We start from the raw sequence: 72,089 nt of genomic DNA, 5'->3' as shown, positions 1-72,089 counted from the left end.
GTCTTGTGTTAGAGAGTCTGTTGCAATTGCACATATTTATAAATGCTTTGCCAGATATACTTCATGTGTAGTTCTTAAGAATAAATGTGGCTATCTTCTAAATTAGTTTCTAGTCTTTTTTTGGCATAATTCGGAGTGAACTGGGATAGTTTGAGGATTCTTTTAATGAAATAACGTTGAAGTTTATATACTATTTTAAAAAGAAATTTTAATGAAATCAATGGTTTCGCTAAAACATCGTTCCATGTGCAATTAATACTAGCTTTTGCTGAAGTATTTCTGACTTCTAAGTGCTTGCCGAGTGCCATTTTGGGTGCGAGAATGATACCAAGGTATTTATATTCGGCCACCAATTTAATTTCTTCACCTTGGTGCCACCATTTTTCTGCCTGGGAAAGTCGTCCACCTCTTCTAACGACGGGGACACCGAAAAAATTCGAAGATACTCAACTACAACAATTATTGGATGAAGCCGCATGTGGAACCCTTGATGATATGCCTAAAGAGTTGGATGTTGACAGACCAACCGACGGTAAACGTTTGCTCCCGATGGGAATGCTCCAGAAAGCAGGTAACTGGGTGCCACATGAATTGAAGGTGAGAGACATCGAGAGACGTTTAGTGACGCGTGAGATGCTTCTTGAAGGGTAGAAAAGAAAAGGTTTTCTGCATCTCATCGTCACTGGCGATGAAAAATAGATCTATTATGATAACCCTAAGCGTCAAAAATGTTGGAGTGGCAGACTCCAGGTGGCAGTGAACCAGGTCCACCGACAGCGAAAATAATATATTCGTGCTTATGTTGTGCATTTGGTGGGATCAGAAGGGTGTCATCAATTATGAACTCCTTAAGCCATTTGAAACCATCACTGGCGATCGTTACCGACTGCAGCTAATGCGTTTGAATCGAGCTCTCAAAGGAAAGCGGCCAGATTGGGATGGTAGACACGACAAACTCATTTTGCTGCATGACAAAGCCAGGCTACACGTTGCTTAATCGGTCCAGACATATTTAGGGGAACTGAATTAAGAAATCTTGCCCCACACGCCTTATTGGAGAACGGTTCCCTTCTAACGAGAGCATCACAAACTGGCTCAATGAATGGATCAAGTCAAAAGAACTCGAATTTTTTCGCCAAAGGAATCCGAATGCTGCCTGAAAGATGGAGTAAAGTTGTAGCTTCCAATGGCAAATACTTCCCATAAAATCTTTTTTCGTAAATAATTCGTAACTTTGGCTAAAAAAGTACGGAAACTTATTCCTATACCCAATACATACACACAAAGCGTCCCTTCGTACATTAGTATGGTCTAAGAAAGACAAAACTTGTACTTTGTTGGATTTAAAATTTAAAAAGTAATTTCGAGAAAAACGAATTTAAGAAAATTTCTAGTTTAAACATATCTATGTGGTTCATTTTCGCAATAGTCAAGTACCTAATAACCAAAAAGAACAAAAAATCCCCAACACGCATTGCATTTGAACCAGCTCCTTTGGCCACTTGCATCTCTATTTCAGTGCCCTTCAGCTTTCGAACAGGAGTCCAAGCGATAACCCTCATCGCTCTCTTGTACAGTTTTGTTTATTGTTGTTGTAACTACTATGCACATATGCTGTTGCTGTAGCAGTTATTATCGAGCACAAATTGCAGTCGTAGCTACAATGGCCGCAAGCGCTTGCAGCATCCGTGACGCTAATGGTCGGTCAAGCAAAAGTTAGCCGGATTACTGGGGAAAAGCGCCATTCCGGTGATCCGTGCAAGCGGCTGGTGTTGTCCCGATTTAGAATAGTTTGTGTGACACCTAAATTTATTTTTATTTGCTTCTACTTTACTCGTTTTTTTGTTCGGTTTTTTGTTTTTGCTCAACAAAAAAATATTGCACCAATTGTTGCTGCCACCAATGCACATTTGCGCAATCTTGTGCAACTGCTGCCGAATATACTAACACTTGAACCGTGTTTTTGTTGTTTCGCCTATTAAAATTGTTGCAACTAGCAAAAGCTTCACTTGCCACAGTTGCAAATTTTATTATTTTTTTGATTGCATCCACTTTGTGGAAATATTTTACTCGCTCTTCCCAGCTCCTCTACAGCTATGTAGTGCTGTGCTCTTGTTGTTGTTGTTGCATTTGTTGTTGCTGGTGCTACTTTTGTAGCTTGTGAAGCATTTTTTGCGGGTATCCGATATAGTTGGGTCAGCGCTTGTGGCCAGAATGGTTCTGCTAGTGCGATTGCCAGTGCCGCGCACTTCGTCTGCTCCCAAACGATTGCTGCCCCCAATGCCGCAGGCTCGGTTATTGAGTGCAAATAGCAATTTCGCATTTTTTACTGCTGCTGCTGCCGCTACTGCTGCTATCAATGGCTGCCATGGTAATGGCCGTAGTGTTCGTTTTGTTGTTGCATTTGTTGGCACTTGCTTGCATGTCCTGTACATGACGCTCTTGCAACACTCGCAACCACTTTGTTGCATGCCATTGCAGAGTAGTTTCTTTTTATCACATTTTTTGCTTGTTTCTGCTTATTTTTAGTTGATTTTGCTTATTGGTTTTTCCTTTCTTTTCCGTATTTTTTTGTCTTTTGGTCCATTTTGGTCGTGTTTGCCATTTTTATTGGTTGAAATTTTGGAATCGTGTTTCATAAAAGCGTTTCATGATGTTCCTCACCCTCGCGCACCTCCACCCATGTTCAATGCGATTGCCAGCCGTGTATTTATTGATAGATGCTTTGCTTTTTGCTAAAGGAATTTCACAGTTGCACGAATTGGTTATTGGAGCGTAGGCGTCTAAAGGAGGCGGTTATTAATTCGATTTGAATGAGTATAATGTACAACAAAAAAAGTTGCAAATTTCGTTGGAGATTTTATAAAGATATGGAGGCGATCAAGATAAGTCTTTCTTCTTGGACTCCAACTAAGGACCCTCGTCTAAGCAGGAAACCATTTAATTTAGACGATGATGAGCGATGCTACGGGTTGAAAAACAAAACCGTTTGTAGTCCTATATGAGAGAATATATGATTGGGTTAGGTTGAAAAGTTTGCCCAGGGAGAGAGGGCACACTTGCGCGAAAATAAATTCGTCGTTTGTGATACCATTGCAAAAGAATTAAGGAAGAAAAGGAAACTAAGAGGAAGGAAGGAAGAGAGGAACCTGTGTATTTGTTGATGACTACCAAACGATGACTGAGTTACGGTGTTGTTCGACGCTTCATGCTACTGATGAAGTTCATCAGGTTTTTAATATCAAGGCCAACAAGACGGAAGTCATCCTGAAGATATGAGGTCACATGCCACTCGAGGTCAGCATGCAAATAGGCGACACGTCCGTAGTGAGCCAAAAAGTAGTGAAATACCTAAATATTCAACTAGACTGCAGGCTTACTTTCTGGGCTCAGATACGGCATGCGGCTACCAAAGTAGGAAAGATCACGGGAGTGCTGAGCAGATTACTGGCAAAATCGGTGAGCCAACACAGAGCAAAAAATACAAAATCCAAAAATCGTGTTAGCCACAAACTCAATTCTCCTTTATGGCAGCGAAGTATAGGGGTTGCGCTAAACGCCAAAGCCAAGCGCAAAACACTGGAGGCTGTGCAATGAATAACGGCACTTAGAGTTGCTTCAGCCTACTGCACTGCCTCTGGCGCCGCAGTTTTTGTAATCAGCGGGGAGATACCTATCGATCTAATGGCCCGGAAATGAATGGATGCGTGGGACTCCAGAAGAAAAACGTCATCACTAGCGTCGCGGAACGGAGATGCTATACTGATCGGATACTGAACCAAGTGGCTGATGACTAATTCCATCAATAGGCAAATGGGTCCAAAGGAACTTCGGGGAAGTGAATTACTTCTTAAGTCAGTTCCTCTTGGGCCACGGATACTTCCGGTGATATCTATACTGCATAGATTAGACAAGCGATCAGAAATGCGTATAATGCACAGCGCCGAGCGATGACGCTGAACACACGTGTTTTAGTTGTGACAGATGACTCGCTAGAAGAGATGCTCTGAGGAAGTAGATTGGTGGCATCGCGAAATGCTCGAACGTAAGAAGAATTGGAATGCGGTCAAGAGGTATATCAAGGATGTACTACGGAAAAAAAGTGGACCTCTACACAGTGCAACAAAGCTAAGCCTCGTAGACAGAGACATAAGAAGGCGAGCCTATAGCACGAAATCTGTCTACGGATACGGTGCTCCCAGGCGTGGGTGAATAGAATTGGGAAGGTGTCTACCCAGAAGAAGAATAGATATTGTTTTAGTCGCCACACCACTGAACGCAAGAAGTCTCCTTCGCCATCCAACCGTTCCATCTCACTTCGGGCCATAGGTGAATAGGTTAACGAGGCCCTGTTTCCAAATTCTGCTTTCCGCCTACTCTATCTTTGGAAATATAAAAAAAAACAGACACGAAATATACAATACAAAAGTAAAAAAATATTAATAGTAAAAACTCAACCGATTGATATTGACCGGTGATTGATATTGATTGGTGATGACTGTACCAAGCATCTCCGTGCAAATCACCGTACAATGGCTTTTTTGGCATGTAAAGGCAAGATATTTTGTTAATTTTAAAAACGAATTTCGTTTTCGCTTTTTGAACGTTTTCTCGGAATGAATCTTTAACAAAAAGGTCAGCTTGACAGATCCCGTATCGAAAATTCTATACTCCTGAAAGGAAAGCATCATTTAAAGCTGAATTTAATGAGATGATGAAGCCCTGGAAGCCTTTCAAATCAGTGTTTTTCTTCCAATACATCTATAGTTTTAATCTGGGAATAAGGAAAACGAGTTTGGAATCACTAGCAACATTGGGTATAGAGTTGGTGGACATGACCCGAAATATTTTGGATGGGACAAGTGGATCTCTTTTAAAGCGAATTCCTGTAAAGAAAGACATCTGGAACTAGTGTACAGAAAACTTATCCCCTGTTCAGATCAAGCCATTCTCAGTGAATTCAGACTCCATACGTAAAGTGAGCACTCATAAGCGCTTCAGGATACCAACAAATAACTGTTCAGTTTTTGTCTGCCCGGCAGAAAAATATTCCCGATGAATGATGGCCTGGGTGTAGAAAGAAAAATGATCGAAATTACCAGCAGCTGCTACTTGGGCACTCACGCTTTCATTGGCCGCCTCCCACCAACTCTTTACCCACACTGCTAACTTTGTTTACTAATGTAGGCGTCAACTCTAGTGACTCGAAAAATTTAAATTCTGTCGTCCCGATGTGTGCGAAAAAATACGTTTCGTTTAATGTGCGTCTTGAGTCACGCCTTAAAGGCGGAAGTGAAGCAAATTTGGCAAATTCATTTGAGGGTAAAACAAGGTTCATCCAACCATCTGTTGGCATCAGAAAGTTAATATTTCATTTCGTATACCAATTTAAAGTAAGTCCCGTTTTTTCTCCCAGCGAGGGTTTTATTAGTTTTTGCTTCTCCCTTTTTTTCTGGTTCTTATTGCATTGAATTTAGTTTGTTTTGATGTCACTGCATTTTTTCATTTTCATATTCGTTGCTGCCGTGCTTGCTGCTTGTCATTGTCACTATTGTTGTTGTCGGTGTCGTTGTTGTTGCAAACAAAGTGCAATATGTAGTGCTGGAGAATTTTTAGAGATTTGCTTCGAATGCCGCATCGATGGTAGAATTGAATTTGCGTTGTTTATTGTTTATGGGGGAGTAAGAGCACTGCGTTGGCGGTGCTGGCAGTGAGCACCCATTGCCGGTGTTGAGCATCCCTTCGCATACCCACTTTGGTTGCTTACTTACATATCCCTGTAGTATATTGTTGGCCGCATTCATGATCTGCTTGCAACCGCCACGTTCGGTTTCGTTGTTAATTTTGAGTGGTGGCTGCGACACCAAATACCAAATGCCACAAAGTTGGTGGAAGCGCCGCTGCAAAGGGTGACGCCAGCCATGCGGGCCAGTACAACGTGAATGGTTGGCGCACATGGCGGAGAGGCGTTTGTTGCCCCGCATGTTTGGTATTTTGTCGTGTTCGCATTGTTGCTGTGGTTCTCGTTGTTATTGCTACTGGAGCAGTTGTTTTTCTAATGCACTTTCGCCACTTGCCACATCATGTCGCAGCAGCACCAGCAGCAGCTCCTCTCACTCACAACTCCGCCGCTTCTTTCGTTCAAATCCGATTTTCAATTATTGGATTTTGTTTTTTAGTCTCTCACTTCAATTTGATTGTGCCAATGCATTGTTCGCCTGTGTGTGTGTGCACTTTTTTTCTCTGGCAGATTTTTTGCATTGCTGCACTGCCAACAGCAGTAATAATAATGAAGGACATGCAATGTGCATGTCCTTGCATGTCCTCGATGCCAAAAGCTACAATTTCTACATTGCCATTCTTCTAGTTTCTTCAGCTTTGTTTTGCCCCGGCTACTTGTAAGCGCACACACACTCGCCGACATGCATGCGCGTATGTGTGTGTGTTTGTTGGCACATTTCCATTTTTTGGCGGCTTTTGTCCGTTTGCATGCAACGGTGTTGGATTGCCCAAAGTGGCAATAAAAGTGGCCCAATCAAATTGTTTATTGCGCTTTTCACCTCCTTGTTTTTTATTTATTTTTTTCCTCTTTGTCTCAGCTATTGGTGCCCTGCAGTTTTTGCGCTTTTGCCAAGGATTCACTTCATATCCTTCCGTTACAAATACCGAAATGCCAACGGCTAGCAATCTCATTTTCGTTTTCGACTTTGTTTTTGCCTTCCAATCACTTAAAGAGTGAAGGCATTTCAATATCTATCGCTTTTCCGTTGCATATCTTCGGGCGCTGACTGACAGTCTTTGGCTTTGATTTTGTGGCGAAAGTTGAAACGGCCATTGTTATGAAAAGCTTTGAAGTTAAACAATTGATTGCATTTGGTTCGTTTTCCTTATTCAGTGCCTGTGACTTACGACAGCTAACCAGACAGACGAACAATTTTAAGCAGAGAATGGATAGTGTACAGTGAGGCTAGGCCTACTCAATTCAAGTCCAAATGCAAAATGTAGAAAGTTCCCAAATTTTAACAAGGTAGATTTTTCTCTCTCAATAACTCTAATTGATTTAACAATTAACCTGGAGCACCTAATGAAGATATCACAGTCTAATGGAGACATCACAATTGCAGTTAAGCATTTCAATATTTGGAACTCAGCACTCTCCACAACCGAGCACCAACGACCCCACATATCTCTTGTAGTTGAAGAAGAGCTAAAATAAAAGTGCCAGGCGATAAAAAGATGCCAACAAAGTAGATACCCCGAGGAATGACATCGATGGCCGGTGCTCCAAAGTGAACAACTACCTAACCGATCTTTCTCGCTTTTTGACAGCGAAGAATCTACAACTTCACCCACTAAGTCCACGGCGACCCTCTTTATTACCAAGACAAAGGGGGTCAAACTGCCTGTCAAGGTAAAAGTCGATGACACACCAATTCCGATAGTAAACACCACTTTGCTCTCCTTCTCTGCGCACACTACCGCTATTCCCATTAAAGTCCAAAATCACAACAAGGTCCTCAAATCGCTTACCGGCAGCAGTTGAGGCAAAGACAAAGAAATGTTGCTATCGACATTTAAGGCAATAGAACGGCCGGTTCTAAGCTATGCTGCGCCTGTCTGATGGCCCGGAATCAGTGACACGCACTGGATAAAGCTACAGACATGCCAAAATACAGCGGCCGGTTGCCTCCAGATGCCCCCCCCATCAACACTTTCACAATGAGGCACAGATGCTCCCTGCAACGGAGCACAACAAAATGCTCAGAGAGCAATTCATGTTTGGGTACTACCACAGGTTTCACCCTCGTAGACACCAGCTTGAGCCAGAGCCGGCTCCTGGGCACGTTAGGAGACACCTACTAAACTACGCCGACGGGATCCAGGACAAAACTAACAGATATGTACTGGACGAGACCGTGTTTAGACAGACATTAATCGACACCGGGAGACCGTCACGACCTTCTTAAGTTCCCGTCCACTGACTGCTGTAATCGGAGCCGAACCACCACCTATAGCAGATGAAGAGCTCCAGCTTCCCCGTGAGACACGCGTAACACTGGCACAATTATGTTCTGGACAGTGTAGCAGGTTATACTCCTACTTATCCAGAATTGACCCCGACATACCAAACATATGTCCGGCACGTGAAAGCACCTCGCACGACCCTAACCACCTTTTCTCAGGCCCTTTAAAACCTTACGTTCCAAAACTTTTTTGACATATTCTTAAAGGATTATGTTAACATTTTATGAAAAAAAAAAAATTGTTCCAAATTTTACAGGTATCTGTCCTCTTAAGCAAAAACAAGCAATCAAGTTACGAAAATTGGAATCTGGCCTCCCTGAAAACTAATTGCACTAAAGTGATGTTATAAAAATCAGCTGTTAATGCCAAATTTGCTGAGAGAAAAGTAACGGTACCACGATAGACGCCACCTCATTATTCTCTTCATTGAGGCTTTAACATACTCGAACTTATACTTGAAGTAGGCAAAAAGAAATTGTGTTGAGTTAAAATATCTTCTAACATTTGGATGGCATGGAAATTCGGAGAACGGCGCTTCGCTGGATACAACTACAAATATTTGGTCTGGACAAAAAAAAAGGTAATATAGTTTTAGTTTTTGAGGCCTTTCCTTCTGATAAATGAAATCTTGCTCCTCTACGTCATGCTTTCTCTAAAAAATTATATTGGGCCTTACCAAGACTGTTGGACCTATTGGCGGCCAAAGAAGAATACCAATATTTTTTTTTTTAATTATCAGATTTTTTTTTTAACTTAATAATTGGTGATTGCCCTCAACGTTACAGGCATCTGTCAATTTGCGGCTGCACATACCCATTAAAATCTGAAGTGCACTAAATTCTGAAATGCACTAATTTTAGATAACTTCCCCCACACACAAAGATGCATGATAAACGAAACTGTTCGAAAATTCCTACCCTCAGATGGAGTTGAACAAATTTGTGGCACTAAACTAGTAAGTTGTAGAAAAACAATGCAACAAACTGATCAGAGGTTGCAAATTGCCTGCTCGTAGCCACTAATATTGCGATATATGAATGTGTGTGTGCCCATGCACACATACAGATGCATGCTTTGAAGTCCGCAATGTGAAGTGACATTTGATTTTGGCTTCTATTAAATTGTTATTGCAATAATGCATTTGTTGGCTGCAGAAAGAAATGGCCGAGTTGCAAGTTTCTCTCAAATTGGACCACGAAATATTGCGGCCGAATCATTAAAGCCGCCACACAAATAACAGATACCAAAGCAATAAACTTGCCAGCAAAGTACGAAAAAAGAAAAAAATAATAATTTGGAAGCCATGGAAATAGTGGAACAAATATACACATCCATGTATGGTTGTGTGTGTGCATCAGTGAGCGCATGGCTGATGCAACGTCTGGCGGAAAAAATTTAAAATTCCAGACATTTTGCAAATTTTCGGACAAAAATCACTTGGCTGCCTAAAAGCAACGCAAACAAACACAAAACAGCAACAAAAATCGTGAACAAGAATGCAACATTGCCGCCAGCTGCCATTCAAATGTTCAACTGACATTTAACAACATCGCGTGGCGTGCACTTGTGTAGTTATTGTCGTTGTTGTTGTTGCTACTGGACGGCATTCGAACTTGCAATTTTCGCACATAAAGTGTCTGTGGCGCGCAATCACGCGCACGCATACAAAGACAGACTCGCACACACACACACATGCGGCGTTGCAAATGTGTGCTGCAATGTCTGACGACTATCCGCCGCAGTTGCCTGCCCACTCGCACGCCATGAACGCCGGAACCACCACCCTCGACGCCAGCCGCATGGCCGCAACTTAAGTTGTGTGTGACACCACCAACACCGCCATAAAGTGCCACATGTCGCTTCGTGTTCGTTGCGACATTTATACTTTGACTGTTGGTTGGTTGTTGTTAATTGTTGTTGATTGTTGTTGGCTGTCTGTTGTGCTCCATGCCGTTGCAGCGGAAAGTTCTGTCTTTCTTTTCGGTCGCCATCAATTTGTTGCATTTTTTCGGTTTGATTTTTACGGTCCGTTAGTTTTTGTTGTGGTAGTTGTAGTTGATATGCACGTGTTGTTGTTGTGCCCACTATTGTTGGCCACTGCATTGATTGACAGTGAAGTTGGCCGCAGAAGTGCATTAGCTTTTTATGCAAACTTGCAACACAAGTGGCAGCAACAGCATTTCGAGGCATGCAACTAGCTTTGCGACATGTCCACTTGCCGTCATTTGTTCCCGCTGTCACTTAACAATGTTGCATGGTCGCCGCCAACTATTTAGTTGCACTTGATTTCTTCAACTCACTCCGCTGCAAAATTCGCTACCCCCTTGCCCCGCCGGGGCATGGTCACACATGTCATTCTAAATTTTGTAAACTTTTGTGTGTGTATGTTTTTTTTAGGTCTTTTGGAGCAATTTCGGACACATACAATGGCCATGTGTCATGCCATCAGCATTTTAAGCACACACACACACACACACACCGACATACGCGTATACAGTTTTACTGGAACCGCCATTTAGTTGTCGGTTGTTAGTGGTTGCCTTTCAGATGTTGTTATCAAAACTTTTATAGTTTCCGTTACTTCGTGGTTGCCATTGTTTTTTTGTTTTTGTTTTTTGTTTTTGGCGTTCATTCGATATTTTTCCGCTCATCAAAATACATGCAGCCTGCCACTAACGCCTCACCTTCATGTGAAACATCAGTTGCTCACCATTCGAAATGCGGCAGTCACAAAAGAGGCAATACAAGCCAAACGTGCAACATTTGGTGGCAAACATTTTGAGCTATCAACCATTTTAATAGCGTGTTTGTATAGATTTTATCCACCGATGCGCTGACGAAGTGGCCTCTTCTTTGTTTAAGGCGAGTATCACTAAAAAATAGAAGCATACTTTTGAGGGTGACAAACAATTTTTTATGGAATAGGTTGAAGGTGTTTACATGATTTTGTAATTGGCTATAAGTTATTGAAATTATGGCAAAATCAGTATTTTCAGTTGATGGATAGACAGGAAGTTGATTCTGCGACAAAAAAGGCACATAACAGGGTTAAGGGGTACTCTAGTGTAAGACATGAATTTCGCCCAGTTTTTGAAGCGCTGTACTTAGGAAAAAAATTGCCACTAATTTTTTTTATTTAGTTTATTGATTACCGTTTATTGACTATTAATTATTACATTAAAAACTAATCTTACTCACTTAAGAAAAAAATTATAAAGGTTCAGGTCAAGATTTTCATCACTCAAAATCATTTATTTTTATTTAGTAAAAAAGTTATTCAACAACCAAATTGGGTGATTAACTTTGCATTGCTGGCTGATGGTATTTATTTACCTCTCTTAAAATAAATTTTATTATATTTTGATATGGATGCTCAACTCTCGTAACCTCAAAATAATGGTCTGAAGATAAAAGTTTTAAGATAAAAAAATTAGTGAGGTTTTCCTAAATAAATTTTTCTTAAAAATTATATTATTTTAATAAATTAAAAATGTTAAAAAGAACGGAAGCTTCAAATTTCACTTTTAACAAAGGAAAAAAAAATTTTACCAAAAACTCGTAAAAAAAAAATTTTTTTTTCCAAATGTTTTAAGAAAAAAAAATAATTCTAATTTCTAAAAATTTTAACGAATTTTTTTTTACTTAAAAATTTTAACAAAAAAAAATTTTTTTCCAAAAGCTTTTAGATAATAAAATTAATGCGGTTTTCCTAAATAAATTTTTCTAAAAAATTATATTATTTTATTAAATTAAAAATGTTAAAAAGAACGGAAGCTACAAATTTCATTTTCAAGATTTTTAACAAAGAAAAAAAATTTTTTTACTAAATTTAAAAAAAAAAAAATGATTTTTTCTAAACAAATTTTCCTAAAAAATTCTAATTTCTAACAATTTTAATGAAGTTTTTTTACATAAAAGTTTTAACGAATATTTTTACCTCAAAATTTTAACGAAAAAAAAAATTTTTTTCCAAAAGTTTTAAGATAAAAAATTTAATGAGGTTTTCCTAAATAAATTTTTCTTAAAGATTATATAATATTATTAATATCATTAATTTCAGATTTCACTTTCAAGATTTTTAACAAAGAAAAAAGTTTTTTTTACCAAAATATTTTAATGGAAAAAAAAATTTTAACAAAAAAAAAATAAGTTTTTTTCTAAACAAATTTTTCTAAAAAAATTTTCACTCTAAAGATTTTTAACAAAATAAAATTTTTTTTGAAAAAATTTCAAGTTTATATACTTGATTTCAAAAGTTTTTTCGGTTTACTTCATATGTAAAGGGTGTTTTTTTAGAGGTTAGGTTTTCAACTTTTTTCGTAGATGGTGTTTTTGACAGCTGTCACTTGATTTATGCTCAGTTTGGTTTGCCATTTCATAATGAATAGACTTACACCTGAACAACGTTTGCAAATCGTGCAAATTTATTACGAAAATAATGGTTCGGTTCGCGCGACGCATCGAAGAAAATTTTGTTCAGCGATGAAGCTCACTTTTGGTTGAATGGGTATGTCAATAAGCAAAATTGTCGCATTTGGAGTGAACATAATCCACAAGCCATTGCTGAGACGCCGTAACATCCTCAAAAAGTCACTGTTTGGTGTGCTCTATGGGCAGAGGGAATCATTGGTCCATATTTCTTTAAAAATGAAGCCGGCCATAATGTTACAGTCAATGGAGAGCGCTGTAGAGCCATGATTAATGACTTTTTCGTGCCCGAATTGGACGATGTTGATGTGGACGACCTTTGGTTCCAACAAGACGGCGCTACATGCCATACAGCCAACGTAACAATCGATTTATTGAAGGAAACTTTTGGTGAGCGCATTATCTCGCGCCGTGGACCTGTGGCGTGGCCTTCAAGATCGTGCGATATAACACCGCTGGACTATTTCTTGTGGGGCTATGTGAAGTCGCTTGTCTACGCAGATAAGCCCGAGACGATTGACGTCATGGAAGAGAATATTCGGCGCGTTATTGCCGACATACGGCCCCAATTGCTGCAAAAAGTGGTCGAAAATTGGGCCTCTCGGCTGGAATTTATTCGAGCCAGCCGCGGCGGCCACTTGCCCGAAATCATTTTTAAAACATAATGGCAAACCCTTATCTTTATAATAAAGCTAAATTCTTGGCCATAACATTAAATTATATACGTTTTATTTCATCTTGAAAACCTAACCTCTAAAAAAAACACCCCTTATTAAGTAAACTTAATTGATTTTCAGAGAAACTTATAAAAAGTCCAAAATTCTTTGATCGTTCGATAAGGAAGCGCTCAGCTGAAAATTCCTAAAATTTTTAAGGGCCATAAATATTATCGGCGTGAAATAGGGGGAATGCCGCGTATCTGACACTCCAGTGCTCGAAATAGTAAACAAAAAAGTTGAGTCTCCAGTCTCGTAGCTGACTCGAACGGAGAGTGAAGGCGAAAACTCAAAGCAACAACTTGAACTGATAGGAAAGCTTGCCACGTAACATGCGAAAAATGGTCGCAAACTTCGGAAAACTTTTACAAAAATTAGAAAAGGTGATAGGATGAACCTATAAACCTACTTAAACTTACTGTTGTTATGCAGATTAAGTAAAATCGCATAAGAGTTGGACAGTAGATGGCTGGAGCAAGGCCTGCAATCATGAAAGCTACTCAGTAATTTTTTTTTTACATGGAAATTCTGCTGTAACCAGGTTTGTTACACGAATGAGTTATTCACACAAATTCATACAGCAAGCGATTGAGTTTATGCACTGAGACCGTTTGAAGAATTTAACAATGATTGTGCCATACAACGGGTATCTACTTAATTATGATATGACTGGTAGGCAGCAGTACAGGTGCTGGAGGGACGCATGCCGTTAAAGGTACTATACCTCGGCAGGCAATGGCAAACCTTCGAGTGTATTTCTGCCACGAGAAAGTTCCTCATAAAAACCATTTGCCTCTCTCTCTCTTAGCTTCACAGTCTCTGGTGGGCCATAGCTTCATCAACAATCCTCCTCCAATTCAGTCTCTCTCTTGCCTCACTTCTCCAATTACGAACGTTCATCGCTTTTAAGTCTGCTTCTACGTCATCAAACCATCTCTGCCTTGGTCGGCCTCTCTTTCTTGCTCCAATTGGATGCAAAGTAAACATCCGGTTTTGGATTCTTTCGTTGGGCATTCTTATGATGTGGCCAAACCATTTGCCATTCGGCTTAAAATTGTAGGCCCCTCTATTGGCAGAACAACATTAAGAACACCAAAAATAGGAGGAGGAGCTCGGCCAAACATCTAACTGAAACGTACGCACCAAATATTTATTTATAAATACCCTTCGAAAATACTAATCCTAGCATTTCAGCTTGAGTTTACAAATTTTGCTATACATAGCCAATTTACATTTTAATAAAAAAAAAATTGTTTAACTTTCAATGAACCGAAATTGCTGCAAAAAGCCAGATAATTAATATTGAAAAGAAATCGTTTAAATCTGCGACAGATATTTACTTAAAGGTATAAGGGAGCTTCATTAGGCCCTCTTGCAGGCTTAAAGGAAATCCTTTAGCTAAACACAGGCGCGAAAACAAGCCTCCATCTCCTCCGTAAGTGTGTCGTTGACTTCAGTGGCTGCCACGCCAACCTCTGTTTTACTTTTTTGTTTTGTTTTTATTAATGTAATTGTTGTTTTTTCATCATAGCCACATTTGTGCAACATATTTGATGGTTGACATTTGACAGTTAAACTTTTGACATCTCTCAAGTGTCCACTGAACCGGCGCATTGCCGAAACGTTGTCTACGCACACATATACATCCACACACCCACACACCCCCACATTCACACTAAGTAAATAACAGAATAAAATTTTTCTTTTTTAATCATCATTTGTTGCAGCGACGCTCTCGCCTAGCAATTGTTGTCGCATAGCAATTGTGCCATCAACTTCCACCAACCGTCACGTTCTAGTAGCACACCGCTCGGCCCGCTCGCCCATCCAACTGGCTCGTCGCAATCGGCGGTCGTTGTGATGCGCGTAAAGCTCCTCAATTTGGGGTATTAAAAATATTTGCTCACTGAAATATTTCGGTGGTCTGACATGGCTGTCGTCATCGCTTCACTTGTGGTTGTTGCTATATTTATTATTGTGCATATAGTTGTTGTCTGTCCTATTGTTGTTGTTGTTCGTTATTTGCATTGGTGATGCTGAGTTGGTTTTAGCACTCAATTGCAGTGCTTTTTATTGCAACAGCCGCTTTTTCGACCATCCATTGTTGGTCTATGTAAAATTGTCTTCTTGCGCTGGCAGCGGTTGGAGGGGCTGGATGGTAGTCTGTCGCTTCATTACTGCAACCATGCAACCAGTCAACCGCCTGGACATTATTACAGTGCAGCGCCATTGTTTGTGAGCTTAAGCGTGTGCGTGTGTGTGTGTGTGAATGTGATTGTCGGCGCGTCTGGCGGGTATTTGTCGCGCGAACGCATTGCGGTCGCCATATTGCATGGCATTTTGTGTTTGCACAGCGTTTCGCTCTGTTGTCAGATTTCGTGGTGCATTTTGCATTGGTTTTGGATTTTTCTCACTTTTTTCACGTCTGCAGTTTTTTGTGAGTATGCAAAGGTGTGTGCGGTTTTTATTTCTTTTTATATAGAATTGGTTGGTAGGAAAAGGCTGTTAGGACTTGCATGTGACAGAAAGTTCGCATTATTTCTGGTATGGAAATCGCTTGCTTGACTATTATTGTAATACAATTTATAATTAGATTGACTGGATGCGGCTTGGAAGCCACTTAATGTCCTTGAAAACAATTCTATCATGGAAAATAAAAATGATATACATATATATTCACTTTATAGTTAAATAAAGCGAGTAAAAGCGCTGGAATCAAAGACACACTCGTCAAAAACAGTTCTAGAATGTTTTAAACTACTAGATGACGTATCTAAGTGCTACAAGGTGCACCTTATCTGGGTACCAGGCCACAGGGACATTCCAGGAAATTGTAAGGCGGATGAACTTGCAAGAGCCGGTACAACGCTCGATCTCGAACCGGATAAGGCGCTGATACCCATGCCTATAGCCACTTGTAAATTACTTATAGACAGGGAAACCATCAAAAAGGTAAATACAATCTGGCAAAACCTCACAACATGCGAACTAAGCAGACAGACATGGCCGAACTGGAACAGCGGTCGATCGAAGATCTTGCTAAGATTCAACAGGGAATCTATAAGAAAAATGATAGGTGTATTAACTGGTCATTGTTTAATAGGCAGCCACGCTAGAAGGTTAGGACTACCTTACTTCGATTTCTGTAGAAGCTGTCTAAATACAGAAGAAGAGGAAACAGTCAGACACCTTTTATGTGAGTGTGAAAGCCTAGCTAGGAGAAGGCTGCGCACCCTCGATATAGCATTTCTAACCGATGTAGTGGATATAGCCCATCTAAAACTAACGAAGCTCTGCTCGTTTATTAAAGCAACCGGATGGTTTGAAAGGGAACACGTAGAGTAAGGATAAGCTCCAGTGGTATCACAATGGACCTGCCGAAGGTCTAAGTGTGTCTTGCGACAACCACCCTACCTACCTACCTATAGTTAAATGTTTTTTAATATTTTTTTTCTGAGTGAAATCTATTTTAAACTCATTAATGCTAACTGAAAGGTTTAGTTACCTTTCGACGAGAGGAAATGCAAATTAGCAGTTTGTGAGTGACGTGCGAGAGCAAAAGGTGAGCTTTTAAAGTTATTTAGTTCTGCATCCAATTTACCTTTCGTGTGTAGATGAGCCAGTTTCGCTAAAATGAGCTTTATATCTATTGAATCCATTCCGTAATATAGATTAAGCAACAATTTATTTAATACGATTAATTGATCTTTATTTATAATTTCAGTTTCCAGCATTTCAAAGCAAAAACAATTCCACGGAAATTCAAATGAAATATCGCAGATACGCGTGCGCAATGAAATATTGCATATAATTCGTATTGAATCACGCTTTATTCCATCGAAACGGAGATAACACATAATGCACTTGTACAACACAATTAAACAACTTTTTCGAGGAAATTTTTGGTGACGATTTCACTTTTGCCGGTGAGCTCAACTCGAAATATCTATGAATGTAGATGGAGAAATGAGACAAAACGCAAAGTTATACAACCACAAACAAACGTCAACATTGACAAATAAGAAACGAAGGAATGCCGGCAGACTCACCGCGGCACAGAGCGGCCGATTCCCGAAAAGCTGGCCAAAACTCAAAAAATTCAGTAATTGATTCAAAATTTCTTACTCGGGGGTTGTCGGGGTCGCTGATTACGAACTTGATCTTAAAATTTTGAAAATCCACCCCCTTCCACCCCTATTGGCCACCCCCTCACGTGAAATACCGTATATTCTAGAACATAATCAAGATGCATGTTAATTTATATGTTTTCGGGGTCGCTGATTAGCAAGTGGTAGCAGCTGAATCTTGTTTTATTCAGTAACCATTGCCATTTTGAGTAACCTTTAATAGGTTTCAAAGCAGCATATGACGGCGTTGTATTACTATACAGTTTGAAAATTCAAATTTTATAAAAAAAATTGCAAAAAATGTATCTACGTATTGCTGTAGCTAAAAATTTTGTGTCGAGGTATTGATATGTACTAAAGATTTCTCGTATTTTATATTACTAACCTTCCGAAAATGATTCCATTTGGTTTTGTTCAATTTACTCCATTACAAAATCTTTCAATTGTGTACAACTTTCACTATTCATCGACAGAATACGATGCTCAAACGAAGGCCACGTTGCGACTGAAAATACAGAGGATACTTAGGGTACAGGACGTTGCTATGAACGGTTTTCACTACTCAAAGCATTACTGTAGCCAACCCAAAGACAAAAGAACTCTATCTAGAAACTTTTTTTTTCGACTTTTGGCCAGCTTTTTGGGAATCGGCCGCACTGTGCGCAGTGATAACTGACTTCTGCCCATAGATCAGTAAGCAGCCAAAATGAGTTTTAAAAGTCCAGCTTTGTATTTAAGCTATGTTAAGACGATTTCTTTAAAAAAAGCTGAAAAACACTTTTTTGATATATTTAAGGAACTCCTTTTTCAAAAAGCTTGTTTGATTTCTTCAGTATTACAGGTATAATGCTTTCTTTTTTTTTGTTCTACGGATACACCTCCATGATTTTCACTTGTATTCAGTAAATTTAAAGACTTTTAAAAATTTATATTGTAAAAAGTTGTATATATTAAGAAGAGTTGAGAGAAGAATATCCAATATTTTTGCATAACCTCAAAAGGTGCAAAAAATGAGATTTGCACTTTCTAAACATCAAATTTTACAATATAGGTTAGGTTAGGGTAGGTTGATCTGGCTGGCTGAAAGCCATCACATAGACCTATTGGTCCATAGTGGTACCAGATGGAGCTTGACCCTTGCATTTCCTTGTAGTAGGCTTTTTGTAATAATCTTGCGTCTTTTGCGAACCTAATTACAATATAGGAATCAACAAACTTTTGATAGCACTGACATTTTCACAGTGTGGCCTGTTTTTGCCTTGTCTTTTAATTATATAATTTTTTTTTAACTTACAGTTTTGGCAACTTAAAATTAAAAAAGAAACAAATACGAAACTCCAAAATTTTCGCATTTTGGGTAAAAAAGCACTAAATTTATTGCGAAGACATCATTGCGCAATTTCCTACCGAATGACGAAAAATTTAGACTGATACAAATGAAAATAATTATGGATTGTGTTAGTCAAATGTGTTACGCATGTGCCATTGTTTGTACGAAGCGAAGCACTGCACCGAGATTTAAATGTTACGGCAATGTACGATGAAACAGTAGACTCAGTCAGCGATACAGCAATCGGCTTGCAACTCATTCAAATCCTCGAACAGTTGACCTTCTTAATAACAACTTCTCTTCACGAAGATTAAAAAAGTATGAGTCTAATGAATTAAGGCCGGCGGGCCAATTAGATGTCCTAAATTCAGTAGTTTTCGCGAAGCGTTGTAGGATGAGAAAAAAAACAATTAGCCAAATGAAGTTTTGGGGATAGTTTAATATATATTTGAACTAAAAAAAAAAAAATTTCTACAATCTCCAACAATATATTGTAAGCCGAGTTATCAATAGATTCCCAGAGATTTAATATGTAAAAATGTATAAAGCAATATATGCCGCGTATTTCGTTACACTTATATACATATGTAGTATGCAGAATTGTGTAATGAATTCCCGTGGGTGTTCTAACGTAAAGCTAAATTGCATTAAAATGTAAGTTAAAAAAAATTATGGATTGATAGAAAAGTCTAAAAGAGCTCGATTCAAACGCACTAGCTGCAGTCGGTAACGATCGCCAGTGATGGCTTCAGATGGTTTAAGATGTTAATAATAGATGACATCCATCTGATCCCACCAGATGCACAACATAACATTTGAAGCATGAATTTTTTTTTTTCGCGTCGATGGATTTGGTTCACTTGGCAGGCTCCAACATTTTCGACGCTAAGGTTTATCATAATAGATTCATTTTTCATCACCATTGACGATGTGATGCAGAAAACCTCTTCTTTTCTGCCGCTCAAGAAACATCTCACACATCACCAAAGGTCTCTCGATATCCCCTCTCCTACAACGGATGTTGTACCCAGTTAACTGTTTTCTGGACCATTTCCATCGCGTGCAAACGTTTACCGATAGTCGATCTGTCAACATCCAACTCTTTAGACATATTATCTTTGAATTTTTTCCGTCCCCTTAGCGATCTTATCACTCACGTCGAAATTGCCACTTTGGAAGCGTCAAAACCAGAAACCACTCTTTACAAGTTGTATTTTATGGAGCGAGATTACCGTAAATATTGAACAATATACGACACGTTTCAGCTGCACTTTTCTTTAAAAGGTAATAAGGAAGCATGACTTCCCGCAAATTCTGTTTTTTCGGGACGAACGTAGACATTTTTGACGTCAGATAAAAAAGGATCTTTACGTTTAAAACGAATGCCAACTACTGCGATTGAGACCTCAAAAACCCACCTTAAAATCGCTAGTATATTACTAGAGCGAACGCAAAAATAGCATCAGCAGCGACACCTCTTTTACGAGGGCGGAAACTTATTCCCATAGGTAGGTACGTAGATGGGGTGACTGTGCAATGACACACTTGGACCTTTCATAGGTTCATTGTGATACCACTGGAACTTATCCTTACACTATGGGTTCCCTTTCAAACCATCTGGTAGCTTTAATAAACGAGCAAAGCTTCGTTAGTTTTAGATCGGCTATGTTTGCTATATGAGTTAAAAATTCCATGTCAAGAGTGCGGATCCTCCTCATAGCTAAGCTTTCACACTCACATAAAAGATGTCTAACTATTTCCTCTTCTTCTGTATTAAGACAGCTTCTTCAGAAATCGAAGTACGGGAGTTCCAACCTTCTAGCGTGGCTGCCTATTAAACAATGACCAGTTAATACCCCTCTCATTTTTCTTATAGCTTCTCTGTTAAATCTTAACAAGCTTTTTGATCGATCGCTGTTCCATTTCGGCCATGTTTGTCTGCTTAGTTCGCATGTTGAGAGGTTTTGCCAACTTGTGTTTACCTTATTGATGGTTTCCCTAACTATAAATAGCTTACAAGTGGCTATAGGTATGGGTATCAGCGTCTTATCCCCTTGGAGGCCGAGCGTTTTACCGATTCGAGCAAGTTCATCTGCCTTGCAGTTCCCTGCTATATTCCTGAACTTATTCCCTTATCCAATACATGAATTATTTCATTAAAGTTATGGTTTCAAATAAAACTCGTAGTACTTTATTGCTCATTTATAGGACACTCAGCTAATTTTAAAAACAATATTTTCGTATGAAATTCACACAAAATTTCATATTTATAATAAATTTTGGTTAATCAAAAGACTTATTAAATTCTAAATAAAAAGGTCGCATAATGTAAAAGTATTTTTTAATTTATTCAAATGCAGTTCCTGGTCACTGGGTGATCGGTACTCATGCGGAGAAGCTTGAAATTCCGTACAACCCACATTGCAGAAGCTGTGGGGATTCTGCAGAGAAAGAGACGGTTCAACACTTTCTCTGCAAATGCCCGGCTCTGGCGGCTAGGCGCTTGAGATTCCTTAGCGTACGCTTTGGGGGCAGAAATTCTCAGCCTAGATGCCCTTTCTCTCCTCCACTACAATAACATCACTGGATGGCTGTAGACAGTTTTCTCTTCCCTAAATTTTTCTTTTCACAGGTAGTGATCCACATTATGGTATCAAAACGGCGCGTAAGTGCTACTTGGGGTACTCTCGTCATCTAACCTACCTACCTGAATGCAATTCATTAAACATCTCGAAACAAGAAATATACTCGTATGAATTAGACCACTTTCGTAACTATGAGCTCCTATCATATTTTGTCGGTTTTCGTAGCGTAAAGTTGCAAAATTCTCCGCCATTTTTCCGGCATGGCCTTCGAGCCATTTTTTTCCAACTCACCACAGCATTTGAGGTTCATTGCGTCGGCTTTATTTTTTCACTGCATGCAATTTTTTCTTCCTTAATTCGTAACCATGTTTTGCTTCAAGTATTGCTGTTGTTGTAATACATATTTCGCGGTTGTTATTTTTTAATGCCATCGTGTTTTTTTGCTTTTTGTTTGTTTTATTATCATCAACGACAACTCAAACTTTACTCGAAGCGACTGTGAGTTTGAATGCTTTTTTGCGGCACAAACAAGCGCTTCCGACCACTCACAGCCACAAAGAAGCGCTGACAAAAGAAGGCGTGGCGGCCACAGCTTCCCAATTGCCTGACGGCTGTTGCAAAGTAGAAAAAGTATTTATAAAAATAAAGGAGAAAATTAAAATCACGATTTAAGCAAAGTAAAAATCACAATAATATGTCAGCTGGCAATAAAGCGATTAATGGTGGAATTATAAAATGATTAATGCGAGTGGAGCAGCGGTGAAGCGCATACAGGTCAGTTGCTTGTCAATACAACGAGTGACGAACAATAAATGGCGGCGGGCTGTGGGTAGCAAATGGCCGCATTTGATTCTTGTTTTCGCGTCGTTCGCGAACTGAGGGCATGCAGCAGTTCCTTCCGTTGCAGCAGCGGCGGCGGCGGTGGCGGTGGCGACGGCGGCCATATTGATTGTTAAGCCTTTTATTGTTGCTATTGTCGGTTATCAGACGGATTTGTGCAGAATTTTCTGTTAAAAATGCGGTTGCATTGCTGAGGCGTTTACGAGGGCAGCGAGTACAGTTGTCGCGTTGGCAGCCACAGCGGCGAGGAAAGTGCGATGGGGTAGAATTTTGACAAAGGCGCCATTGAAGCGCTTGAGGGTGCGGAAGCTGTGTGCACCTGTTTAAAACTATTTAAATGGGCAGTTCGACTAGGCGTGCCCGTAAGTAGCTGCATTTGCTGTTGCAAGCTATAAATGGCTTTTGTTGGTGTTGTTTTTGTATCTGCTATTGACAACCGAATGAGGTTACCTGCTTTGCTAATGGCAGTTGATTGTCCACGAACGGCGCTGATGTGGCGGCGAACAATAGCTGCGGAGCGTAAAAATGAAGATCAAACCAATTAATGAAAAGAAAAAACAAAAACACCAATAAACACTTTAAAACTATGATAGCGCAAAATATGTAAATAAAAGTGGCAAAAAAAAAAACACGAATACATACCAACAACAATGGCGGTAAACCAGCTATAGATAATAACAACAGTTACAGCAACAACTATAATAGTGTAAAAATAACGCTCGCCAACCAACACCGACAAAATCAACCACAACAATAACAACAAGGTATGACAAAATTTTTTAACCGCACTCAATGCGGTATTTGCGGTTTACAAAAGGATTAAAGTGACAACAATGTGGCTACACGTAAGCCAGCAACAGTAACAACAACACCAACAACAACAGCCACATTGCCAGTGACAAAGTAGACAAACAATGTGCCACACATTTACACGCATCCACACACAAATATAAGCACACAAACATGTAAACACGCATAAGTCAGCGCCAACAATACCTTTACAGCTCGCCAACAATAAAAACTTAGCGCATTGCAACGCTTTGAAAAGTATCGACAGCTTTTTAATCACTTAATAAATACAATTAAATTGAATGCGGTCGAAAGGACTTTGGTCGTAATACTCCGCGTCCTGGTTGCTGCTACTCTGAGTGGACTCATTCACCTGCTGGCTGGTTGGAGCGGAATTGCGACCCGCACTGTGGCAGCTGTGTGCGGAATTTTGCCCAAAATCAAATTAATGGCATTTAATTAACGCTACATAAGTACAGTTAAAATTTAAGAAAGAAGTTTTAATCAGCTCTGTTGCTTCTGTGGCGAATAGAGGCGGCGGCGTGGCTTTGATGTTGTTAATTTAAATGCCATTTCATGCAGCTGTGGAGAGAACTTTTTTGAAGAGCAGATTTTTTACTCCGACAAACGGTAACCTTGGTAGACTGAGGTTCTTTATTAATCCCCATTTAATTAACTCCCAGTTACTTTAGGAATTAGTTTCCGAAATTCTGCATCCAATTTGTGGAGTTATTTTATATTACTGTTACATAACTGTTTGCATAAAATATTTCTGTTTACTGTACGAGTATTCGTGCCTCTGGGTTGGGATACGCCGCGTCTATTAGAGGCCATTCCACAAAGTTTTTATTGACAGGATCGAAAAAATAATGGACAAGAAAAATATTGGTCGGCCTAAAATCATTATTACATCAAATTTGTAAAAGTTTTTTATTTTATTTTCTTCTTTATTAAACGTACAATGTTAAACAAAAAACTCATATCAATTCTGTTTGTTAAAAAGCAAATGACGCCATTTAGATTTGGCTACTCTCATTGGGCGGTGAACATTCGATTTTGTTACGGTATCTGCCGCTCTCTACTCATTAATTTTTAATTTCTTTTTTTTCTGGTTTTTGCAAATTTTCTTTAAAAATTACTCAATAATTTTTAATGCGTCGCAATTATGGACAGTTTGGTGAGTTGTGGTCCATTGGAACAATATATACCCCGGAGTTTTCATACCAGTTCATGACAAGCCCGCCATAATGAAACGATGCTGAATCGAACCAGAATAGAACTGTGTTTTCTTCTTCTTCTTAATTGGGGCGATAACCGCTTACGCGACTTTGGCCGAGTTTAACAGTCGTTTCCTTCTCGTGCTAACCGGCACCAGTTGGACACATCAAGTGAAGCCAAGTTCTTCTCCACCTGATCTTTCCAACGCAAAGGAGGCCTTTCTCTTCCTCTGCTACCACCAGCTGTTACCCGAGCGTTTGTATCCATTCGGACGATATGACCCAGCCAACGTAGCCGCTGGATCTTTTTTCGCTGCTCTTTGTCTATGCCGTCGTAAAGCTCATACAGCTCATCGTTCCATCGCCCGCGATATTCGGAGTTGCCAACGTGGAAAGGTCAAACAATCTTGCGCAGACTCTTCCTCTCAAACACTCCAAGGGTTGCTTCATCGGACGTTAGGACGGGCATGATGAGATCCTTGTCTGTATGAATTGTGTCTGTATGTTGTTTTATGAATGTCAAAAAACGTTTGTGTAGACACTCCTGCATATAAATTTCTTAATTTATATTGCCTGTGGTAATGAACGTTTTGCTTATGGCTTACCAAACCAAACGTTTTTTAGGGCACCTGCCCAATCTTTTTAGCTTAAAGGTACCTGGGACTCCTGCTCTCTTCGTTGCAGTATAAAACTCAGCGCCCTGAATCTACTTAAAGTCTGCTTTAACGAATGATTCATCGTCCATAACCTCCCTGTCATATTTATGGATGTCTGGACTGTATAATTTTCACGCATGTGCTTTAACACTCGTATTTGGTTTATCATTTGGATTGGATGTTTCAATCTTTTGATATGGATCGTAACATTTCGACATATGCACCTGTTTCGTAGCATCTCAAAAGTGAAAGGCAAGGTTTTATTCGAAATAATGATATCGTGAATGATGACACCCCTCTTACGCTTGTGACTGCGACCCAAAGTTATGACTGCGGTGCATCTCTGGAATCATTTTTCACAATTGTTTGTGGTTGTAGATGGGCCATAACGTATGTCGGTTGGTCTTCCATCTACCATCCGCAATTCCGAGGTATTTTGAGGAAATTGCATTCTTGGTTGCACCCAGTGGTGGGACTAGCGATTCTGCAAGAATGTTATTCATGGCAGATCCCCCAGCCAGTGCGTCCGCTTTTTCATTTCCGTCAATGAACCGATGTCCTGGGACCTAGATTTAGTTAACTTTATGGTGGACGCTCAAGTTGGCAAGGCTATTTCTGCTTTATCCCACCAGTTTAGAGGTTGTCGTAACTGAAGTCAGTACCTGGATATCAATTTGGCTATCCGAAAGAACAACGATAATCCCTTTGAAAGAGAAATATGCGATTAGTAGTCTACAGGGTTCCTCTATTGCCAATACTCCCGCCTGGATAGCAGTGCTTGCCAGACGTACTACAAAGACGTGCAGTTTTTTTCAATTCCAACTATATAAAACTATATATATAGCTGCTCCAACATCGCAATCCATTTGAGAGCCATCTGTATAGACTCTTAGACTCGAATTATAGTGTCCTCCTGAGATGAAAAGAGAGTTGCAAAATTCCTATTCAATGTTACCGTCGAGATGATATATTCAGTCCACCCCGACGTGAGCTGAGTTTGCCACAATAATAGACTGGCACGACCATAAGTTTCATTGTTGCCTTCTTCTTGATATGCAGATCTATCGGAATAACGTAAGACAGTGCACTAAGAGCTTCAATAGGACACGATCTAATTACACCGACCGTTATTACACATTCTGATCTTTCTATTCTGTCAAGGAATTTGATTGTGAGAGGTTACACTCTAGAGCTTTCCACCAAACTACCGATCCATACGATACAATTGGTTGTATAACTATCGTATACAGCCTTAAAGTATATTTAAGTTGCAGACCCCATCTTCATCCAAGCATACGTAGTTTCGAAGCTTGTAGTCCAAAATTACGCCTAAGTACTTTACTACTGCTTTTTTTTAATTATAAGGGCAAGCAATTTCTGGGGACGGGGTCTCTTTTCAGCTCAGGCTGTTTTTTTTTTGCTAATAATGAGAAATCATCCCTCATTCCTTCAAAACACGCACATGGTTTCAGCAAGATGGCGCTACTCCGCATACGGCGCGAGAGACCATGGCGATACTGCGTGACTTCTTCCCTATTAAATTTATCAACTGTTTCACTGATATTTCCTAGCCACCCAAGTCGTCCGATTTTACCTAAATGGGCTTGTTTCTATGGGGTTACCTCAAAAGTAAAGTCTGTGAACCAAACTCAATGACTATCTGAACACTAATCTGAATTCGGAAGCCAGATTCCAGGAGTTTATCCAACGTAGCGGTTAAAATTTAGAGAAAATAAGTAAAGAAAATAAAATCTGTACGAATGAGTGAACTACAGCGCCACCGGGCTAGTATATCTCTGCAAGTCGAGAGTTTCTTGATTAGGAAGGCTGAAAATTTCGTTGGGGAAATATTTTCCATCAATGCGCTTATTTTGAGCTTTGCCACGGCAGTTGAGTGATAGCCGCATAGCAGCGGCCGTCTTCATGACTATCAAAAGCAATAGTAAACGATTTTCGTCTCAACCGTCCGTTGGGCACTCGGCTCTGGACAGACTGGCTCTTTTCGACTTTGGACGTGAATTCAAGATATTTCTATTATAGCTAACAACTTGAGCTTCTATGTAATCGTAGTGAAATTTTAATTTGTTATCGATTTATGCATATAACTTCTTAAAAAAGAACCTCGAATAGGGCATAAAAAGGCCAGACCCGGGTGCCCAACGGAAGGTTTTCAAAAAGGTGTCTTAACGTGGACCGCACTAAGCTTGATATATTTCTCAGCGCTGTCCAAGCTGTAGGCGATTAATATGCTCGCGAAAGTGTAACACCGACTGACAGCCAAGATTACGAGTCGTTCCCACGAAAGTCGGTTCTACGTAACCGGAACCGTCACGATCTATATCCGGCCGTGGACTGTTACTTTCGCAGCATTCCCAGTATATGTATGGGGATTAATTATGCTGCTATAACAACAACAACAAGAATACGAGTACGGAAGAGTTATCAGTGTCTTGAATCAATTTCACTACATTTTACACTTGAATTACAATACATTTGAACTTTTTTATTTACTGGCAAAAATAGCCACGTTTGAACAGTTTACCAAAGGCTTTCCCAAAACTGACTAATTAAAAGCATTTTCAATCACAACCAGGGCTTAAAAAACAAAATTTTCACTATTTTCTCATTATCCTTTCTGAAAACTGCAATCTGTAACTGCTTCAAGAAAAGTCTAACGAATTAAACAACAGTGGGACAACAGTTAATAGAAAGGGTTGCATGAGAGCACAAATATGCCAGAACCTATAGTAGGAGTTGTCGCCTCCTCGAGCACAGCGTTGATAAATTTTTGGCCAATTCGTTAAAACATTTTGCCATTGTTTAACAAACCAATTAGCAATCAGAAGTGAACTAACACTGCAAATGAACAAGCGCCAGGCGACAGACAACAGGCAGCAAGCCTGCAAGCACCAGGCCAAAGTCGACAGAAAGGCAGCCAGTCAGACAGGCAGTTAGACAGAAAACTCACTGATACCAGAATGCCAACTAGCAGTGCACACAGAAGTCGGCAGAGCCCAATGTCAGGCGGCAAAGCCAGTCGAGTTTGTAAAGTCAAAATTCACAATTCAAGAGACAACATGTTAACAACCCAAAAAATTACAACAACAATTGCTCCAACTGAACCAGCAGCAGCAACAATAACACCAGTTTGTAAGCAGCAACAGCTATGACACCAACAAAATGCAAAAATCAACTGCTAAGGGAAAAGCTGCACACACCCACACACACACACACATAGCTGAGGCTGTAACTGCAGCGCTGAAGGGTACATATTGGAGAGTTCATTAGGAGCTCCGCAGTGGCAGTCCATTTGGTTGGGTTAAGCTGCTTCAGTTGCCTTAATGTAAGCGTAAATATGCTCGTACACACACACACACACACATAGATGTGTAGGTATGAATGCACGGGAGTGTATGTGCATTGTGGGCGACACTTATTAACTAGTCAGAACGTTGAATACAACAACAGAATTATTCGTTCAATCATCAGCAGTTCTCAGCATTCTTCATCCTTCAACAACGGTTTGAACAGTTCAACAGCAACGATTGGAGCGGAGCAGCACCTTCCTCTATCGTCAATCTGCATTCGTACTTGTTATTGCTGTTGTTGCACTGTTGTTGGTGGTCGTATTTTTGGCACACAAATTTTTAATTTAAAGGATCAACAGAATAAACGAATCGAATGAATCGGCAAACATTTCGCATGGTTGACAAATGAGCAACCCAACCAAAGGGGTAAGAGATTTTTGCGAAGAGGTACTCAATTATGGTAAAGGGAATTGAAAGAAGAGTGGTATGTTCGCGGAGCATGTCGGGAGGAATGCAAATTTAAAATCAAATAATTTAAAAGTGAGGCACTTCATTGTCGTATATGCATGCTCCCATTTCACGAGTAATATTTTGATATTTACTGTCCTTATTCAGCTGGCAAAGTGTGCTCGAAGGTGCTTTAGAGCGTATAGTTGCTACTTTTTTAACAACATAAAACTTTTACTCTAAACTCTTAGCAAATGTTCCTGAAATATTCGTCATAGACTGCTTGTAAATCCGAGTCGAGCGGGTACCGCTGGCTGTGCTTGCAAATACACAGTTGCTGCTGATTGTGATCCACACTGAGGACAACAAAAACATAATAATGAACACAATATTTTCTAATAAGTAGCAGTCACCCGTCAGCAAGTATATTTTTGCCAGCGAAACGTGTCTATTAAAAGATCTCTATGACTCGCCTACTATGACTAGAGCGCTCCATTTGTGAGATAAAGCAGAAGTTCTTGATTATTGGTGGTTGTGGAGGAGATGTTGTCCGAGTGGCATTATTATTATTAGAAGGCCATTACGCACTGCGACCAGAGCTGATCTATTGTGAAAGGCCTATTTTTGTAACCCTAGAGTTTTAGGCTTTTTAAAAATTTTAGCACAATTTTGGGTTTGTTGTTCCAAAGATTGCATGGAGATACTACGATACCACCAAGGTGATGAAGTCTCTGTCTGCCCAACGCAGGACATTCACAAAGCACATGTTCTGAGCTTTCTACGTCCATTTCGTAAAAGCGGCAGACATTGGTCTCAGATAGACCAATATTATTTAGATGATACCTCAGGCTGTAGTGACCTGTAAGATATCCTGTTAAAAGACACAGATCTACTCTGCTTAGTGAGAGAAGTTTGTCAGATATTCCTTTGTTGGGACTTAGGAATAGTTTGGCTTGACGCTGACCGGTACAGTTTAGCCAGTGTGCGCAGAGTTTTCTTTCTTCCCATTTCCTAAGGAATTCATTAATGTGGCCTTTTGTCAGTCCACAGAAAGGCTCAGGACCAGTAAGTTGCATATTTGCTCCTTGTTTTGCAAGGTCATCAGCCATTTCATTTCCCTCATGTCCTTCATGTCCCGGAATCCAGCATAGTGTTACTATGTTGAGGTTTCCTAACGTGTTGAGAAGGTTTAGGCAATCACTTACCAATTTAAAGGTGATAGTTGTTGACAGAAGGGCTTTTAGAGCCGCTTGGCTATCTGAAAGTATGTAGATATGAGTACCTCTCATTTTCCTTCTAAGGCATTCTCTCACACATATTTCAATGGCATGTATTTCTGCCTGGAATATTGTTGGGTAGGATCCCATCGGAATCGATTTTTTGAATTTGGGCCCATTGATTCCTGCCCCTGTTCTACCATTTTCCAATTTGGACACATCAGTAAACCATAGCTGAGAGCTCAAACCTGACTGATAGAATTAGTTATCCAGTCTGTTCGTTCATTAATTATAACTTGAAAGTTCCTGAAGAGTATTGGTTTGGGTGATAGTATATCATCCCTATGAAGAATGGGGCTATGTAGGAAGTCTTCCAAGATCTTTAAATGTCCTTTCATATCCCCACTTTTAAGTTCAGATATACCTTTTAATCTTAAGGCACTCGAGCGAGCTTCCCTTTCAATTAGAATTCGATGCGGTGGTATGTTCAGGAGCACACCCAATGCATCCGTGGGACATGTTTTCATAGCCCCTGTAATACCAACACATATCAGGCGATGCAGTTTGCTTAATTCGTTTGCTGCCTTTCTTTGCTTGACCTTGGGCCACCATGCTAAGGATGCATAAGTGACTATGGGTTTCACAACTGTGGTGAATGTCCAGAAGGTCATTCTAGGGTTTAGTCCCCATGTCTTACCAAAAAGCCTTGTACAGGCAAAGAATGCCCTTGTATCTTTTGAAGTAACTCTCTCAATATGCGAATTCCACGTAAGCGTTTTGTCAAGACTGACTCCAAGATAGTTCGGTCCGAGTGGCATATCCCGTACCCAATTAGCGCAAAAGATGCCATTTGGGTATACCACTTGCAGAACCACTGCTTTTTATCGTAGTCGAACCATCTTGATTTGATGCACAATTCATGAATCTGCATATGGCGTCTATTTTCATTTCGGCAATTTCTTTTAAGGTAACCATCGATAAATACCTCAGCATTCTATGTCGTAAAGCATCCAGACTTGGACGCATCCAGACTGTTTCCTTAGATTCTTCTTGACTGCAGCTTCTACATTTCTAAAGGCTTCTAGATCTCTCATGGTCTCCCAAAGCCCAATGGCCGGTTACTGTCGACGTAATTCTGAATATGTCTGCGCTTGGCTTTCTTAACAACTCGTCAGTTCTGGATTTGTTGAAATTGGGTCACATTCGTTTAGTTATTTTGCAGGTTTCCGTGTTAGTGCATCTGTGAACGGCCTGCTTCCGGAATAGCGATAAGATCTCTCTTTTGCGTCCGCCTTGGGGACAGCTTATTTCCACCTTTTCGGATTTTATCTTCTTCAAAGTAGTCCTCTCAGAGATAATATACTTGTGCCAGCGTTTTTTCCAATTCTCGCAGCAATTGTGATATGCACTTTTTGGTATGCCCTTGAGTTCTCTCAGCAATTCGGTTTTTATCTCCTCAATCATCGCAATACGCCGTCCTTTCATGGGTCTCTCGAATCTTTTGGGAAGAGGAAAAAGTTGAAGGTGGCCAAATCTGGTGAATACGGTGGCTGAGGCATGATAACGGTGTGGCGTGAAGAAAACAGTGAGCAAAACCTTCACATTTGATCGAACTTGGCATGCTTGGTCTTGACTCTCCTGGACTCCTCCATTGGGACGATTGGGCTTTAGTTTGGATGTCATAACCATATACCCATGATTCGTCCCTAGTTATGACTCTTTTAAGCCAATCTGTATCATCGTTGACGTCATTCAACAATTCCTGAGCGAGGCTCATGCGACGTTGTTTTTGGTCAAAATTCAGCAGCTTCGGAACGAACTTCGCTGCCAGACGCTTCTTGGCCAAAATTTCCGAAAAGATTGCATGAGATGAGCCAACCAATATGCCGACATTCTCAGCAACTTCTCTAATTGTGGCTCGACGATTCTTCATAACAATTTTCGTCGATAGCAAAAAATCGCCAAACACGCAAAACACTTGTCTTATTTATGCCTCTCACAAGCAAACTAATCATCCTATATTGTCATGAACCGTGAACATTTTTTCGAGACGTGAACATTTTTTCGATAGCAGAAAATCGCCGACTGCGCAAAACACTTGACTTATTTATGCCTCTCACAAACAAACTAAACTGCTATATTGCTAAAACCGTGAACATATCTTCGAGACGAGTGTACATACCAACAGAAAAAATAATAATAATCGCAAGTCGAATGTGCGGAGCCGCGAAATTTGAAAATTCATCTTATTTTTTGAGCACACCTGGTATGTCATGCGACCTTAAGCATTAAGTTCCTCTTTGCATTGGCTGACAATTAGTACGTTATCTCTGTGAATTCCGAATGGTAGTCACGCACCAACCCATTCGGCTACGGCGGCCACCATATTTTGTTTACCAACCAAAAAATAAAGACATTTTATCGAGTTAATTTTTATGGCATACTGCTAATCTAATGTTATTTTATTAGGATTTGATATGAAATAGCTGATAAACTAGACTTTTAAAATTTTTGACTTACCTATACCACTTTCAAAATCAAGAGCTCATATTGACAATGGAAAACGCACCTTGAATTTTTAATTTTTTATTTTTATTTTTCGGTATAATTAATTGATAACATAAAGCAATCCATTAAAATTGTATCATATAACTGTAGCGCGTTGGCCACTAAGTTTCGAGGCTTGGTTCTTCGTAGTCTGTATGGCTTCTGTAAGTGCTGAAGATCCAGTTGAATTATGTTAGTTTCAAATGGATTCAGATGAAAATCAGAAAACGTAACAAATTAGTAACATTATACTATAAAAGCACAAAAATGAAAAGGGATCTCGGGTACATTTAGTAATAATCCTTTTAGAAGGAGCCGCAAGTGGCTCACGGTATAGTTTTCACTTATAGCAAATAGTTATATCATATAATAAATGGCAAAATATGACCTTCTCACTGCAGGGATATGCTTAAGTACAAGGAGTTTGTGAATTCTAAGAAAGTATATTTATTACCCAAGCAAAGAAAAAAAGACAGTGAGATATTTTTGGGGAAATAACTATTAAAATAAATATGTGGTATGGGCATATGCAAATATATATAAGTACAGTAGCGAGCATAGCAGAGTGCATGCATTTAATTTTTACGATTTTTTTGAGAAAAGTTTTTTTCTAATATTTTTTTTTTAATACGCATGGTCTCTTTATTTCAAATTATTTTCAAAACTTATACAAAAAGCAGAAAAATTTAACAAATTTTTATATAATTTTTTGACTTTTTAATGTGAAATTTTAGATAAATTTGGAAGTTTAAGCAGAAACTCGCGTTGAATAAGAAAAAAAATATTTTGATGACCCTTCCACAAAGCGATTTTTTTCATATAAAGGGTGGTTAAATTTCAAGGGCCGATGTTGAATGTGAACCACACCTAAACGTCAAATACACCGTTGGACTTCTTTCTTTGGGGTTTTTTGAAAGAAAAGATGTACGTCGATAAGCCAGCAACAATTCAAGAGCTAAAGGAGGAGATAATTCGGCACATTAATGGCATATAACCTCAATTATGCCTCAGCGTCATCGAAAATTTGGACCATCGGATGGAGGTGTGCCGCGGCGGCTATTTGGCCAATATTTTGCTCCATACGTAATTGAGCTATACCAATATTATCATAATGAAGAGAAATGAGAATAATTTCTTAAAAAAATTGTATTTTATCCACAGTCAATGCCGGCCCTTGAAACTTAACCACCCTTTATAAGTAAAATAAAAATAAAAAATAATAGATTGGCGCTTACACTTCTGTTAGGTGCTTGGCCAAGCTCCTCCTCCTAGTTATGTAGTGCGGCTTGATGTTGTTCCGCAAATGGAGGGACCTACAGTTTTAAAGAAACTCCGAACGGCGGATATTTTTTATGAGTAGCTTTTTCATGGCAGAAATACACTCGGAGGTTTGCTATTGCCTGCCGGTGGGGTGATCGCTATAAGAAAAAATGCACCAACCGATTCAGCTAATTGATTTTCGTATCACAATAAAAACTGGAGTTTATTCGTTTAATCTTTTTTTGTTTCAAAAACTATTCATTTTTACATGAAATAAAGTGCAAAAATCTATCAGAAAAAATTATTAAAAATGCGAATGATTTTTCAGCTTGTTAAAACTTGCATTTTGACAGGCTATAAAACTGCAGAAACTTATTTTTTTTTTTTTTAATTTAAAATAGAATTAAAAAAATAAATTAAGAATTAAAAATTTTAACTAAAAAATTGTTGCATTTTTTCAATTTTGTACCATTTTTTATTTTTTATTTTTGTTTTCCATTAAAAATTTCAGTGAAATTAAAAAGAGTAACACAATTTTAGCTCAAAAACCGTAGTAAATGTTACAAAAATCATCATTTCAAATTTTTTACAATAATAATACTATTTTTCTAAATATTCTAATATTTGTATAATTTTCTATTTTTGTTTTATTTGGTTTTTATTCAAAAAATTTACAAAATTAATATAAAAAAAAAATGTAAGAAAAAATTTTACCTCAAAAACTTGGAAAATATTAAAAACGAAAAAAAATCACTATGCACTCAGTTATGCTCGCTACTGTACGTACTATATTTCATACATATAAATACTTATCATTTCTCACAACCCTTCTTCTTGAAACAAAATTTCTCTGAAACTTTCTACGCTGCATTACAAACAAATTTTCGGCTGACTTCTTGCATCAATTCACACCTCGGTATGCGCACCTAGCGTCATGTTACAATTTTCCATAATTACTTTATGTTTTCGCTTGGCCCATTATGCAGATTGCTCTAATTTTGAGTTGCATAGAAAATCATAAATTTTACGTAGCTGCGCAATCCAATAAAATTTCCAATATTTTCGCATCCTTTTCTCGACGAAGAGTTTCAGCTGAATTTTAACACTTCGACAGTCAACCAAAAACAAAAGAAAGTAAAACAAATAATTGTCTATAAAATTTTGAGGTTTGCTTATGTATTTGTTTGCTTAACTTCACTCCCGCCAACGAAGGATTTAGCGAGTAACTTGACGCCGTAGCTGCCGTGTGGGCCCTGTCCAGGCCGCAGCATACAAATATCAACTCACATGACAATTAAGTCGTAAAGGTAGGTGGCTAACGTTAACTGTCTTGCCTTTGCATTTGCTTTTCCTTGTTATGCCTTGCCTTTCTTGGCCGTGTCGTCTATCTACCACAGCTCGCACGCACTGCCTGTCATCATGGCCTTTGCCAATATTTGTGCATTTCGTTGCTCATTTGTTTGTTGTTCTTATTTTAGGTTGTTTAGTGTGTGGGCTGTGTGTTAGTGCCTGCTTGCCGTGCCTCGACCTTGAATTAATTGCCACCGAAATGCAATTATTTCCGTTGTTTAGCTACGCGCTTGCCGACATGCTGAAGTATGCGCTGCACTCTAGTAGAGCTCGATTTTGCTTGGTCGAAGTGCTAGCTGCGATGTCTTTACTGAGTGCTGAGCGCTAAGGATGCTTTCACTGTTGCTCTGCCGCTGCGTGCAGTCTGCAGTTTGTGACCGATATGCCACGCAGTCATTGTTGTCGATTCGGCAAGATTTTTTCTACGTCGGAGTAGTTGAGTTTTTTGCTGAGCTACACAGTGTGACAAAAGTGATTAAAATTTAAGAAAATAAATAAAGTCTTAAATGAGACTGAGTCTCGTGTTTTCAAAAAATTTTGCAGTAAAATTGTTTTTTAATGATTTAATTTTTCCGCTCTATTTATTGTTTAGAATTTTTTTGAGGATTAGAGCATATATTTGTTATAGAGGTTCACAATTTTGAATGAAGAAGTCATTGGAATAGCAATCATTAGAAAATAATATTTGATAACTAAAATAAGATTTGTATGAGTTATAATTTTTAAATTATAATAAATTATAATAAATAAATAAAAAAAGTTATATTTGAAAATGCATTCTGTTAAACAACTACCAATAATTGGTCAATAAATCTCAAAGAATTTCTCGTTTATGCAAATTTAATCTACCGTCTGCAAAGTGGGCTCCTTTCGAAATATTATAATACGAGTTATTTCAACGAATATTCCAGGAATGAAAGTATTTTTCGAATGCATTTTCCAGAATGTACTTTACTATAAGTTCTCGCTGCAGATCCTATTTATATTTCATGCAGGCTGAAAATTGTTGAAAAAAAACTCAGCCGAAGCCATGAAAATTCAGCGTTTGCTCGATAATTTTGTGAGTTCTGGGTTAGAAAGTCATCCACAATGATAGCCTTGTGAGATAGTGCGTTATCGTGGTGCTCAATCTATTGATTTTTTTTTCACATATCTACAGGGTCCAGCACTCGAAGTGTAGCCAATTAAAAAGGTCATAAATTTAGTTTGGAAAATTACTTTTATTCAAGTCAAAGTAAAAAATGTATGAAAATAATACAAAATTAAAAATCAATTTACTTTTGCTCGATATGACCCCCTTTTGCCTTGACTATGGCCTTGAGACGGTCCAGAAACGAATCGCAATCTGCCCGAATGGGTCTTGCAGGTATTTTGGCCCATTCGTGGACAATGGCTTTTTTCAGCGTGGACATTATGAAGTTCGAAACGTTATTTTTTAGCCATTCTTAGTTCACTCAAGCTTTGTAAGACGGTGCCGAGTCCTGTTCCCATGGTCTGCCACCGAAATGTTTGTCTGCCTATAACTTCAGAACACTTTCCCTATAATATTTCGCATTTACCTTGAGGCAAGGCTCGATGAAAACGTTTGAAGAGCGCCCATCTGCGATTACAGCGGCCCAAACCATTACCTGTGGCGGGTGCTGCCTCCTGGTGGCCACACGATAACTCAAATTCTTATATGAACGGTCGGTCAAATCAACCCTACCGTTTTGGGAGTTTACGAACTGCTCAGTTTTTCTCGTCAGAAAACACAATGTTCGGAAATTGACGAAGCAACTCCTTCGCTCTCTCAATTCTGACTTGTTGCTGGTTTGGTGTGAAATCATGCGCCTTTTGGATCTTTGTAAGGTTTGACTTTGAAATAATTTTTCAGTATGCGGCGAATGCTACAGTCAGATATTTTCAGTTCTTTCGCCATTTGATTGACACTTCGTCGTGGATTTCGCTCAAGTCGCTTCTTCACTTTTTGAACCATTTCACGTTATGTTGCAGTCTTTTGATGACCCCTCCATGACGTTTCGCAATGCTACCACTACAACGAGTCACCTTGTATGAAAGTTCGTATCACACGGCTCGGAGAGGTCCTTTGACATTCTAATGGGCTGCTGGTATTGAGCAACGTCATCTTGCACAGCCGCATGCTTGTCGAATGGACTCTTAATTGCCGAAAAGGGAGTGCGACGATTCTCCTTTTTTGGGGGTTTTCCAAGAATTGGCGCATTGTAAATTTCTGGTCTGAATTGGACCTTCAGTTGGTTGACAATCAGCCTTTCACACAATGCCCTTGCTAGAACTTTGTGGGCGATATTTAGAAAACTAATCTCGGTGTATTTGGCACAGATTGCAGGATCACCCCTATTATGGATTGGGCAAAGCGCACTTAATTTCCTATCCGTCGGCATGCTTTCATCCGACCATATAGAAGCTTATGCATGCACCTTACCAGCTCCACGACGCCATGTTTAAATAGCTCAGCCGGCAGTCCGTCGGCGCCCGCGGCTTTGTTGTTCTTTAGACGCGATATCGCTATTCTCACCTCGTCATGGTAGGGTAGTGGAACGATAACTCCGTCGACAACGATTGGGGTATCAGGATCTTCACATTCTCTGTGACATACGCAGCTGTCACTATTTAACAAGTTCGAGAAGTGTTCCCTCCATAATTTAAGGATGTCAGTCACCAGATCGCCGTCTTTGTTATTACAAGAAAACGCCCCGGTCTTAAAACCTTTTGTAAGCCGCCGAACTTTATGGTAGAATTTTCGGGCGTTGCTCCTATTGGCCAGCATCTCAATCTCCTCGCACTTAGGTATTTCATGGAAATTTGTAGAATTTTTTAACGATAAGAAAGAAAAGTAGTCAAAACTGAACAAAAAGTTAATGAGTTTTTTTTGTCGGGGGGTGCATTGATAAATAAGTAAAATTTTAGTTTTAATTTGCAGAACGAATCATTTGAAAAGCAGACAGCTTCCTTTAAGCGAAGAAAATTACATAAAAAAATTTACGGCCTATCACATCCTTCGAAATCATCCACCTGTTGACAGACGAGAACCCATTTCAAATTCTAGTTAGCGCTAAACACAACTCACAACGCCGTGAAAATTCGACCCGCATTGGAGATGTTGGTATTAATTGTCGGCAAGTCATTGATCCTTCACCTTTGGGTCGTGTAATCAAGCGATTTGGTTGTTGTGCGCTGGTGTACTTGAAGCTGCCTTCAGAAACAGCAAGACAATTGCGCAATGCTTAGCAGATGAATTATTTAATCCTGCTAAGCGATCCTCTAACTCCTCTGCTACCAAGAAAAATGATGGTTGGAATGTGCTGCCAAGTCCAACCGATAAGCCCCTCAATTCCACGCTCATTTTTGCGTACATTTTATTAACTTAGGAATTGCAAAGAAATTAAAAAAAAAACACAAATGGTTAAATGCAGATCTTAGCATCGTTCACAGTGCAGACGCAGTTAGTTCCCTAAAAACTCACTTATGCCACTACTCATTTCGTAAACTGCACACTGTGCCGTTTAATTTAGCACAACATGCATGCTACGCTGACCAGCGTCTTCGCTTTTACATGCAGCCGTATAATTTCGAATTCTCTCCTACCCCAGTCAATGAGGCCGTACAGCGGCTAACAATTGTTTTCTAGATATTCAGTAGCTACAAGAAATTTACAATCAATGCAATTCCATGAATGCGACCCAGGAAGGGAATGTGAAATGTTTTGGTGAAATGGTGAACTCCTAGTGCGACGAAGTGTGCCCAGGATATGAGGGAAAGCAGAAGAGATACTCGTACATATTAACTAAACATGAATAGTTTTATAAATAAGTTGCTATGAAATGTAAATGTAATAAATCTTTGAAGAAGTCTGTTGTGCCTGCCAATTTCCAAAGAAAATGCCAGTTTAACCTTTTAAAAAGCTGCACGCACCAACATCAACTAAGGAGAATGTGTCGCCAATCACTCTTTATAGCTGAGTTTACCAGAAAATCAACATGGATCTGCGAATTGTTGACGAACAGCGATCACCTGTGTGTATGTATGTATGTATGCATGTATGCATGTAAATTTACTTTTCTGTTGACCAAAATCGTTCGTTGGGCTAAACTGTTTCTCCTTGGAGATAATTAAGTAGACAGGAAAATTAAAAAATTGAATTATTTTAACCTAATTATGTATAGGGTTTTTCAGTAAGAGCGCTTCAACTTTTGAACTTTTTTGAATAAAACACAAACGGTTTGACTTTTTTAACTAATTTCTTGTTTATTATCGAGTTTGAACATATACATTTAAGTATGAAATTCGATTTCTTTTGCATGACCACCGCGTGCACGATTTACGAAGTCCAATCGTTGAACCCAATTTTCGACCACTCTTTTGCATAAATCGGCCGAAATTCCAGCAATTTCGCGTTCAATATTGGCTCTGAGCTCACAAATCGTCGCCGGCTTGTTACTGTAGACCACTGACTTCACATAACCCCAAAACGGGACGGCTTGTTAAATGGATCGTAAAATGGCCGTAATGCTCTTAAAGTAGCAACAGAATGATTATTTTCTTAAAAATTTGCACGATTTGCAATCGTTGCTCAAGTGTGTAGTGTTCCATGATGAAATGTATACTAACGAAGTTTACAAATGGCAAGCGAAAAATAAAAAATATTGCGTCGTTCGCCCTCCCTATCGGAAAAAAGTTGAAGCGTACCTATTGAACAACCCTATATATATATTGGGTTGGGGAATAAGTTCACAGCGTTTTTATATTTTCTTTTATTTTACAGCGATTTGTTTGCTAGAGTAGGTATTCATTCAATAGAACTCTACAAAACTATGTTAATTGTGTTTTTGGGTTATTTAATTTTTTATTAGTTTTGAGGCTTAGAAATGGAATACCCAGGAGGCAATAATCAATATTTTCGACACCTACTCTTCTTTGCTTTTCTTCGAGGTGAAAAAGCTACGGCAGCAGCGCGGGAGATTAGCGACGTGTATGAGGAAGGTTTCATAGGCGAGTCTACAACTCGAAAATGGTTTGCAAAAAAATGGCGACTTTGACGTCCGCAGCAGAAGGCCTTCTGAAATCGCTGAAGAACGTCTCAAATCACTTTTGAAGGAGAATGGTCCTCAAAACAGTAGTGAATTGGCGGTAAAAATTAATTGCGATCGTAAAACGATTCTCAATCACCTTCATTCAATGAGATTTACTGAAAAATTTGGAGACTGGGTGCCTCGCGAGTTCAACAAAAAAAAAACGAAGAAAGTCACCTTCAAATTGCTTCTCAGCATCTCACCCGAAATCGAGCAACACGCGGTCATTAACAGCGCTTTTTGTACCGAATCATCACGGGAGATGAGAAATGGTGCCTATACGTCAATATGAAGCGAAGAAAGGAGTGGGTGGCTCCTAGAGATACGTCAAAGCCGAGAGTCAAGGCGGATCTTCGTCCAAAGAAGATTATGAAATGTGTTTGGTGGGACTGGAAGGGCATGGTACAGTGGGAAATGCTCTAAAAGAATGCCACGGTCAACCAGGAGCTCTACATTGCCCAGCTATACCGCGTGTGAATGAGTTTAGGTATTTTGTTCTGATTGCCTTCAGTACTGGACATTAGAGTGGGCCGAAAAAAACATTTTTTTAGGACCGAATTCTAATAGTGCGGAAAAGTGGCACTGTTAGACTAATAAAGTGTGTGCCAAATTTCAGCCCAATTGAACTATATCTTCTGTCGTCAGTATCAAATATTGAAATTTATGTTGATATTCTGAGAAATTTTATCTTTTCAGGATATTTTTTTTTCTCTATGCATACCTTCCGGGGCACAGTTCATACCAAAAATAAGGACTATAAACTAATTAGACATAAATTTATCCAAGATTAAGCACCTCTACGCTATGAAATAGTAACCTGTGAAACGTTATTGATTGTGAAGCTTTTTACCTACTTTTTATTGCGAAAATACGAGTACATAAATATTTTTGTAGCCCAGATCCCACCACGTGGAGGTTGCTGCACTTTGGGTTCCTATTTTTTTGTTTTTTTCTTTTGTTTAGTTTTTTTTTACATTTATTTATTTTTAATTTTTATTATTTTCTATTTTATTTATTTATTTTTTAACTAGTTTTGTTCTTTTTTTCATGTTTTGTAATATTGTAATAAGATAATAAAATAAAAGGTAGAAAAAATAGACAAAGTAATTGCTGTAACTTCAATTCAACTCGCAGTACAAGGACGAGCTACTGGTAGCTCCATAAATGTGTTGCTTGATCAAACAAACAGAGTGGAGGGTAGTGAATTTAATTGTCGCGGTGGCCCTTCTCATATAAAATTTGTATTTAACATATACCGGTATGATAACAAATAGTATTTTCAAAAAAGTTAAGATTGTTCAGAATTCAAACTGAAATTTCAAAATTTGAGGCCTCTGCTGGACAGAAGATATCGTTCGATTGGACTGAAATTTGACACACACTTTATTAGTCCATTAGTGCAACTTTTCCACACTATTAGAATTCGATCCTAAAGAAATTTTTTTTTCGGCCCACTCTACTGGACATCTTCCTAAGAATTATTATTCGAAAAATTTTACAATGGGTCATATGAAGCGAAGTCTTCATTTCACCAACGTAAAAACTGTATAATAATTAAAAGTTCAATTCTGTGCCAAGAAGAGATATAATAAAATAAATATAAAAAAAGGACTCTGGACTTTTCTCTATCAACGACATCTTTTTTCAATTTCATGAATACGGGTTTTCTAGTTTTTGGAATTATAATACGTATGTATGTATGTATGCATGTAAGCAGTTAGTTGTCAACTATTTTTGGCTAATTTTTGTATGTAAAAATGCAATTTCATAGGTTAAATTAGTGCAGACTCAGATAAAGACTTTCCACTGAAGTAAACAGGCCAGATTGTGACAAAAAGTACTCACTTTTAAGGTTTTTCCGAAATGGGAATTACGGAAGCGTAACAAGATGTTGAATAGCACGCATTCTTTTGTTACCTAGTCGCACAAAACCAGGCGGTAGTATAGCGAATCACGTTTTATGTTAAGCAACAGCACAAACTCAACCACAAAAGCGACCGCAAAGGCGACCAGGCTGAGTGGTGCAAGGTAAAAAACAAAAACAAAACAAAAAGCAAAAACAAAAATTAAAAAAAACACAAAGCAAAAAAAAAAAAAAAACTGCGCTTATGTGAATGGACTCCGACGGACTCTGGGAAAAGGCTTGTGGAAATTTACCTAAATCTAAATTTACTGCCTTATCTCATTTTTCATATCTATAAAATTAACAAAAAATACGCACTTACCAGAAATTCAATTCAATACTCATTATGGGCTTCCTTTTTTAATTTTTTCAAAAATTCAATGTCGAAACTTAGTATTTTATGGGCTTCGTTTTTTAATTTTTTCAATTAAATCACATATTTTATGGCAGATATTACCTGTGCTGTTTGTGTAACTAAAGGAAATTCTAGCTGAGTTGCAGCGTTCTTTTGTCCTTTTGTCACTCAATCAGTTCGTTACGAAAAAACGCGAATATATTCATTTGGTTTAACCTTCCTCTGGACGCAATGTGTTTTCAAACAAAATTAGGCGCGGTGTAACCAATTGATATAAACAAAGGTAAAGCTTTGTTTGAAAAAAAAAACAATTAGTGCTATTATTTATAAATTATCGTAAAGTAAAATTCTTTCCGACAGGCGGTAATCTTTAATATGAATGGATTAGAGCATTTGTAAAAACACATTTCCTTTCCGCGATTTCCCGATTTTTTTATAACTCTTGTTTTGTTAATAAAAGTACTGAGAATCGAACATTTAGTACGCCAGTTCCAAGAAATTTTTTAAATTAAAAAGTATGCCAGACAGAATTCGTTGAGAAAGGCCAGATTTGCAGGCACCCATTTCGTAAGAGTGTCAAAATTATCAGGTGCGCAGATATGAAGGAAGATGGAGAATTTTTGAAATATACTCCACATTGGTAATGAGTGCTTTAAACAATATTTAATTTTGTTTTTGAATAACTTTTCTATTAATTCTTTTCTAACTTAGCTGTGAATACTGCATTGCGTGTTTTAGAAGAGGACTCAGGTTGACTGCATATGGGTATACCTACAGATTATTCAAAAGTGTTTGGTACGCTGTCTCAATCTAGTGAATTAGGTTGCTTACTCCGAAGTAACAGCTCAACTTACCAGACACAAATTTCCACCATCTCCTTACATAGTTTATTATCTCGAAGTATTCAGGTAGCTACAGCCCGTACAGCTATAGCGTGCAGAGACGCACTTTTAGGCCCAAGAGCCCATTGGGATGATACGTGAGCTGGAGCACGCTCCTTTTCATGTGGTATAATAAAAATTTTATAAATTGAAAAAAAAAAAAACGCTAACGGGGTTGGGGGCAGTCAGAATTAAAAAAAAATTGAATTTCTTTTTTTTGCATTTTCTTAAAAATATTGTGTGAAAATTTGAAGTGAATCCGGCAATACTTTTCAAGTTATTCAACAATTAACAAAGGGCTCTCGGGCGCTCCGGAACTAGCAGCAGCTGCAAGCAACCGACTTCTAGGATTTCATTGTTATGAATGCCCATTTTGATTTATAACGGGTGATTTTTTAGCTATTATCTTTTTAAACAGTTGGTTTAAACAGCTGACACACGTTTCGTGTTTTGTTTCACTATCAAACATCTTCAGTTTGGTCTATAATTTAACCATGAATCGTCTAACAAACGAACAACGCTTGCAAATCATTGAATTTCATTATAAAAATACGTGTTCTGTTAAAGAAGTTTATCGCGCGCTTCTTCCATTTTATGGTCAGTTTAATCGACCCTCTGAAGCGGCTATTCGAGCTATTGTGACTAAATTTTGGTTCTAAACATTATTGGACATCAAACCACCAACTCGCTTACGTAGAGTACGAACTGAGGAAAATATCGCAGCTGTATCGGTCAGTGTTAATGAGCAATTGGGCCTCTGTTACTCAACAACGTGGAAAATTTTGCGAAAGGATTTAGGTGTAAAGGCTTTCAAAATACAGCTGGTGCAAGAATCGAAGCCGAACGACCTACCGCAACGCAGAATTTTTGGTGAGTGGGCTCTTGAAAAGTTGGCCGAAGATCCACTTTTTTATCGAAAAATTCTGTTCAGCGACGAAGCTCATTTTTGGATCAGTGGGTACGTAAATAAGCAGAATTGTCGATTTGGGAGTAAGGATCAGCCAGAAGAATTGCAAGAGCTACCAATGTATCCAGAAAAGGTCACAGTTTGGTGCGATTTATGGGCTGGAGGTATCATTGGACCGTACTTCTTCAAACATGCTCGTTACGTAACTGTGAATGGTGAGCGCTACCGTGAAATGATATCCAACTTTTTTTTGCCCAAAATGCAAGAGCTTGACTTGCATTACATGTGGTTTCATGGTTTCAGCAAGACAGTGCCACATGCCACACAGCGCGCGTAACAATGGACTTGTTGAGAGGCGAGTTCGGTGAACATTTCATTTCACGTTCGGGACCTGTCAATTGGCCACACAGATCGTGCGATATAACGCCTTTAGATTATTTTTTGTGGGGCTATGTTAGAGCTCATGTCTATTCAGACAAGCCTGCTTCAATTAAGAGTATGCCAAAATGGACTAAGCGGATGGACCATTTGAAGCGCAGTCGCGGTCAACATTTGCATGAAATAATCTTTAAACATTAAATTATAAGGTGCCGTCGGCCCTGGCAGCCAGTGCTTTAGATTTAAGTGTAGGAATTATTTATAATTGTTTCTCTTTAAATAAATAAAATAAATTATATGGACTGTACTATCGATTTAAATAAACATTTCATGCATTTTTCTGAATTTGACGTGTATTTTTTTGAAAAACTTTCTCATAGCTCTTAAAAAGTTTCTAAAGCATTACCATAAAAATAAAGCAGATTTTTGTTAATAATTATGATTCACTTGATTTACAATAAAGCGATTACTGAAAATGCTTATATATGTTTTATTCCATTATTATTTATTATATCGCTTATTAACCCCATGTTGATATTCATAATAACAAATAACTAATTATCTCTATGTTTTGTCATTGAAGCACCCACTTTATAAATATTTGTCACCTTTAGGTTCCCACTATCCCTTTAGATTATTTTTCAATCAGGTTTGAACCTTAAGTTCCCCTCTTAGTTTGAAGCCCTCTGGCAAGCATCCCAGTCGGGGTTTTTAGTGGGTCCCAAAATGGTGGCCAAAGTTCGCGGAAGCGAAGATACTTAGGTCACCCGAGCTGACCCTTTTCTTTAATTCTCCTGAACAGAACCGTCACCATGATGATAGGGCGGTGTGTGAGGGTCAGCAGAGTAAAAACGTCTTAAGGTCGAAACATAAACTGCCACGTTCAAAATCTATTTCACAGAACGAAGTCTGTCGGGTCCGCTAGTATTAAATAAAAATATATTTATAAATTTCCTTTTTTTTTGCCGTCCGCCGAAAATAAGCCTTAGCGCGCATTTGAACCAAAAAAGAAAGTAAGACAGTTTCTTATTTTCGGAAAAAGAAGGTAATAATAATAATAAAGTTTCGAGTAATGAAATTCGTGTAAATATTAAAACTTCTGCCTTTGTGACCTATGTACATATGTAGCAATCAGACGAAAAGTTTTCCATCACTCAAAATTATTTTTTTATTTAGTAAAAAAATTATTCAAAAATAAAATTGGATGAATAACTTTGCGCCACTTCCGCTTTTACGAATGCTTCTCTGTGTATATAGTGTCGATTCAGAAATTTAATGGATACTTCAATATAAATGGATACTTCACCTTTTAGGTCACTTTACATTACAATTTTTTCGCAGCCATTTCGAAAGTAAACCCCACCTGCCATTAAAGTGTTGTTATCGCGTGGATTTTCGTTTGGTAAAAGCGATCAAAAGAGTGAAAAAATAAAAGCAAATAAACTTCAAAATACCTGATTAAAAGCAACTAATTCATTGCATTCAAGTGTTCAAACGAGCTCGCGGCCAAAACACTCACCCACGCACACCCACACACACACACAAATGATCACTTGAATGTGTGCTTACACATACATACACACAAATGCATAAGTGCGCACATTCATCATTTGCCTGAGTGCAATCAATCGTCGATCTGGCAACGCCGGACGAATGCATTTAATTAATGAAAATTTACATTCGCGCTTTTGTGCTGCGCGGTTTTTTCGTTTTTCTTCTTTGCCCGGAAAATTACTGCGAAAACAGGGGAAAAAAATCAAAAGCCAAATGCCGAAAACCAACGAATCAAACAAAACAAAAGAAAGAATCCGCCAAATACGCACAAAAAGCAACAACTATAACTACAACATCAGCAGAGTGCTTTGAAGCAGCAGCAGCAGCAGCAGCAACAACACAAAAGAAATGCCAGCAAATGCGCGGAAATGCTAATTGCAAACGCGCAAAACGGTAGCCGGAGCGCCTCTGTGGCACGAATTGCACTACTAAAAAATGTCTGTGCAACAAATTACACACTGAATATGCAACAACAATAAGTAAAGTGAACTGCTGCACAACTACGAAAGTTGAAATTAACAACAGATAAAAGTCAATCAATGCAAATACAGCCAAAATAGAGAATGTAAGGAGCGTAGGTGGCATGAGGAAAGCGAGGTGGTTGCAAGCGTGTGAGGTGGAGTGGAGGCTGCACCATTAACTGAGGTTTTTAAACGCTGCTTATTTAAAAAAAAAACATGTTTGAATTCCTAATATAAACACACCGCCTCCGTTTTACAGCGGAAGAGGGGGACTCACGAAAGATCCTTTGCTTGGTCGTATTTTATTATTTTTTTTAAAATGAGCGAAGAAAGTTTCACCCTAGTATTGTAACAATATTTCACTTTCATAGCTAATTCATTTGAAGTAAAGGATGATCAGATTGGAGGTACTTTTCCAATGGGGTTTTTCGACAGATCGCATGTGACTACTGTCAAACTCAATATAAAGTCTTTTCAGTATTCATTGACATATCAGCATGGAAAGATTTACGCCTCAACAAAGTATACAAATCGTTTGTCGTATGACGAAAATCGACGCTCTGTGAAAAGTGTTCATCGGGCGCTCAGGACCAGAATCTTTTTCAGTGGTGGGCCCCATTTTTGGCTCAATGCTTTCGTCAATAAGCAAAATTGCCGTATTTGGGCTAAAAAGCAACCCCAAGCCAGTCAAGAACAGCCCTTACTTCCATTGAAAACAAGCGTTTGGTGCGGTGTATGGGCTGTAGGAGTCAGCGGCCCATATTTCTTCAAAGATGAGGCTGGTGCCAATGTAACAGTGAATGGCGAACGCTACCGCGTCATGATAAACGACTTTTCGTTGCCAGATGGACGGAATTTGAAGCCTGAGATCTCCGCAATGCGTCCGAGGTTCTGACTTGTTGGGTGGATTTACTGCGTCATCGTTTCGGTGAGCAATCTATCTGTCGTCTCGGACCAGAGGATTTGCCACCAAGATCGTGTGATATCAGCCTTTGGACTTTTATTTGTGGGGGTATGCAAAATCCAAAAGCTGTGTGGATAAACCAGCTTCAATTGAGGCATTGAAAGCCAACATTACTAAAGTTATTCACGAGATACCGACCAAAGTCTTCCAGCGAGTCATTCAAAACTGATGTTTACGAATGGCGGAATTACGGCGCAGTTGCGGCCAACATTTTAAAGGGATTGTCTTGAAAAATATATGCCATCAATTTGAATTTTCCTTATTTTATTTCAATTTAAAAGCCGATACCTCTGAATTGATTTCCCTTTATAATAAAGTGAAGGTTTCAAGTGACTCGAAAATTGCTTTTGCATTGGAAGGAGAATTTTAAAAATTTAAGTTTTAAATTTAATTCGTAACAAAGCTTCACTCCCAAAAATGTTCGAAAAATTCTGAAAAAAAATGTTAGAGATTTTGATGAAAATTGAAGTTGAATTTTCCGAAATTTCTTACAATGTTTAGAGCTTTGATTAATTTGGCCTTTGTTAGAAAATTATATATGTTTTTATTGAAAATTATCTATATTTTTATTGAAAAAAGTAAGAAATTACATTAAAGAAATTTAGTGGTAAAATTTATAACCACAAAAGGTGAGCGGGGTTTTTTTCAACGGGTGTAGAATTGTTTTGTTTTTTGGTGGGTGAGGAAAGGTTCAAAATGCCTTCGCACTTACACCGACCGCTGCGTTGAGTGGTGTGACCCCTAAAGCAATCCCTCCTCTCCTTCCTAGAAGTCACACCTCCCGTCACTACTTTCCGCATTACATCGGGAGGACCCAGAACGAGATCCATAAAGGACTAATTCCTGCGTACACCTTATTTGTAACCAGCTTTCATGCTATAGACGCATCTTCTTTTGTCTCTGTCTAAGAGGCTTCGCTTTGTTTTACTGTATCGAGGTCTATATATTTTCCGTGGTACTTCCTCGTTGTATCTCTTTACCGCGTTCCAGCAGTCCTCGTGTTCGAGCATTTTGCTGCTTATGTTGCTCGGCGTTATGTTCCCAATCTGCTTCCTCAGAGCATCTCTTTCCGCGAACCTTCTGTCACAACTAAAAACCGTTTCCTATACGGCATAGGTATCTCCGGAAGTATCCGTGACCTGGGAGGAACTGAGTTAAAAAGTAATTTACGTGCTCGAAGTTGCTTTGCACACATTTGCCTATTGATGGAATGAGTTTCCATGCCACCACAGCATGGTTTAGCATCTCCGTATAGGTAAGGTGTAGAATTGTAACACATGAACGGGAGAAATTAAAGAGCACTCCCCTTGTATGATTTTTGAGCAGTAGACGGGATGAGTTGGTGTGGGCTCGTTAGAAAACCAAACATAGAGATCTCCCAAAGCAAGTCTTGGATATGAGTTTGGATCAATACCCTATCCTTTTTTCCTTCTCTTTATTACCTCTCTGGTAGGGAAAAGGGAGTAAGAGGTAGGTAGGTAGGTAGGTAAAATGGTTGAAGTGCAACTAGTGCTCCTCAAGGAGCAATAAAGCGCCGTTTTGATGCCATTATGAGACCTTCAACAGGCAGATATCTACAGCCAGTCAAAGCTGTTGATATAATGGAGAAGATTGAATGGATTTAGGTTGGCGCACTGCCCCAGGCTGTCGAAGAAAGGAGCTCCCAGTGACCTTAGTTGCCTGGGTGCCTAACCCGGACATTTACAAAGAAAGGGCCTCACAGCTTCTGTAATGGGAGCTAAATGGTAACCCTAGCTTTTTCGCGTGTGTGCCGATCGGCCAGTGATCGGTAAACACAGCTACGAGTTTGGAAATTGAATGGCGAGAAGTACAAAAAACTTTGTAAGTCCTCCGTATAGGATTTTCGAAATAGCAAATGAAGAAATGCAGCTCCATCTTTTCTGCGTTTTCTGAGAAATAATTTGTTCCCTTCCCCTTTAACAACGGTCAGGGGGATGCCGGTGGGCGGGTAGAAGGACTCTGAGGCCAATTCAGTCCCCTTCTTGGCAAGCTCATCAGGATTTTCATTTCCCTCTATGTTCCCATGTCCTGGGACCCAGATTAGAGAATTGTTACCTGCGCACCCAGGAGATTTGATCTCCTCTTTATAGGAGCTTACTAGTTTCCTTCGGCGTTGTCAGAGCCGTGATCGCGGCTTGATTAGCGGAGAAAATGTTAATATCTCCCGCGTTCCCTAAGCATTTTGCATGCCTGCTGGATCGCAAAGACTTCTGCTTGAAAAACACTAGCAGTGATCGGCAGTTTAAAGGAAACAGATAAATTGGTTGATTTAAAGGAAATCTCTGCTCCGAGTCGCGATTCCATTTTGGAGTCGTCAGTAAAGACAGAGCTTAACGAAGCTTGCATGGTGCAAATTTTTCCCCTCGATCCAACCCTGCCTATTTGGAAAGATTGCCCTAGCATGACCCTCAAACTCTAGTTCGCGGATAGAGAAATCTGTTCGAAGTTCGGAGAAATGCGGTATTAACTGCCCGAAAATGCTACTATGTCCATGAGAGATTGCCTCCAGAGGCCAATCTCCTTTAATCTGATTGCCCTATGAGCTGCGATGGAAATAACGTAAAAGTCTATGGGAAGAAGGGCAAAAGGATAGTCAGGGCAGCATTGGGGCAAGTTTTGCGTGCTCCGGTGATGCCAATGTATGCATTTCATTGCACTCTCCTCAGTTTAGTGATATTATAGGTCTTCCGACGACCAAGGCATCCATACGCTAAAATTGGCAAGATATGGGCTTAAAACACATAGAAAAATATGTCACAATTAAAAATTGGATTAAACAAAAATTATTTGTTTTTGTTTCAGTGATAGTGAGCCATTTCTGGCTGAGCCGCGACGAAGTCGAACCAACTTTTTGTAGCGCAGGCCCCTCTTATCAAATTTATATTGAAAATGAGCTCGAATATTAAATCTGTGCATATCGCGAGCGGAAATCCATATTTCGGGCGCGCTGAGCGAACATTTCTTAACTTTCTGCGTTTGGGACTCATGCTGGGTTATGGCAGAGGTTGGATGTTGTAGTGTTAGCCTCTATATAGCTATTTTTGGTATCCTTTGTAGCGGCAGCGTAAATCAAATGCAACCGGCTGTGATTGCCATGGCGGCCAAGGCGGTTCGTTGCCTACAGTTAGGGGGGCACACCGATTTTGGCGCCATTTTTACGTGGCTGCCGTTGCACGCTCCAATTACTTTTATTTCGAATTTTGCAGCATTCTCCGACTGGTCGCTTTGGTTTTTCTGGTAGCGCTGCGTGTTTTTTGTTTAATTGCAGCGGCGCAGCATAGTGCACTCCCCTTTCGCCCGTCGCTCCCAAAACAGTTTTTGTCTTTACCGCGCGATTGTGGCCGCCATTGCTGCTATGGAAGCTTTAGTGCCGCGCACGCACAAATGCATTCACGTACTCAGCTATACATGAATATATAAATATAAATACTCGTACGTATTTATAGGAAAATGCATTCGTATGAAGTGTGTGTTGCAAGCTGGTTTTGGATGTTGCGTACGAAAAAAATGGCAGCGAAAAATAAACTATCGGCATTGCAATGGCCCACTCGCTGTTCTCCGTGGGCTGTTGGCTGTTGGTGGCATGCTGCACCGCGCACATTGAATTGCATTGCATTAACATTCGAATACGCATTTTGCGTATTGGGCGCATTGTGGTCGCGAGCTGCTGATAAACACAGGCACATGGAAAGGAAGCTGGTATTTTGAAAGCTTGCTTTTGTGAGAATTTGGGAGCAGAATGCGCGCGTTGCAGTGAGCGTTGAGTTTACGCAATTCCTATAGCCACACACTTAATGCGTTGCTACAAAGATTTGTATAGCCTCCCAAAAGCGTTGCTTCCAGCTTTCAACTTAATCGAATACTAAAAGTGCAATTGCATCCAGAGCTTCTCAACAACGAAGAGAGCGTGCCACAAAGTGCTGCGGCTACTGCAATAAAATTACAGAGTATTATCACCGGAATTCGCGCCTTTGTGGCCAAGTTGCTTGCAAAGTTGTCACGCGATCACAATCAATTGCCGTAACTCCTTCACCTATGCCGTGGCGTCTTAGCTTACCAGCTATGAGTTGTCTCAAAAGTAGCAGCTGCCACCATCCAATGACGTGCCACACGCTCTCCACACGAAGCAATAATATTGAACTTAAGTCTGCAAACACTTGCTGCCACGCCATGCAAATCGCTCTAATTACAAATCTAATCCTTGAACCCACCAACCCTCACCAATGCCCCTAACCCTTTCAGTTAGTTGCCCCTATTGGCCCCTATTTTGTAATTACCATATTTGCCTATATACTTACGTATGTTTGTGTGTGTGTGTCCATTGGCCACTGGTCGTTGGCCACAAATGTATTTTCCACATTTCCACACATCGATTCATCGATTCATCGGCGGTTTTCCACATTTAACCATTTGTGGTATGCTTAGTGCGTGCTTTTGTTGCCTATTTATTTATTCCTATTTTGTTTAACTAATTCGCTAGCCATCTGCTTCGCCATAAACGAGTAGTTGTTGTTCCTATTCAGCACTTAATACTATTGACGTTAGCAGCGGCTTAGTGGCAACATGCCACATATGCCATAATATGGCCAATAATCCGCAATGTTTCAATTTCTTTTTTCTAATGACGATTGCTAAAATCAGTGCCCTAAGTCTGCGTATTGAATTACCTCTTAAAGAGCAGCTCGGTAAGTAGGTGGATAGAGTAGATGGAGAACGGAAGAAAACTTAATGTGAATTAGTGCGAGAATGAAATGGTTAAACGTGCAAGCATTCATTCTTCGGTATCTTTAGAATTCAGCTCAACAACCTTCGAAATGTTCGCCGCATGCAGTTAGCTTCCTTCTACCCTCTGCTCTTGGAAGTGAGCGCTTCGAAATTTCATCAAAGCGTGAAAAATGTTAGATTTGGAAATTATGAAAATTATGGTTAAGTATCATTTTTGGCGACCGCCATCACCGAATGGAACTGTAAGACCCTCCATTTGTGGAACAACATCAAGACGCACGCCACAAATAGAAGGAGGAGGTCAGTCAAGGTAATAGACCAGTGTGACGGGTTCAAAATATCGATTTTTTTTCTACATTTTTCGGAAGAAAAACATCTTAAAAATATACTATAAAAATTTCAGGCAGAAATTTTAATTATTTTTAAAGTTATAGCTAAAATAAGAGAGCGCGCCGTAGTGTGTATGAAAGCGTCTGACACGCCAGCAGCAGCTGCTCTGAGGAAACTTTAAACGCGTTTTTCTCAAAACCATGTTTTCGAAATTTCGGGGAATCACTGACTCAAAACTATTCAACCGATTTTGCTAAAAATTTAACCCGTTGTTCTAGACACACAAATCTAGATCCCGGACCTTTAAAACACTTAATTTTTTAATAATAAACTATTTAATTTAAACAATTTATGAAGAAAAAAAATTAGAATTTCAGAACTTTTTTCACAAGTTCGCTATTTTGTTTTTGTTTTTTTTTTTAATTTTATGCATATTTTAGGTTCAGAATCTAAAATAAAGTCTACAGAATAATAATCTCGTTGAATTTTCTATTTCAGATGACTTTGGAAGGCTGTGTGTTTCCCCGAACCAACTGATCTTTTTTTAAGGACTCCACTTTGACGTCAAAAATTTTAAACAAATTAATATAAAATTAACTTTAAACAATTTTTTTATATACTTCAAAACACCAATAAAAACATGTAAAAACTTTAAAACGATCGCATTTTATTTTCTTTTTAAAAAAGATTCATGAAAAAACTTTTTAAAAAAGATTCATGAAACTTCTATCTCAAGCACCTAACAGAAGTGTACGCGCCAATTATTTATTTTTCGTCAGTTTTGGCTACTGCTTTTAGAGTCAGATGTTTGAGTTCTAAAGCGCCAACATCAAAAATTTTCAACTCCTTTCATAAAGGAAAAGACAATCAGAAATCCCATTGAGAGCAGAGCATAAATGTTAGGCCTGGTGGTACAACCATCGGAGTCCAATATGTCTCAGTTCATGCCATAAACTGAATTGCGACACTCCTATTTTTATTCTCTATTTATGCCAAGTTGCGCAAAATTAATCATCCAATTTGGTTTTTGAATAACTTTTTTGCTACAATGTAAAAAGAGTTGGAATGATGGAAATCTTTACTACGGTCTGTGTCAGTAGAAAAGGACCGGTTTTTTTGTAACTTCTATACTGTGGGCAAAGAGTAAGGTGAATTTATTTGTAAAACTTCGCGGGATTAAAATTTTGCTCTAGTTATTTTTGTCATGAGCTGGCAGCACTGTTAATAACATTTGGGCCAACTGTCATGTGAATGCCATTATCAGTAATATATTTACGCTTGTGTTTACCAAACGACCAAGAGTGCATTTTTCGATTTTTACAATGTCTGATTTGATTGAGCAGGGAAGTGCCATCAAATTTTGTTTGCGGAATGAAATTTCGGCTGCGGAAACGTTTAGCATGTTGCAGAAGGCATTTGGTGATTCAACCATGTCGCAGAAAAATGTTTATAAGTGGTACAAAGACTTCAAAGAGGGTCGAGAACGTGTTGATGGCGTGGAGCGCTCCGGACGACCATCGACGACAACAGATGACGAACACGTCAATAAAGTGCAGGAGTTAGTGCTCAAAAATCGTCGGTTGACTGTTAAAGACCTTACTTTTTTTTTATTACAAACATTTAACTATATATAGGCATACAATGTTTGTTGACACTACAACTAGTTTAAGGGAAACGAACAAGCAGTATGATTTTAACAATTATGTGGGGTTTTTATGAAGAGAATTTTAAAATCTCTTCTTTACATTGACTACCGTTAAGATCATATGGTTTTTTTAGCTGGAGTCGTCGGGTTAGGCCTGCGGTGTTGAGAAGTTTGCTGGCTTCCTCGTTAATGTGCCTCTGGAGCCTCATAGAGTGGGCTTCTGCTTGTATTTTAATAACTTCAGCGACCGTAGGAATGCAGAGGGCACGATGAATATCTGCATTGCGAACGTACCAAGGTGCGTTGACAATATTTTTGATAATTTTATTTTGAAATCGGTGAACTATGTTAATATTATTTTGACTGGCACAGCCCCAAATTTGAGCGCCATAAGACCACACGGGTTTGATAATTTGATTGTATATCATTATTTTGTTATATATGGAGAGTTTTGAATTCCGTCCAATGAGCCAGTTCATTTTTAATACTTTCAAATTAAGTTCGCTTCGTTTTATTTTTATACGCTTCTTCCAACGTAGCTTAGCATCGAGGGTTATACCAAGATATTTGGCAGTGTTTGCGTATGGAATTGGAGCGCCTAGTAGCATTATTGGGTGATGGTTTACTTTTTTATTGGTAAAGGTCACGCAAATTGATTTGTTACTATTTAATTTTATTCGCCAAATTTTCGTCCATTTTTCTACTGCGTCTATAGCGGTTTGAAGTTTAGTTGCAGCTACTTCGGCGGTTTTTCCTGCTGCGAGGATTGCTGTGTCGTCAGCAAAGGGAGCGATCATAGTGCTTGGAGGTATTGGTATATCTTTCGTATATATAAGGTAAAGAAGGGGTCCAAGGATATTTCCTTGCGCCACACCAGCGTTTATTTTCGGCAATTTGGAATACTCATTCCCTTGTTTTACGCGAAAATACCGTTATATACGATTTTATAAATGGACTATATTGAAGTGGCAGGCATGAGTTCAATTTGTTGATAAGGCCTTCATGCCAAACCTTATCAAATGCTTGCGCGACGTCCAGGAAGACTGCTGAGCATATGTTTTTCTCTTCGAACGATTTTTCTATTTCAGCTGTAATTCTGTGCACCTGGTCTGTGGTGGAGTGTTTACTGCGGAATCCAAACTGGTGTGAAGGTATCAGGTTGCGAAATTCAATTATTAGTTTTAAGCGATTTAGAATGAGCTTTTCTAGTAGTTTTGAAATTCGTGGCAACAAGGAGATTGGGCGGTATGAAGAAACAATATGTGGATCCTTTCCTGGTTTGGCAATCATAATCATCTCTGCAACTTTCCACAGGCTTGGAACATACTGGAGTCGGATCGACGAATAGAATAGATTGGCTAATTTTACTAGACTTTTGTTGGGTAGTTGCTTTAATACTTCCGCTGTGATTAAATCAAATTCAGGTGCCTTTTTGACTTCTAGTTGCTTGATTTCTCTTTTCAGTTCGCTCACAGTTATATGTGGGATTAGAGTTGTTTCTTGATCTAAGGAGGGATATAAGTCATCGGATTGGCTCTCGTTCGGTTGAAAGGTGTTGGATAGATAATTTGCAAATGTTATAGCTTTATCTTTATCACTTCTCGTCCAGGTGTCAGCTAAAGACCTTACAGATATGATTAGAATATCAGAAGGATCTGTGAAAACCATTTTGAAAGACCATTTGGGTCCATGAAAAGTCAAATCTCGTTTGATACCGAAAATTCTCAATTTCTTGGAAAAAAGTCGTCGCGTTGATGTGTGTGAAACAATGCTTTCAGACTATCAGGACAAGCTCAAATGCATCATTACGGGAGATGAGACTTGGATTTATGCTTACAACCCTGAAACAACCGACCCATCAAGCGAATATCGTGCTAAAGGCGAGGCCAGACCGAAAAGAGCAAGTCAAAGTCGTTCAAAAATAAAGGTCATGATGACAGTTTTTTCGATTTTCGTGGTGTGGTGCGCTATGAATTCCTTCCACCTGGCCAAACTGTTAATAAGGAATATTATTTGAGCGTTATGCGTCGTTTACGTGAAGCAATTCGTCTAAAAAGACCAGAATTATAGGCCAACAACTCTTGGTTTTTGCATCACGATAATGCACCGTCTCACACTGCACTCGTTCTTCGTGACCATTTCGCCAAAAATTCCACGCATATCGTTCCGCAACCACCGTATTCGCCTGATTTCGCTATTCCCAAAGCTCAAGAGACCACTCCGGGGAACGCGTTTCGAGTCGATTGAGGAGATAAAACCTGAATCGAAGAAGAAGCTGATGGCTATACCGGAAATGGAATATTTGTCATGTTTCGGGGATCGGAAAAATCGTTGGCATAAGTGTATTTCATCGAGAGGGAATTATTTTGAAGGGGATGAAATTGATTTACAAGAATAAATAAAGATTTTTCATTTTACAACCAAATTCACCTTACTTCTTTAACTGCTACTCAAGGGCTACGACGCCAGTGCTAAATCAGGTTAGTGCCGTGCGAAACTTTCCCGTATACGCAAGCAAACAAAAATGCGTGAGAAGTACGCGAAGCGTTTCGAGACGGTACTTTTATGCACGCATTCGAAAGAGCCGAAAGGCTGCAAAAGTAATTAAAAAATCAAAAAAGTTTGTTGTGATGTGGAATCAGCGGTATAAAATGTACAAAATGTTGATGACTTTTCCGAGCGCGGCTTGAAGCGAGGGACGACAAAAAAGCGGAGAAAAGTGATCGTCCAACTTTTTAAGCGGGACCCTTCTTTGTGACTACGCCAAGCACGATCAGTTCTTCCTAAAAAGGTAATAGATGCGAGTATGAATACCATCGAATGGCGACTGTGAAGGCGAACATAGAACAAAACAAGAAAATGGTGTCACAGTATTGGACTGACCTTCCCAGTCCCCAGACGCCAACCCCATTGGAAAAGTGTGGGGAACTATGGTGGTTTGTCAAGTTAACAAAATCTATTCCTATTTGTCGATGAGCTACGCAGAAAAGCTGGTTCAAAGCATGAAGAAACAACAAACGACAATACGACTTAGCTGTGAAAAAATGCAATTAAATCCTCTGTCGGGGAAAAACGAAATTACTTTCCGTGCAACCCAATACTTATGTTATACTTGTTTTTGTTGTAGCAACATAAACATTCGCCATACATGTACGGGGAATGCTGCTTGAGCGAGAGCCTTTCTTTTTCTTGATTTATGCGATAACCGCTTAAGAGGGGCAGCTCCTTCAGAACTTTCAAAATTTCCAAGTGAAGTGATGAGCGTCGAACGAAAGATGCGTAAGAACGAACACTTGAATCGCGTTTTTCTTGAAATACGCTTTTTCCGCGCTGTCGAATATAACTCAGAAAGTAATCAAGATTTCAACTTAAAATATTACAGGGATATTCTTGAACATATGGGCCTTTGCATGTACCTCAAATTTTATATTAATTATCACGAAAAATAAATTTTTTATACATTTTTTTTATAAAAAAGTGTAATTTTTTTCTTTTTCACTTCAATTTTTAATATTTTTTCGTTAAAAATAGGTAAGTGCAATGCAATGAAAAATTTGTGACTGGTTGATTTCAATTGATTACAAAAGGCTGTACATTCCACGGCGCAAATTGAAGGAACCACGCTTGAGCAGCTGTTGCGCCGCCGTTTTTTTTCCAAAAAATGTTTGTATATTCATTGAAGCTTGAATATTATATTAATATGTAATTTATTTTAAGATAATCAATACTCTCAGTTTTTTGCAAAAATTGATTGAAACGCTCGTTTTCTGGAAGAACTGTCCCCCTTAAACGATTTTGGCCGAGTTTAATAAAGCGCGCCAGTCGTTTCTTTCTCATGCTAACACGCCAAGGCCCTCCTCTTCCTCTACTACCACCAGCTGATACCGCATCGAATACTTTTAGAGCCGGAGCGTTTGTAGCAATTCGAACGACATGACCCAACCAACGAAGCCGCTAGAGCTTTATTCACTGTACTATGCCGTCGTAAAGCTCATACAGCTCATTGTTCCATCGCCTGCGATAATCGCCGTTGCTAAGATGAAAAAGTTTCAAACGTCTTCCGCGGAATCTTTCTCTCAAACACTTCAAATTACGTCTCATCGGAAGCTGCCATCGTACAAGATTCTGCGCGAGATTCCTTGGCAGAATATAAATCCGAATCGTTCGGGTAACGTAGAACCGACCGCAGTGGGAACGTACTTAGTTTAGTATTTAGTTTTGGTTTTGAGATTTCAAAACTTGAAAGGGTTTTCGAAATGCAGTTATTTTTTAGGCGTCGCGCTCAGAAGTGCTGAATTAAATAAAAAAAGAAAGAAAATTATAAAAATGCATTGTTTGATTGCAGTCATTGATGTAGAAATACCAAACGATGGCAATATTTATCGACGATCAACTCGTCACAGCAAAACACAAGTACCGGAAAAAAAGGCAAAAAAAAAAAATAGTATACATAAGTCACTGACAACACTTGTGCTTGCAACACGGGTGTATAATGAACGAGCGCAGCAAACAAACAAATAAGTTTTCAAAATAAAAACCAGGAAAAAGTGAATAATATAGAAAAACAGCCAGCGAAAGTAACGAGCCAATCAAACAAACTCACCGCCACTTGGCTGCACTCCACTCGGTCACACTTCACTGCGTCCGCACTCGAATTCGCGCCAAACGCCCCCACACAGACAATCGCACCCGCACATCCGCATATTGCCGGAGTTTTGAAATTGACGATTTACGTTTGAATTTGAATGGACTTGAAGTGGAACTGCACTGCAACTCGAAACGGAAAATAAACTACGAACGACAAATAACTACTCGCTTTGGTTGTTGTTGGCACTCGTCCTAGATCAATGAGTTGCTCGCGCCGGTGATGCTACTGGAACTAGTATTTTGCTGTTGTTGCCATTGCCGCCGGACATTGGCAGGATTTTAGCCAAACGGAAAAATGCTTCAAGTGTTTGCGATAAAAAATATAAAAATATATAAAAAAATCAAAAAAAAAAAAATTAAAAATCATGCAGAGTGCGAGGATTGGAGCGCAACAAATACAATTAAAACAATCAAACAAAATGTTGCAACCCAAATGTCGCAAATGGAAAACAAAAGTGCAAAATGGCGAACAAATAAAAATAAATAAAGAAAGCAGCAAAATTGCAAGTGGTCTAACGACAAAAATAAATAGAAATAAAAAACTCGCGAGCAGTGAGCGGAGGCTAAAGCTGGAATTTGAAGTTGAAGCTGTTTGAGTGCCAACAAAAAAGTGTAAAAAATCAAAAACTGATATCAAAATGTTGGCAGTAATTTACAAACAAGTGGCCGCGGAGAGGGCGGAGAGAGAAGCGGGCAAGTTTGGAATATTCGCGGAACACCATTGTCCGCGGTTTGAAGGATTTGCTGAGCTGTTGATAAATGATACCGTAACGAAGCGAGTTCGGAGTGGAGAGGAGAGAGTGCAGAGGATTGCCAGTAGTAAAGTAGATTTGTTTTTACAGTTAAGGCAAGTTTTCTATTCCTTTTTTTCAATATTCCAGTCAGAGTGGGTTAGAGTGGAAGGCCATGCCATTGGTGGCTTTAATCGAAAGCTTTCAGGTATTTAGCAGCCTCGTTTGCGCTGAAGTGTCTAGTATTTGCCTATAGTGCTTCAAATTGCCGACTCATTGAAGCATTTAATACAAAATTTAGTTAATAAACAGAAAATAATTGCACGCGAAAAAGAAAATGGGGAAAAAATTTATATGGAAATTTAGAATTTTTTATTAGACGCTTTTGCTGTTGGATGCCCAACTTGAAAATGAGCGATTCACAAGAGACGGCTTAGTTGTACATGCATATCATTTTTTCATTGTATGATGACGAAAACATTAAACATTTTTGGATTGAAACATACCAGGAATCAGTCTATAAAATACAAGCAAAATAAAGTACGAACAAACTTTTATTATATAATACCGCGATTCCATGTCAAGTGAATCGTCGTCATACACTTTTCTCAAAATTGAAAAATAAAAAAATTTAAAAAAAAAAATTTAAATATAAAAGGCGAAAAATATGGACAAAAAAATTTTCAAAAAATTAATAGCAAGAATTTTGAAAAGAATTTAATAATTTTGAGATTTATTCAATGTTGAAAATTTAAATGTGAAGTTTATCAAAGTCAAGTATTTACGGATCTTTTTAACATTTTTATAAATTTTTGTTTTTTAGGAAATCAACATCCGTTTTGAAAAAATTTTTCCTGTTCCAAAAAAATTATTATTATAATTTAATTTGGTGGGAAAAAATAATTTTTTCGTTAAAATTAAAAAAACAAATCATTTTTTGTCCAAATTATTTTATTTTTCTTCATTATTTTTTTGTTAAAGAAATTTATTTAGAAATATATAAAAAACCAACTTTTTTGTTAAAATTTAAAAATTATTGAAAAAATAGTGTTTTTGTTAAAACTCAGTTAAAAAAAAAAGTTTTTTTGTTAAAATTTAAAAATTAAATTTTGCTGTGTTAAAAAAAAATTATTATTTTTTAATTACAGTCGAACCTCAATAAGTCGAACTTCGATATCTCGAATATTTGATATCTCGAATCAAATTGCTTGGCAATAGCGTTTAGAGTGCGAATTGTGGGTAATTTTTACTTGATAACTCGAACTTCTATTACTCGAATATCTTGATAACTCGAACAGAATATTTGGCTCCAGCTTTGATAAGTCGAATTTCCGGGGGAATCCCCTTATTACGTGTTGCTTATTTTATAGCAAACAGGTATTTTATTAGTAGTTTTTACGCGAAAATAAACTCTGTTGACATGTCATCAAAACGTTGTTTAAAAACTTTATCTATTGATGAAAAATTAAAACTAATAAAGGGAGTAGAAATGGAAAAAAAGATGTAGCTGTAAAGTATGCTATTCCAGTGTCAACTATTTTAAAAAATAAACAAACGGTTATTAGTGCAATCGAAAATGGTGGTGCAAGTGGGAGTTCAAAGAGACTAAAAAAGCCAACATACGTAAATGTGGACAAAGCAGTTTTAGAATGGTTTAAATCGGCCAGAACACGGAATTTGCCTATATCCGGAGGATTACTTAAAGAAAAAGCATTGGAATTTAGTCAAAAATTAGAACAACCGAATTTCAAGGCAAGCACTGGTTGGCTCGATAATTGGAAACGAAGGTATGTACATTCATAAAATAAATGTGCAAGCTGGCACCTAAAGTTTTTTTTTTTTCTAAGATCTGGTATATGTCATAAAAAGGTGTGTGGTGAGTGTAATGATGTAAGCGAAGATGACTGCATGAAATGGCAACGTGATGTTTTACCTCATTTATTAGAAGGTTATCAAGCACGGGACGTATTCAATGAGGGTGAGACGGGTTTATTCTTTAAATGTCTTCCAGATAACACCTTAACTTTAAAAAACCAGAAATGCCATGGAGGAAAGCACAGTAAAGAGAGAGTTACGTTGATGATTGCCGCAAACATGGATGGATCAGAAAAATTGAAATTACTCTTGATAGGTAAAAGTAATCAACGCCGCTGTTTTAGAGGTGTTAAATGGTTACCTCTCGACTATAAAGCAAATTCAAAGGCGTGGATGACGGGAGCCTTTTTTGAGAATGGCTTCTTAACTTAGACCAACAATTTGGAAAAGCCGGAAGAAATATTATACTTTTTATTGACAACTGCCCAGCCCATCCTAAAGACATCCAACAGAGATTAAAGTTTCAAACTTGCATTTTTTCCCCCGAATATGACATCAAAATTACAACCACTCGATCAAGGTGTCATACAAAATTTAAAATGTCATTATCGTCGCAGAATTTTAAAAAAATACTATAAAATTCTTTGAAGTAAACAAAAATCTTAGCATTACATTAATGGACTGTGTCGATAAAATAACTAATGCATGGAATATCGATGTTAAGCCTGAAACCATCTCTAATTGTTTTAGAAAAACCGGCTTCGGTCAATATTCTGAATGGGTGGAAGAAGGTGACATTCCTTTGGTTTTCATAAGCGAACGCATAAAAGAAAGGAGTAAGGAAGAAATTCAACTGCAGAATGAATATGAAGCTTGGCAAAATATCAGAGGTATCGAAGGTGTCACCTTTAATGACTTTATACATGTGGATGACGATATTGTTACTTCAGAGTTTCCCACAGATGAAGCTATTGTGGAGCTATTGGGATCTAAATTCGAATTTGAGCATGATAGCGAAAGTGATATAGAAGATGATTTGCAAGATGATATGCTGCAACCAGTTGCAACGAGCTAGTTGCAAATTCGTTCAAGATTTTGCGGTCATATTTAAAAACCAATGAACATACAAGTGATTCTCTGTGCAATGGTTTAAATAATATTCAAGCTTTTTTTGAAGATCATAATAAAAAATCCTCTTGTCAATCCCAAATAACTGACTTTTTTACTTTAAACGAATGAAAGCTATACATCTATTCATACAATGTTCTTAATTATGTATATATAATTTTAGAATATACACATACAATAATATATAGCAACTATACATAATTTGAAGCATGTACTGTTTTATCAATAAAATTGTTTGCTAGCCCTTGAGTTTTATGGATTGTTTTATTTTTCCATCAGGTTTTATTTTGTTTATGGATTTTTATGTATGTATGTACATATGTATATTATATTTGATAACTCGAAATCTTGATAGCTCGATTTTTTTTTGTGGCAAGTCATAGTTCGAGTTATCGAAGTTCGACTGTATTTTATTTTACTTCATTTTTTGTTAAAAAAATTTATTTAAAAATATATTATTTTTTGTTAAAATTCTGTTAAAAAAATAGTTGTTTTATTAAAATTACTTCATTTTCTTCATTATTTTTTTGGTTAAGAAATTTGTTTAAAAATATATAGAAAAAATTGTTAAAATTTTAAAATTATCAAAAAAAAAATTGTTTTGTTAAAAAAACAATTTTTTTGAAAATAGTTTTATTTTACTTCATTATTTTTTTGTTAAAGAAATTTATTTAAAAATGTACAAAAAAACTATATTAGTTTTTATGTTAAAATTCTGTTGAAAAAATTGTTTTTTTGTTAAAATTATTTTATTTTACTTCATTTTTTGTTAAAGAAATTTATTTAAAAATGTACAAAAAAAACTAGTTTTTATGTTAAAATTCTGTTGAAAAAATTGTTTTTTTGTTAAAATTTAAAAATTAATATATTAAAAAAAAATTGTTTTTTTTTGTTAAAATTATTTTATTTTACTTAATTTTTGTTAAATAAATTTATTTAAAAATATATAAAAAAAAATAGTTTTTATGTAAAAATTCTATTAAAAAACATTGTTTTTTTGTTAAGATTTAAACATTATTAAAAAAAAATTGTTTTGTTAAAATTTTGTTAAACAAATTTTTTTTTTGTTAAAAATATTTTATTTTACATCATTTTTTGTTAAAGAAATATATTTGAAAAAAAAAATTGTTTTTCATTTAGTAAGTTTGCATTAATTCTTAAAGGTTAATAAGTTAAACAACTTTTAGTTTGTTCTTAAAATTTTATTTATTTATTTAAATTTTTTTGTTAAATTTCGAGAATTTATAAAAATTCCACTTTCAAATTTTCAGGGACGCAGGTAGTCTCAGCTTTTAACGCAAAAAGCTCTGAAGTTAGCTGCTTTCGCAAATGACAAAACAGAATTTTCCAAAAATTTTGAACAAAAGCAAAAATAAAATTAAAAAAAAAATGTATTTTAAATTAAAAAATAAACAAAATTAAATTTATAAAAAATTAATACATTTTTTTAAATAAAAAATTTTAATTTATAAAAAATTAGTAAATTTTTTTTATTTAAAAAATTTATAATTATTTATTTATAACATTTTTTTAAATTTATAAAAAATAAATATTTTTTTTATTTATAAAAAACCAACAAATCTTTTTATTTAAAAAAATTAATGATTTTTTTTATTTATAGAAAATTAATATTTTTTTGTTTATAAAAAAATAATATTTTTTTTTAACAAATACTCATTATTAAAAACATTGTTGAAAAAAGTTATTTTAGTGTTAAAAACAATGTACAAGTTTAAAAAGTAAAACCAAATTTATCTTAAAAAATAAAAAATTTAAATTTGTAAAAACTTAATCATTTTTGATTAGTAAAATAAATTTATAAAAAATTAATATTTTTTTTTATTTATAAAAAACCAACAAATTTTGTTTTATTAAAAAAAAAATTAATTTTTTTTTTTTATTTATAGAAATTTAATTTTTTTTTTTTGTTTATATAAAAATAATAATTTTTTTTTAACAAATACTCATTTTGTATTAAAAACAATTTAAAAGTTTGAAAAGTAAAACAAATTTAAAGATTGATAAAAAAAGTATTTAAAAACGAAATATATTCTTGTAAAAATTTCATAAAATGTTTAATTTTTGATTTACTTTTTATTTAATTTAATAAAAAAAAATTTTTTTGTTAAAATTTTGTCCATTATTTATTTATTTTTTTTTTGTTCAATTTTTATTTTTTTTTATGGATGTGAATATATCTCGAAAGTTTGTAGGGATTCCCCTTTGAAACTTTCAGGAATCATCTGCATGGTTTCAGTTTTTAATGAAAGAAACTCTGAAGTGGGGCTCCTTTTCACAAATGACAAGCAAAATTTCGAACAAAACAAAAATCAATCAATTATCTTAAAAAATAAAAAAATTAAAATTTATTAACGATTTATAAAATTTTATAAAAATTAAAACAAAATCTTTTAAAGGATGTCTTATCTTAAAAAAAATATATATAAAAAGGTGGAAAAAATATTTATAAAAAAGTTATAAAAATGTTCAACATTGCAAAAATTTCGAAATTATTAAATATTTTTCTATTTTTTTAGAGTATTTCTTGCTTTACTCAAGCCAACAAATAAACGTAGTTTCGGAACAATTGAAGGCCACGCCCAAAATACTTGGGAAACACCCGGCGCACGTTGCTACGCCTTAAACAATAAACTGTTTAAAATTCATTGTTCAATGCTTATGCCAAATATTTTATTCTGTTACAAAACTATAAAACATTGCGAAATGCCTGAACGCCTTTTAAATATTTTAAATTGAATATATTTCCAAAATTCGCAACAAGTCTTTTCTTTACTTTATATTTGTTGTTCTTTAGCTTCTGATAGCAAGAAATAATGGTTTTCAAAAGATTACGCTCGAGATAAGCCCACGTACAATTGGCCATGGGTTAACGCCCGCCACTGCGAATGTTTGCGCCTGTGTTTTCCTAGTGGAGAGGTCAAATGATACTTTCACTGGAAACACCGTAGCCGGTTGAGAGTTACAGGCAAGCCAGTTGGTAAAACAATAAAGCGCGGAATGTATGTAAGCGAGTTGTTTAGCTGCGGATCCACTGAGAATGATTGCAACTACTAAATTATTTCTTAATTCCTTTATTAATAGCCTTGTGCCATTATACGTAACATATTAGGAAGGCTTAGATTACTTAGAAGCATGACGGGCATACCAAGTTCTTTAACACCCTATTAGATCGTGTGATGGTAGTCCTGAAGTATTTATGGAATGTAAAAACTCTTATGGGTAGTAAACGATGACTTCAATGTCGTTGGCTGTATCGAAGGACTTATAATGTTTTACTTATCCAGTAATTGTTGGCTAAATTAAAGCATTTATTTCATTTTCTGTATCGTTTCTTGATGACACTTTAGCTCTTGAACAAGTCCAGAGGTAATTTTTTTGTAGAATATTTTATGCATTAGGGTATATTAAATACCTATATTGTAGTACAACGTCCAATTCAATCGACTTTCGGACTACTCCTTGTAGAGCCACACAATGACGTCATAGTCGAGCAATACAGCAGGCTATCAATGTTAAGAAGCGTTCTACATATTGACACGAGTGATGAGCGCATAGAAACCTGCAAGAGCGACTTTCATTTCCTGCGACAGAAAATCAATACCTTTTCCAAGAAGTACTCTCAAAAGGTATGCCTAACTCGCATAGTTGTCAGATAACTGAAGAGACGAGAGTAACAGCTGCAAATGCATACATACATAATTCAAATCTAAGCCACGAGGAGCTTAAAATTCGTTCAATGGTGTATACATTTAACGAAATAAAAGTCCAAAGCTTGGGGGCGGTTATGAAGGTTTGCATAAATTGTAAAACAATACAGACTTTTGACAATCGAAAAGCTATTTTCATACAGTAACAGCGGCCGCGATAAAGTTTGAACCAAGAACCAGACTACACGTTTCCGAAAGTTTTTGTTCTACTACATCCGAATGCGAATTCGTAAGAGATCCAGCGCGTCAGGTCCAAGATATTTTAACTTAAATGCATTTACAACATTTACAAAAATAATTTATAACAAACAAGTTTTACAGTGCAGAGAGGAACCAGAATTGCCTGGTCATTGACTTCAAATTACTCTGATATGGGCTCCCAGTCATAGGAATATAGAGGGTAATGAGACAGCAGATGGACTAGAGGCGTTGGCAGTCGTTACCCCTTTTAATACAATAAAAGCATCCATTGCTTCACACTATCTTGACTTAGCCGAAGAAGGTGGAAGCAATTAACTACATGTATTACAACAAAAAACACATGGCTGTCGTACAACATCCCGAGGACGAATTACCTGTTTGGATGGTCTCATCCAAGCATCTCACGTGCCACTGCAATCCTTACAGGTCATTGGAAGGTAGGGGATCATGCAGCCAGACTTAACCTTCCTTTCAATCGGATCTGCAAAAGCCATAAGGCGGAGCAGAGAAAGTCTTTTCCACTATTTATGCGAATGTCCATAGCTAGCTAGGGCAAGATTTCGCTCTCTCGTTAAGTCTAAGCCTTTTCTTAAGCAAATTAATGAAATCTTAGGCATAGAGATAAAAAGTTTGCTGCTATACTTGGACCTCACGAAATGGATGTGACACAAAAACCAAAAACAAAACAAAAAATCAATAGCAAGGCATCAGGTAGTAAAACAACAGTGGCAGTAAAACGGCGCTAGTCGCTAATTAGGACAATTTCATTAGAAATACTTAACCACTTCAACACAAGCAAACATATTTACAAATGTTGCCTTTTATATTTTGCGCCCAACAAAGAAAATACAGTAAACTTATAATGAAAATGGTTTTAATGTTTTTCAAATATTCTTCTTGGATTTCAAAGCACTTTTGACACTCAGAGGTGGATTCCTCCAAAATAATACTAAAAAATAATCTTCAACAGCTTCTTCAGGTGTGAAAAATCATTGACCTCGCTTTTTATTTTTGTTGTACGGGAACAAAAATAAATCATTAAAGGGTCCCGATGGTCTAGAACTCGAAAATTTAGGGGATTTTCAGGAATTTCTTTTTACAATAAAAAAAAATAAAAAACGATATCTTAGGTTTTTTAATTAACTTCTTCTACAAACAAAAACGAAAAAAGATTTTTTTTTAATTTTAATAATTTTAAAAATGGCACTGAAGTTGACCCTCGCGAAACATTGGACCTGGACGGTGTTGTCCATTTTGGCTCTTCCATTTATCTGAAACACAAAAAGCAAACAAATTATTAATCATTATGATTGTACCTCTGCCCCGTACTAAAATAAAAAAAAATGACAAAATGGCGCTGTTTGAATTTCACACTCTAAAAATCTGTTTTTTCAGTTTTTTATTAAAAAAAATACAAAATAATTGATATAATAATCTGATTGTAGTGCGGGCGATAGCCATTGGTGATGTGAACAACATATTAAAATTTCAGACGATTCGGTGGAATATTTTTTTTTTGACAACACCAGGCTGAAAAAAGTAGTTTTGAGTTATAATTGAGTTTAAAGTTTTGACCATTTAAATGCGAGCATTGATGCCGCCGCGTGACGAATCTGACTCTACCTGCTGAAACGGCTATAGAATCGAAGATACCGGGAATATCCTTCCAAAAATTTGGCAGTATATTCTTAAAAGCCTCGACTTTCCAAATATCAAAAAAATCGATTTTTTTTTAATTCTAGGCCGGGGCCACCGGGACACCTTAAATTCGAAATCAGAGCTGTAAGGCAGATGACCTATTAACTCCATCTTTTGAGTGCTCAAACACTTTTGTGTGTGATCCAATAAGTGATGGCTCGCATTGTCTTGATAAAGATGATTCGTCTTCGGCGGTTCATTTTCTTTAATTATCCAAAAAATTTGGCCCAAGAAATGGTTGAATGTGGTATTCAGAATTGACTGTTTTAAGTTTCTTTAGTGGTACAGTTGCGACATAACCAGCTTTTCCAGCTTATACGAAAAAAATAGACGACCATTTATTTTGAATTGTTTCTTCCGCAAACATCTTTTGGTGGATTAAGCTCGTCTTGGTACACCTACATTGTCGATTGCTGTTTTGTTTCTGCTTCATATGCATAGATCCAAGATTCGTCATCTGTTGCGATGTCATAGACATACTTTGAACCACCGCCTTTTAATTTCTTCAACATTTCTTTACACCAATCGAGACGAGTATTTTTTTGGAATTGATCGAATTGTGTGGTATTCAACGATAACAAATCTTCTTGATAACCAAATATTTACGTAGTATTTCCACTAATTCCGAAGATATCTCTAGCTCGCGATATGCCACTTGCCAATTGACGATCAGTATCGATTCTTTCTGGCACAACAATCGCTTTTAGACGGTCTTCACGAAATTCTTCCTGCAAGGATCGATGGCAACGTTGGAACTCCTTGTACCAGTGTTTTATAGTGGCTAAATATGGAGCTTGAATGACAAAAATCGAAGAAAGTTGATCAATGCACACCAGTCTCGATAATCCACATCGAAAATCGTAATAAATCAACGCACGAAGATTTTCATGAGTTAATTTCTTCTTCTGGACGAAATGAATTTTTAAACTCACTGAAAAAAGAACAAAGAAAACTCGTAATTGAAAACGTTATTTGTATGCTTATGCTAAAAAATATACAAAAATTGTCCATAAATATACTGAATTCCAACTCGTCACACGAAATGTTGCAAACGCGCAAAATATAAAAGGCAAGTCTCGTATGAAAAAAAAATGTTTTGGCTGTGTCGTGACAGCATCTCAAAGTAGACTCTTCACTTTTTAAGACCATTTTGACATGGGAAAAATGTGTATTTATTTCAAAAAAAAAAAAAAATACTTAAAAAACAAAATTGGATGATTAATTTTGCGCCACCTTGAATACTACCTGCGCCAACCTTGAATAATAATATGATTTCGAAACGAAAATTTAGTATTGAAAATGAAGGATGTATGGAAAAGTAAAATATCAAATTTTAAAAAATTCTTTCGGTAGACATCCTCGTACATATTTACATATCCACATAAAATATGATTTATTTTTTCGAAGAAAAATAATAATGATGAAATTTTAGATGAAATATCCATCTGTATATTTTACTCATTTTTCCTCAAACCACATGGCAACCGCAATTTAAAGTGCACATTGTTTGAATGTTTCAAGGACATCTGAGACAATATAAGGGTACGGACTCGACTGCTTGAAACCTGCACGTAAACATTCGAAGGTGCTGGGTATTCAACAATCGACCACCTCGAACAGCAAAAAGAAGAAGCATCATAATTTCAATGCTGTGAGGTTATGCTTCTAAAACCGCAGTAGTGACCAAACGTCGGTTTATATGCTGATGCTTGTATGTTTGTGTAAGTACACAAATACATACATACACGTACACTCACTAGCAAAATAATTCACTAGTGAAAAAGTAAACGAGTTGGTAATAGGTTGCGGAAAATCGGAATATTATTTGTTCTTCTTAAACCAACCAACGTTACTGCTGTCGCGACGGCGGCATTTATTGTCGTTTTGTCTTTTCATTTGTTTGTTTGGTTTTTGCCGTCTAATTTAACCAGCAAGTAAGTGTTGCATATCGATTGAAAGTGGCCGCGAGTGAAGTTATACAAAATAATAATAACTAGATAGCGTCATGGTCGCACTCAATTATGATGGCCTGCAAGATAAGGGCGCATTTACATAGAGCTATTATAGAATGCCTAAATAAAGCCTTCCATGGAAAATTTTATTTTTATGCAGGTAAAGAATCTCTGCATACTATTTTTTATGGTTTTGCAGAAGTAATTTAAAATGAAGGCTGGACTATTATTAAACAAAAAATAAGAAATATGTTCGCAAATTAACCTTTAATGAATGGAAGATGCGCGGACTAGATCGAGAGCTAGTTAAGGAATGATTTCATTCACAAATAATAAATGAAAAAAGTTAAGTAAATTCTAAGTATAATCATGTTAAGAAAGGGCTGAACAAATCCAAACATATTTTAAGAATAACAATAGATAAATATGTTTTTCGCAAACAAAGAAAACTAATATACAAGTCGTGTACTAAAACAGTAATATGAGGTACAAGTATAAATACGACTGTTAAATATGTTGGCACTCAGTCCAGTATTAACATAGTGTTAAGAACTACCCTAAAATTAAATTCATAAAAATAAATGTTTAAATTTTTCCAAAGACAAGCAAGTCTTTAACTAGCTCCATTTCACGCGCTGTGGTTCTAAGAAATAACGGGTGATTTTTTAGCTATTATCTTTTTAAACAGTTGGTTTAAACAACTGACGCACGTTTCGTCAAGCACCTTCATAATTTAACCATGAATCGTCTTACAAACGAACAACGCTTGCAAATCATTGAATTTTATTATAAAAATGCGTGTTCTGTTAAGAAAGTTTATCGCGCGCTTCTTCCATTTTGTGGTCAGTTTAATCGACCCACTGAAGCGGCTATTCGAGCTATTGTGACTAAATTTAGAACCAAATTACATTATTGGACATCAAACCACAAACACCCTTACGTAGAGTGCGAACTGAAGAAAATATCGCAGCTGTATCGGCCAGTGTTAATGATGACCATCAATTATCGATTCGTCGCCGTTCGCAGCAATTGGGCCTCTGGGCCCTTCAAAGATGCCGCAAATCGCAACGTAACTGTGAATAGTGAGCGCTACAGACGGCAAGACAGTGCCACACGCCACACAGTTCGCGTAACAATGAGGGGGGTGTATGATGTACATCCCCAACATCGTGCGCTGATCCCAACGCCGGGTATGGCTGAGGTCAGATGGACTGGTACGCCAAATCTGTCGGAGGAGGACTCTAATCCTTTTATGGGTGTCATTCTTGGGCTGCTGCTGCTTGCTGGTGTCTTGAATGTAGTGGTTGATAGCGGAGGAACCCGATATTAGCCTTTAGTTCGCTAAGGGTCACCAGTTGGCCTACCTGGATGCTCCATCCTCATGAGTGGGAGGTATGGCCGTCGTTCTGGCCTTCTGATTAAATTTATTGCCAAAGAAACACCAAAATATGGTGCCAAATGTCTTGCTAGGCGCGCCTGTTAAACTCGGCCAAAATCGCGTAAGCGGTAATAGCGCCAATTAAGAAAAAGATGTCTTGCTAGGGATTCAAGGAAACAGTTATGATGATAATGATAATATATTTATACAAATTTCACTAAAATATAAATCTTTTTTTTAAAATAAATTTTTTTACAAATATTTTTTTAAAAATATTTTTCTTTCAATTATTTCTTTCCTATCTTTTCAATTTCTTCAATATTTTTTATAAATATAAATATATTCTCTTAGTACGTAAAATTGCTTGAGTATAGTGGGAAGTAAACTAGAAATACTTTCGGACGATTGAGTATATATAAATAAGGTGGCGCAAAATTAATCATCCAATTTTTTTCTTAATAAGTTTTTTACTAAATGAAAAAATATGATCTTGAGTTATGGAGACCTTTATTTTGATCCTGCAGCTGTCAGCGCCATTTGAAAAATAATAAATCTTCCGATGGGATGATTAATATTGCGCCACCTAATATAAAAAAATATTTTTTTAATTATCTAGTAGAACTAATATATAATATTTGAAGACCATTTAATAAAGCGTCTTCAAATGGGTTTCTATAATATATATTTTATGTATTTAGTTTTATATTTTTAAATAAATAAAAAATTTAGTTTTGAAAAATTTTTATATGAAATTC

At 37.6% G+C, this 72,089-nt stretch overlaps 1 pseudogene; it reads left to right on the top strand.

The window, feature by feature from the left end:
* The first annotated feature begins 37,845 nt into the window (after positions 1-37,845).
* On the top strand, positions 37,846-46,389 carry LOC128857426 (40S ribosomal protein S5a-like; annotated as a pseudogene).
* Positions 46,390-72,089: the final 25,700 nt, after the last annotated feature.

This window comes from Anastrepha ludens, chromosome 3, assembly GCF_028408465.1.
Source record: "Anastrepha ludens isolate Willacy chromosome 3, idAnaLude1.1, whole genome shotgun sequence".
In the NCBI taxonomy this organism is placed as follows: Eukaryota; Metazoa; Arthropoda; class Insecta; order Diptera; family Tephritidae; genus Anastrepha; species Anastrepha ludens.
Note: the sequence above shows the minus strand (reverse complement) of the source record. Positions and strands in the feature narration are given on the sequence as shown.